Consider the following 72,089-nt stretch of genomic DNA (forward strand, 5'->3'; position numbering starts at 1 on the left):
TTAATAAGAGAAGGCAGTGCATCATTTTTTTAACTATGGCATGCTCTGTGACACCATGTAATTTTTGGGGTATCTATACTTTGCTTGGAAAAGAAAAAACAATACCTAGTTTCTTTTTAAGACTATTTTTGCTGCCAAGAAAAAAAATCATTTGCTCTGTCATAATTATGGCAATAAATCTTACAGTGAAGACATTTAATGATGGCTACAAAGCTTCCTTTATTTTACTTTACAGAGACAGGCTTTAAGCTGAACTAACTTGGCATGTCAGAAAAAGCAAAGAATGGATGTTTTTTCATTTTACAAATGCCTGTTTAAGAAATATGTTGTTAAAAAGTACTTTTTTGGTCCTAAGTTTGCATGGCCTATGATAAGACTGTTGCCTTCTGTATATAATAAGTTTAATTACATTCAGAAGTAAAAGATTTAGACTTTTCGTTCTTGGGAACTAAAATTTTAAGTTTAACTTGAAATAAGGTTGACTAACTCAGTTGTTTCAGACTTATTTGCATCTTGAGGTTCCATTGGCTTCTAAATTTTTGAATTAATTTTGAATAGGAAATATGCTCAGAATATAAAATTCAGGAGGTCCCAAAGAGAGTATAATGAAGTATCCTTCCTACTCTGGGCTCCCTGCTCTACTTAACATTTTCCCCAATCCATGCACTTATACCAACTTCTGTGTCATTTCAGAAGCGTTATATGCAAAGCAAATATTGAATATGAACTTGTAGTTTTCTTATTTAATGTCTTTGAGACTATCCCATATCAATACATATTGCATTTATTTTAATAGCTGCATAGAATCCCGTTAAATGGATAGAATATAATTTATAATCAGTCACATATTGATAAACAAATGTTATTACAAATGATATCTCAAATGCTTATCATTGGCACATGTGTCTTTCCACAAATGTGAAATTGTGTATGCAGCTTGAATTTACAGAAGAGGAATTGCTAGGTCAAAGGTTATGTATGTTTTTATCTTAATAGATATTGCAAACCAAGTTCCTTAGGTGTTACACCAATTTATACGCCACCAACATAAGTGTACCTGAATTTTCACATTGTCACCAGAGAACATGTTACCAAAATTTATTTTTTACCAAATATAAAGGTTACAGAATATTCCCATATATTATAAGCTATGGAACAGCTCTTATTTTTTCAAGATAGGTATCTGAAAAACTTTTTTTAAATGTGAAAATGATCTTATTTGGAACATCTGAGCTAACTTTGATGAGTGACGTAATCTGAAATGGTTTAACACTCATCAAAAAAGGAAGTTAAAATTTTTCTTTGTAGAGTATGCACACATCAAAACAGAGGAAAGAAGAATTTGAAATCTTTCCCCACTTCCTTTTCCCCCAGCTCCAAATCCATTCTGTACTGGCTAGTCTTTACTCATTGCTCTCCCACCTTTTCCCCTCTTAAAGAGATCATTTAGTTGACAGTTATTTTTTCCTAAGTATGGTTATTTGAAGTATAGTGACTGGATAAAACCAAATGTCTTTGGAATTGAAGGGCAAATTCAACTAATAGGAGACAGGACACTTTCACCTTTTAACCAGTTTACCAGATCATCTCCTATGCTAATTTTCCTTTAGATTTGAGTTTTTATTTACTTCCTTTTCTTCTTTCTTAGGAAAGAAACCTATCCCCTGAATCTGCAGAGCTGATTTAAATGCTCTTTTCCAAAGCAGAGCACAAATTAATGAAGTCTTTTATTATACGGTAGTCACTGTCATTGTGGTTAAGTACAAATAGCACAGAGGCAGTGCTTTTTAAAGACACACACAAACACACATGTGCAGTAGTTTCTCTTTGATGAATATGGCAACCTGTTCATTTTTTCACAGCTGTAAGAAGACAGTTGTTAACAAGTAAAATCCAAATATCCATTTCATCTTCTCAAATGAGAGAGAGTATAAATAAGTTAAAGCTAAAACTTCACTAAGATTCATATACTTGGCCATGTATTTATATTTGAGGAACATTAAAAAATTATTTATATTTGGCTATTCTAAAAATTAAAATGCAAAATTGGGCACAATGGGAGGTCCAATTGAGATAGTGTTGCAGATTAATGCTTAAATATTATAGTTAGCCACGCTGATGCTGTGCTTAGTTGCATCTGACTCTTTATGACCCCATGGACTGTAGCCCACCAGGCTCCTCTGTCCATGGGGATTCTCCAGGCAAGAATACTGGAGTGGGTTGCCATGCTCTTCTCCAGGGGATCTTCCTGACCCAGGAATCAAACCAGGATCTCCTGCATTGCAGACAGATTCTTTACCAGCTGAGCTACCAGGGAAGCCCATAGTTGGCCATAATGTTAGGGGAAGCACACTGACTGAAACTGCCCACCCTGGCCAGACACCATAGTAACCATTTGCATGAGTTGTTTTATGACAGGAGGTCCTGGTAAGGAACATGGAACTAATAAGCCACCACCAACCGGAAGAGTTCGGGAAAGGTCAAAAGGAGTTACCACATGTCAGACCACATCCCAGAGTCCTTCTCTCTGGCATCCATCTTGGCTGAACAAGGCATGGACCACCAGAAAGGACTCTGAGTCAGAATGACTGGCTAAAGACAACCTGGAAGCTAATCCCATCACCATAAAACCTGAGACTGCAAGCTATGTAGCAGAGCTGTTCTCCTGGGTTTTCTTACCCTACTGCTGTCCACCCGGCTGCCCTGTCCCAATAAAATCTCTTGCTTTGTCAGCATATGTGTCTCCTCGGATAGTTCATTTCTGAATGTTAGACAAGAGCCCAGTTTTGGACCCTGGAAGTGTTCCCCCTTCCTGCAACAATAACAGGCTCTAAAATTAAGGTTTACACTAAAACCAAAACAAAAAATTAATTTAAAAGTATGAAAAAAGCCAGTGATAGTTTCAGTAGGTTTTTAGCACAAGTATCCCTTGATTTAAGCACACTCAGTAGCAAAATCTTTAGTAACATTGATAAAGAAGTCAACCTATTATACATATCTAAAGGACCAGTTCCAAGTACTGATATTTTAGTTTTAGTTTGCTTTTGGTTAAAAATAATATATGCTGGGTATTAAGCACGTTCTGATGAAGTATGCTATTACAGTTCTAGTAGATATATTTATGTTCTGTATAAAAAAAAAAAAAAGAGGCAAAATCTTTGAGAGAAACTGTTAGGCCAGAGGTGAAATCAAAAGGAAGATTCCAGTTATACAACAGGCAAAATTTGACAATACAGATAGAGCAGGAAAAATGTAATACAAAGCATGCTGAAGCACAAACCAAAATGTGTTGCCAAGATTTCTAGAAAGAGAGTGGTGATGCAAGAGAAAGTTGATAATGTGCGCTGAAATGTCAGGGGCCATAAATAGGGTGTGTTCCAAGAAGAACCTTTTTTATGTCCCCTGCATTTGCAAGTGGGTTCTTTACCACTGACGCCACCTGGCCAGCCACAAAGAACCTTTTTTAAATAATGCTAACATTATTGTCAAGGATAGCTTATGGTTTGAATCTCTTGTTAGGTGGAGAATGACCTCTCAGTTCTAAAGCAGTGATTATTAGAGTGTGGTCCCATAACAGCATCATGGGCATCACTTTTGGGAACCTGTTAAAAATAAACTGAGTTGAGGCCCAGAAATCTGCAAATGTTACAAGCTTTCCAGGGATTCTGATGAAGGCTCAAGTCTGGAGCCCACTATTCATAGACTGAAGCTATTGTCTCAGTGGTTTATAAGAATCAGAATGTGTCAAATAACCCCTCTTAGATTCCAGTAAACTCTCGTTTCCATGTCCTGGTATCGTAAGATTTGGAGCAGGAGGAGACAGGCCGAGGAATAGTCTCCGCTCTGTGGTGCATCTTCACAGTCACAGTTCATAAATTAGTTCTGGTTTCTCACTGTCCCAGATGTCTGTTCTGTATTATTGATTGTTGTAGTAGAAGAGAAAGGCTTTTTCTGCTATTGGGAAGGAACGTTAATTGTGTCCGTTTTCCCTTACTTATACCAATGTGAGGCAGACACCATAATGAACACAAATTCCATGTGGAAATCTTGGAAAATATGTTTTCTAGATGGCAAAGCGTTTTGGGCATACTCTGCTCATATGCCATAGAGACCACCGTGGTGGTGTTGTTTTTATTGTTAACTCATAGTTAATCACTACAATAAGAATTAATATTTTTGAGCATTTTCAAGCTAAGCATTGTGTTAAGAAAAAACTTATTTAAGCCATTGGTCTATGAGGTAGGTGCTATTATAATTCTCGTTTTATATATAGTGGAACTTTAAAGGGGTTAAGTAACTTGTCTAAGATCATCCAGTTAATAAATATGTGGAAAAGAGGACCTCACTAGATTTGATGCCAGATCTCATGTCATTAAAATCCTACAGTCTCTTTTCCTCTATGCCTTTTACCTGGACTGAGACAGTCCCCCAAGATCTTTCTTCCGTTCTTGATAGCTTCCACAACCCATTCTGTTCTGGGCTTTTGTTCACAACCAACATCTACAAAGAAGTGAGATACCTTTTAACTTTTTTCCCCACCTATTTCTCTTCTTGTATAGAACATAAGTGTGCAGGCTATATAGTTTTAAGGATATTATTGCCTTCATAATGAGAAAACCAGGTATCTAAAACTGACTAACATGGAGAAAGTAACCAACTTTTAAATATATATATATATATTACTATGTTTAATAAATAGATGTCATACTATATTTAATAAAATTACTGCATTTAATATTAAAATACATATTTTTAAAGATATATTACTAAGGTCTTAAAATTGTGTTTTATAATCCCTGAATTCCTTACCATATTGTAAGGTAAGTCCAAGGGAGTTGATCTGGATTTTGTACCTTTTGAGTCGAGTAGGGGGAGGGGGAATGGGACCAGAGAAATAAGCAGGCATTCTCACATAGGTTGTTCCTGAACCTCCCCACCAGCCCTTTCTTTAACATCGTTGCCAATGCTTGCTTTCCTCTCAACTTCTCATTCAGCTCAATCTCAGTTTCTATCAATTGCATCTTCTAAGTAGCCCTGTATTTGGTGACTTCTTCCTGCTTTTATTGTTACCACCTTTAGTGTTACCTGATGTTTTTGAATTACATACTGAAGATAGTAGAGATATACAGAAGGCATTTAAGGCAAGGAAGTGGCATAATCACATATGAATTTCAGAGTCATCATTCAGACAGATATGCAGAGGACAGATTTGAAGGGAAACCAGAGGCAATGAGGTAAATGAGATACGGATGAATTAAATAAAAAGCGTAAGAGCACTGAATACGGTGAAGGCAAATGATGGAAACTTCTGTATTGGTTTCTGTTCCTGTTCTTTGCAGATTACAAATTCATTTAACATTCATTCAGTAAATGTGTACTGAGCACCTAACCATGTGAGAGCTGTGTTGCTAGGCTAAGGCAACACAGTAGTGAAGAGAACAGAACACAAAAATGCCTCTAGGTAGCTAATGCTTTTTGTTGGCCACCATTATACTTTTACATGAATGAATGCTCTGAGAGACTATTTTACTAAACAAATAAAAAATGTGTTCCTGTGTAGGTCACTGATTTGGAGATGAGGACACAGCACCAGGAGAGTAGAAGTCATGAAGACAAATCTTCCCTGTCTTGTGGTCTTAACTAGGTTTTCCCCCGGAAAGAAGGGAGATAGTTGGCCATTAGTTACCATTAAATAGAATCATATATTCAGATTTTTTAGATGTACTGTCATCCAGCATATAGTAAACTCAAGAATGAATAGAATATAAGTCAGCTAAGTCTGAATTTGGAAAAAGGAAAAATAAGACTGCTATCTCTAAAGAAATGTAGGTAGAAGCCCAGGTCAGAGGCTTGCCATCTCTAGGAGGGTCACCAGGTCATGATGCTTGGGAGTGGATGGTTATCCAAAGAGAATCCAAAGATGAAATGGCTGAAGAATTGTGAAAGAAAACAACTATGGCTAGGCTACTATGAACATGGTATTGGGCTTGAAAGCAACAAACCTAAGTGTGATGCCCTGCTATGTTCTGCACAAGCTGTGTAATTTTAAGCACACGAGACAGTCCTTCTGAGCTTGTTTTCCTATCTTTAAAAATGATGTATTAACACCTATTCTAATTGCACTACAGCATAATGTGAAAAGTCAAGATTAGAGTGAGAGGCTAATAAAAAGCTATATTTTATCCGTTTTATCTTTCTCATTATACTGTAAAGTAAGCTACTTGAAATTAATTTTTAAGAGAAAGATTACGGATGTATGACTGAAAGTATATACAATACACATAAAAGAAATTATTGCTATTATCCACTGCCATGTCCATGCCTAAAAACAGGGACTGTATTTTTTTTTGCTTTTTTATCATTATTTTTATTGAAGCATAGTTGATTTACAATATTACATTTATTTCTCCCATAGAGCACAGTCCTGTAGAGCACAGTGATTCAATTATATATATATATATATACACACACACACATACAATTCTTTTTTTATGTTCTTTTTCATTATGGTTTATCTTAAGATTATTGAATATAGTTCTCTGTTCTACACAGTAGAACCTTATTGCTTATTTATTGTATGTGTAAAACTTTATATCTGCTAACCCCAACCACCCACTCCATCCCTCCACCAGCCCTCTCCCCGTTGGCAATCACCAATCTGTTCTCAATGTCTGTGAGTCTGTTTCTGTTTAATGGATAAGTTCAACTGTGTCATATTTTAGATTCCATGTTTAAGTGATATCATATAGTATTTGTCTTTCTGATTTATTTCACTTAATCTAATCTCTAGTTGTACACATGTTGCTGCAAATGGCATTATTTTTTTTAATGGCTGAGTAGTATCCAGACAGAACTATAATTTAAGAAGATACATGCACCCCTCTGTTCATAGCAGCACTATTCACAATAGCCAAGCCATGGACAGAACCTAAATGCTCACTGACAGATGATTGGATAAAGAATATGTGGCAGATATATATATATATATACACAAAGGTACCATTCTTAAATCAGTTTAGAATTCCAAGAATCTTATACATAATCAGTTCAGTCTGTCAGTCGTGTCCAACTCTTTGTAACCCCATGGACTGCAGCACGCCAGGCTTCCCTTTCCATCACCAAGTCCCCGAGCTTACTCAAACTTATGTCCCTAGAGTCGGTGATGCCATCCAACCATCTCATCCTCTGTCGTCCCCTTCTCCTTCTACCTTCAATCTTTCCCAACATCAGGGTCTTTTCAAATGAGTCAGTTATTCGCATCAGATGGCCAAAGTATTGGAATTTCAGCTTCAGCATCAGTCCTTCCAGTGAATATTCAGGACTGATTTCCTTTAGGAAAATTGTATATAATCAATTATCATTAAATATTGGTTGGATGAATGAATAAAAGCACCAAAAAAAAAGTTGCTAGTTTTCCTAGGACTGACTCTGGAGAAAATATCAGAGGCCTTCCAGATCTTTCTAGGGATGAAGAAATGAAGTCAGAATTTGTGTGACTTATTTTATAGTAGTTTAAAACTGGTTGGTACTGTACCTCAACTTAATTTGCAAATTGTCTAGTTTCTTGCTCTTCAAAGTATACTTCTAGAACAAGATTAGTCTGCAAGCTCTTTGTCACTGGTCTGTGACAATGTAAGTACAGAAATCAAGAGTAAGCATTTAGAAATGCTAGCAGCAACTTGACAGTGTAAACTTACATCTATTGAATCTTTTTAAAGTTGGCTTGTATTTTTTCTTTTACATTTATTTTTCCATAAATTCATTTTATTATATGTTGCAAAATAATTAGTATATGGCAGAGTAGAGTTGGGGGAGAGTCGTCCTTCACTAAAGGTAGTCTGAGAAGCAGTGACCTGGTTTATCATTCTAGTTGTTTTTCAGTCACTAAGTCATATCTGACTATTTGCGACCCCATGAACTGCAGCATGCCAGGCTTCCCTGTCCTTCACTATCTCCTGGAGTTTCCTCAAATTCATGTCCATTGAGTAGGTGATACCATCCAACCATCTCATCCTCTGTCATCCCCTTCTCCTCCTGGCTTCAGTGTTTCCCAGCATCAGGGTCTTTCCCAATAAGTCAGCTCTTTGCATCAGGTGGCCCAAGTATTGGAGCTTCAGGTTCATCATCAGTCCTTCCAATGAATATTCAGGACTGATTTCCTTTAGGATTGACTGGTTTGATCACCTTGCTGTCCAAGGGACTCTCAAGAGTCTTCTCTAGCACCACAGTTTGAAAGCTTTCAAAAACTGTACATGGTTATACTAAAGATGTCATATCCATGGACACTCTTGTAGTTTTTATGATTCCCATAAATTAAAATTGGTGTAAGTGCAAATAAACCAGTCGTGGTTTAAATAATTACCATAGTGCTTAGTCTAGGGGGACTAAGGAGCTGATGTCTCATGGTATCATGGAAAAAATCCATAAGAACCAAAATTTTATCCAGTTCCTCCATGTACTAATGGCATGGCCCTAGTTGAGAAGGAATTCTTTGAGATTGTTCTCCTACTAGTAAAATGGTCATAGTTATTTCTGTATTAAAGAATTTTGAAGTGTAATTGGCTCTACAGAGGTTGCTTACTTAGTACAGGATCTGGCACAGAGGGGAAGCTAGTTTTCAGTGTTAATGATAGTTGTTTTGGCAGATCCTCTGGGGAAGGGAATAGGGTCAGTTGGCTCTGATGGCATAAAGCAGCACAGATTCTAGTGGACAACTGAAGCTCAAATAGTTCCAACCATGGCTGCTAGTGTGTATTGATGATTCGTAGCTTTAGTGGCATACGTAACACCTGGGAATCTTATTAAAGTGTAGTATTTAGTAGATCTGGGGCCCAAGAGTCTACAGTTCTAAGTAACTTCTGGATAAGGTGAATTCTGCTGGTCCGCAGACAGTACTTCGGGTAGCAGGGTCATAGACTAAGGTTCCAGCTTTAGCAGGTAAAATACCAGGAGGGCAAGCACACTGGACCCTGTCCCTAGAGTTTCCCATCTAGTAGTTCTTAGAGTAGTTGAACGGATGGATGCCATCGGATGTGACCTGAAAATGTGCCTCTCTAACAAGTAACGTCAGCATTAGGTGTTATTGGAGTTAATGACTAGGGAACCACGCCTTGAGAACTGTTGCCCTGGACTGTGTGGCAGACATCTTGGCTTCTTCATTGACCTTAAACAAATGACCTGATTTGCCTCAGTTTCCTCAGTTTTAAAATAAGGATAAACTGAATAATTCGCAAGAATCCTTAAAATCTATCCATTCCTCCTGGCCTTTGTCTCAAAAAAAAAAAAAAAAACACCAAATATGCTGCATTGGTGACTGTGAAATGTATGTAAATATATTTTTACCAATAGTGTTTCCTTCATTCAAAAATGACCAATAATGACACAGGTTAACTTATGGAAGAATACCTGTCAGCATCTTTTTTTGCCTTGGTATGTGCTAAGGCTAATTGAGAACTGATTTTTAAAAAAAATGAAAATCAGAGCCTAGAAGTCTTGATCCTTCTGCCTGCTATCCTCAAGAACAATCCAACGAAGAGCTCTTCTTTTTTCACTTAGAATATTCCAGACAAGCCTTAATAATTGTTGTTTAGTAGCCAGAAACTATACTGTGTACTTGATGTGGATCATCTTATTTAGCCTTCACAACTACTGTAAGAGGTAGTTACTAATCTCATTCATTTAAGTAGGAAACTAGGAGATTTAAAGTAAGTTACCCAGGAGTGTACAGTCGTAGTGATGGAGCTAAAATTAATTCCTAGTCTGGGAGAGCAACCTAGACAGCATATTTAAAAGCAGAGACATTATGTTGCCAAGAAAGGTCTGTATAGTCAAGGCTATGGTTTTTCCAGTGGTCATGTATGGATGTGAGAGTTGGACTATAAAGAAAGCTGAGTGCTGAAGAGTTGATGCTTTTGAACTGTGATATTGGAGAAGACTCTTGAGAGTCCTTTGGACTGCAAGGAGATCCAACCAGTCCATCCTAAAGGAAATCAGTCCTGGATATTCATTGGATGGACAGATATTTAAGCTGAAACTCCAATACTTCGGTCACGTAATGAGAATAACTAACTCACTAGACAAGACCCTGATGTTGGGAAAGATTGAAGGCGGGAGGAGAAGGCGATGACAGAAGATGAGATAGTTGGATGGCATTACCAACTCAATGGACGTGAGTTTGAGTGGGCTCTGGGAGTTAGTGGTGGACAGGGAAGCCTGGCATGCTGCAGTTCATGGGGTCTCAAAGAGTTAGACATGACTGAGTGACTGAACTGAACTGAGCCTGAGAGATGGCAGAGACCACATTGTTAACCACTGAGGATGCAGAACAGAGAAGAGAAAAAAAAGGAGAAGGCTGTTTGTTTGATGCTTTCAAGTTTACTAATCCCTAATAATGGAGTCTAATGACAGAGGCAAAAACTACAACGAGGTTGAAAGATTTCAAACAGAAAAGAGTATAAATCTGTGATTTCAAAAACATTTTAAACTAACCTATGGTGACAGTAGTCATAGCAGTGGTTAATTCTGGGGAGAAATGGGTGAGCATGGCAAGAAGGAAACTTTCTAGGGTGAGTGAAAATATCTGGATATTGGTCGCAGGGGCTTCCCAGGTGGCACTAGTGGTAAAGAACCCGCCTGCCAATTGAGGGCACACAAGAGATGTGGGTTTGATCCCTGGGTCAGAAAGATTGCCTGGAGTAGGAAATGCCAATCCACTCCAGTATTCTTGCCTGGGAAATCTCAAGGATAGACGATCCTGGCGGGCTACAGTCTATAGGATTGCAAAGAGTTGGACATGTTTGACGCTTAGCACTGAACTGAAGTGGTCACAAGGGCATATATATATCTATACACATACACATGCAAAACCTCACTGAGCTCTGCATGGAAGATTTGTGTACTTTATTGCTTGTTAATTCTACTTCAGTTAAAAAAAGGTACCTGAGAGCAAAATGCATGTGCATACACATACATGTATGCCAACATTTTCTAATTTATATTAAGCCATATATTAATGATTCTTCAGTGAGCTTCTATAGGTCAGTCAGAATTACCACTCCACTTCACAGATGAATTAAGCAAGGTAAAGAAATCCATAGTGCATGACTGACTTTCTAGTTCCCAAAATTCTCCATAACTTTATATTAGACAGTGTGAGCTTTTATGCTTGTGGCTAGACACATTTGTAAAAAAAGACAAAATTAAATATAAAATATATGGTCCTAAGCTATAAACTATAGTCTTTTCACCAGCATGTGATTTTAGGTAGTATGTTCAGGATGTTTCTAAAGGGATAGTTGTTTTCAGTGAACTGCTTTATTTGTTAATATTCAGTTCACCTATACTTTTCTTATCTTGGTTTATGATACTATATCTCCTTATTTCTTTGTAAGTTAATGGACGATAATTCCCTGAGAATCCCATTTGCTATGTCCATCCAATCGTAAGGTCACTTAATTTAGTGCCCTTATTAAGTACCACTCTAAAGTTTAATAATTTTGCTGGCACCACCACTTTGCCATTTCTCCCCCAATGTATTTTGTGTAATTTATTCTTGTTACAACTCATCCCCCTTCATCTGCCCATAAACTGCAGTCATGATATTTCATGATATTGCCAGCACCATATAATTTACAAACAGCCTTGCATACCTAAAGGTCTGTTTAGAAAGAAAGAATAAATTGTTGCAGAGAGAGCTTGGTTAAACAAGTGGAATCAGGAAGTTTCATTAGCGAGAGCTCAAAGAGATTTTTATAGTGGTAGTTTCTTATTCTTAGACAAGGAACAGATACTTGCAGAGGGAAATAAAGCAGGCGGCTATTTTGTGTTCCTAATTGAATTGTTTGCCACCAGTAGCAAAACAGAATCTGCCACTGTTACACAGGCAACATCAAGGTAACTGGCATTGGTTCCTAAAAATATTTCAGTGCAAAGATTAATAAGAACAATTCTCAGAGAAAGGACTACAAACCTAGATAAACAAACAAAAAATAAATGAATACCTTTGAAGTACTTTTTGTACATGAGAGATCTGCCTTAAATGTTGAACAAAAGCCTAGAATTCACAGGCGGCAACGTTTTAAATCTATCCTCTGAAGATTGGGTAATTCTCTAAGCTACAGAATAGGAATCCACCGCTGTCCGCAAGCCTGGAGGTGCAGTGCCTATTAAATGAATCCAGAGTACAAACCGTAAGAGAAAAAGTCCAGCTCTGTCTCCTCCCTACATTACAATTATGAACTGGATTTTCTATTCTTTCTTTCTACATGGGTTTCATGAAAAAGAACTGTGTTATCACTAAATGTACTAGAAAAATAAATATTTTAACTGCAAACTCCTTTTCATTTTCTGTTTTGGAATAGTACAATCCTAGTGTTATTTTTAAATATTTTAAAAATTGTATTTGTTATATAAAGTGTGAGAACTTGTGAGTCTTATCACTGCTTTGAGAAGACGTGTTTCCCCAGTAAAGGTATCATTCTTTTAGGTATGTTTGTCTATTCATGTTACGACTGAGAAATAATGAACAAATAATGCTAAGGTTTAACCAGTGTTTACAGATTCCCGTTTTAAGTCACATTCAGAAGCTTTAAGAATTAAATGATTCTCCTCCCCCCACCTTGAAATTACAAAATCAAGTGAGGGGGGAAAATATTTACTTCTTATAATTTTAAATAAGATTTAAGTCCTTTAAATCTCACTTTACTTGCTAATATTGCTAGTCCTTTTACTTGCTAATACTGCTGCCTGATTTTAGTTTCCAGAATAGCAGTAAGTAAAACAATTTTAAAAATAAAAAATCAAATATAAATGAAAAAACACTCCCTTGTATTAAGATAGGAACCCCCTGGTGTTTGAAGCTGAAATTCAGGAGAGAATCTCACGCGCTCTCAAATATGGTATCATTACTTTCCTTTAGCAGAAGGGATATGATAGGGCTGACAAATGTATCTCTGTTGGCAGAAAAGAGAATGGGATCAGCTCCTTTTATGAACACATGAAAAAGCCTGTATAACTTTAGAAACCTTGATGTGATTGAAGATTAGTAGATTTTAGCAGAGCTCTCTTTTAAACAGTTTTCCGCTATCCTTTGATACGCCACTTCATTTTGCCATCTCAGGATACCAGTGGGGGTGGCTGGTATTTTTTCTTGCTGAGTGAATGACATCACAGAACTGGCATACCCCAGTAGCAGATAAAAGGCGCTACATCCACAGAGCCATGGGCACCTCTAGGATCTGGGGAAGCAGGAAGAAAAGAACACAAACATGCAAACTTGGTTAGGTGGCTTTCATTCTCTAGGTGTTTATTATTTGTATGTTTGTTTTTAAAGAAAGACATTTTCTGTCTCAGATTCTGGAAATTAATGTAGGGTGGTTTTCTTCTTTGCTTGAGAAATGTGATTGTAAATGTCACTTCTGTGTTCATGAAATGCTGATATTAAGAAAATATATATCATGATCCACAAAAACCTAGAGACTGATTTTGTTAGCTGTTTCGCATATAAAATATGTTCATAAGGTGGTACAAATAATTCTACATATGGCTTAATAATCAGCCTGTGTATATGCTATTGAAAGACATAGTATTTAAGAATTACAGTATATTCCTGTTTTCCTAAGAAAATTAGGGAGTGCATTTAATTAATGCTGAAATGCAATAGAATTCCTATGGAAATACTTATGACATCCACATGCATACCAAATAAGTTCATGATGATCAGTGTTATTACAGTGAATACCAAATGAATTAATAATGCTGGGACACTCAAAATGAAGTGTTACCAAGTGTTGTGGTATAACAAATATGGTTAAATATTGTGTGATTAAAGTTATTATAGGGCTTCCCTTGTGGCTCAGCTGGTAAAGAATCTGCCTGCAATGCAGGAGACCTCGGTTCAATCCCTGGGTTGGAAAGATCCCCTGGAGAAGGGAAAGGCTACCCACTCCAGTATTCTGCCCTGAGTCTCAGTCAAAATAAAGCAAAATTTCATGTCTCTTGTAGGGAGTTAAGAGGGGAATGAAACTGCTCTTTCTAAGCACTGTGATTCTTAACTTTGAACAGTCCCCAAAAGTATTTTCCCATGTACTATGTACTATAATCATTTAAATCACCTTGGTGCCAAGTGGCAGAGGAGGTGGGGAAGGGTGGGTGGAATGATGTGGTTGTGGGGTGGGAGGTAGGTGGGGGAGGAGCAACAGAGCATACCTCAAGAATTCAGCAAGTTGTAAGTGTACGTATAATTTTCTGTAGTTTGCATATTAAGAAAAGGCGTTTTCAGCTTAATTATTCTCCTCTAATGACAAGCTTATTAAGATAACTATTTAATATGTATTTCAGGACAGTGAGGCGGTGATAAGCAGGGATAGTTTCTTTAGTTTTCTAGCTGAAGTCCCTCTTTTCTGTGTTAGACATTGTCTGTGTCATAACAATTTCTAAAATAAGTTGTTTTTTATACTGTATCTCAACTATATTTGTGTAAATTATCTCCACACGTTCTGTTGTAGAAAAGCTGGACTCTACGTCTGCATTGTATTATTTATGCACTTAGATGTAATACATCGTAACAATTCATGTCTATTATAGATTTAGTAAGATGTGAAGGCATAAGTGGATTTAATCAGACATGTAATTATTTTTATGCCTCCAACTCAGAAATATGTGTAAATGAATTTATGGTTATTTGGCAATCAGTGGAAATGGTCTTTATAAATGTTGAAACAGCTGCTGGCAAATATATTTGAAAAAGAAGGAAAACGGCACTTATCTTCTTGTTGGGTAAATGATAAAGGAATTATTGTTAGCTGCACACAGTACCCTAGCTGCTAAATATTTGCTTCATCGTCCTTAATATCACATAAATATACCCTAAACATAAGAAAAACCTTGAGTTTCTTTCCTTCTGTGATAATGGAACACACTTTTTTACAGAAGGATTTTTAGAACACATCTGTATTCTAAAAAGCTTTTTCTCTAAGTCTGAGCAGTTTTTGTCATGCTGTTTGACTTTTACATTCCCATTTATTCTGTTATTTGTGGTATCATTCCAGTTCTTGAGGTAGAACACTCTTATTTAAAATAATGGGCCATGATAATGCACACACTTCAGATATGTTGATTCTGGTATCTATTAGGATTTCTCACTGCCGCTTTTACAATAGCTTTAAGACATTTGTAAAACTTTTCTGGCACAGAGTAAAATGTAATCCCTGTACTACCAGATTATGACTTTGCTGTGTTGAAATGTCTAATAAATTACATATCAGTAAATGTAGATCTTGGACAAATACTCTGAGAAGATCTAATTTTCTTGAAGTGCATCTTTTTCCATTCTTTCAGATTTTCAGTTTAAATTTAATGCCTTTGACTGATGAAAAATGAATAGCCCCAGCACTTGAAATTTTCTTTATTCCTGGTAGCAGAGGAAAAAAGCTAGACCTCTCTAATGTGTCAATTATGACCCTGATAGATTACCATATGAAGAATTATTTCATTTTTCTTGGATCAAATATAAAACAGTTATAATATATTTAAGTTGTACTAAAACAGTCACACTGAAGACACTCCCACACACAGTGTGAGAGCAGGCAACGTAAATAAAGCTGTCACTACCTCTACAAGGTGAGCAGATTTGAGCATGCATCTGAGTTTTATGCAAATGATGATTTCCTATACTAACCCTTTGAGTGATACTCAAATAATAACACACCACTGACTTAAAAGTCACTTGCATCAGACTTTTGTAAATCACGGGGTTCTCTTTCACTCAGGCATGTTGTTTCAACGATCAGTAGCATTTCCAATGAGTTACACGCTGGCCAGTTGGAAGAGCTTCTGCCTGTTACTGGAGCAAACTCTGTGCAAACCTCATCTGTCAGATGCAGCACTCTCAGCCCTCAGCCCCCTCACTGGAGCTGAGTTCGTTGGCAAACGATAGACTGCCCTCTGTTGATGGAAAAAACAATGCTCAGTGCAGGACACATGGAGAAGCTTTCAGATAAGTCGCAAAGCTGCGATTAGCCGGTACACATTTGTGATAGAAAAAAATCGCATTTTAAGCTATAAAAATATTGATTTAATGGGTACTGATAGAGCAAAACTGTTGTAAATTCAGAAAGTTCAGAGGCAGTTGTAGAATTATATCTATTTACACACACACAGCTTATTTTTCAGTTTCTACATAGCTGGAAATGCTAGGTAAGATGATTTCTTTTTATTCTGCGTAGATACTGATTTACCTACACACACTGTGCTTCCATTCAATTATTTCTGAAGCTGAATTGAAAACTTGGCATGAATAATAATCCCAAATGCTCGGGGTCTATAATTTAAATAATTTTAAAGTGAAAAACTGTAACAAACAACTCAAATGAATAGGGAAATTTCTAATTCCCTCAGGCTCAAGGAAGGGTGGGGGTGTTGAGACAGAAAGCAAAATCTCGGAGAGCAGCCTCCAGCGCTGTCTCTGCAGGGCGAGAAAAATGGACAACCTGGTTTGCTGTTAATGGCTTTCAAATGACGATCTAGTGAGCCCTTATAAAACAGTAAATTTTATTGCAATTTTAAAGCAGTCTTTCACTGATGCTTTCACTTTTCACAGTCTTTCACTTTTTCTTTCTTCATTTCTATATTTCCATTTACTTTGAATTGGAAGGTGGAGGGGGGTTGTAATCAAATCTCACAGAAGTGACAGCTTTCCATTTTAAATCCATTTCACATGTTAATTAGTTTAAAAGCAAACTTGAAAAAATGTTAACTTGCACCAAATACAGGAAGCATTTTAATTTGTGTGACTTCCTTGCCTATTTTGGATAAAGACACTTACATTGCTACTGGATGTTTCGAATGTCTTCTGTCTAAGAGACTGAATGTGGGCGATCTTAGTGTATTTTAGATATGCAAATCTGTAAGCTGCTCTTGTGCTTAAATCTGAGTATCTCTAACCACAAAATTAACCTTATGTAGGAATTTGATTGCAGTCTTCAATTCCACTGTTAGAAATGGAGAGTTTTCTTTTTTTTTTTTCCTGAGGTTCTATTTGCAAATGCTAAATGAAATTGAGACTTAATAAATTAATCTTTATGCTATTGCCAAAACATAGTGCTACCAAGAAAAGAAAGGGGGTATGTTAAATTGGATTTTCTAGATATGTTATCAGTATTGATGAAATTGATCAGATAAATTACTCAGTAACACTTCTCATTTTTCTTACAGAGAGGCTAAGAGGTGGTTTTTTGTTTTGTTTTTAAGTAGTTTACTTAAAACTTTAAGAAGTCTTTCTTTAAGAAGTTTTTCTTGACTTCTTTAAAAAACCCAACCTTTTTCTATTTGAAATAACTTTGTTAATGTGAATTCAAATTTTCACAAGATTTGTTTGCATACGGATGGCACATATGTTGAGGAAATAATTTAAAATGTGAGTTGAAATTTTCTCATTGACAATGATGTGATGAATGGGGCTGGTGATGCTTCAGAAATTGATGTACACAGCCTAAATAGCTGAATGAAAACTGAAAAATTCAGTTAGCATACCTGAGATATCAGCTCACTAGAACCTCTTTATTACAAGGAATTGCAAACAGGAGAATGAGATCCTGTTGGATTGACAATGTACTGGACTTTGTTAAGATTCCAAAGGGCTTTATGAATAGTCCCTAAACATGCTTCCTACTTTACCCGTCTTAGCTCTTATACATTGATGTGGTATTTTTTCAGATTTTTCCCTCCAAAGCAATATGATATGTTTTTTAATTAAAAATATAATTATCTCATTTTGATTTCTTTTTTCAAACAGTAAAATTAACACTTAGGGATAGAGAACAGAACCTAAGTGTGATAAACACTTTTTTTGTTGTTATTGCTTAACAGTGAAAAAAAACACAATTATTAAAATGCAGAAGTGTAGAAAATGAAAATAAAGTTCACATAACTCTTTGCTTTGCTTCCACTACTTTAATTGAAGCTTGAGACTAAAATAAATTTACATTTCAAGGAAAAACACATTTTAAAAATTAGAAATAGCTAAACTTGTTATAATCTGCTTTTACATTTAATAAAGAGTATTTAACTGACTTTTCTCCTTTTCCCAAATATTAGTGTTATTTACATGGATTGGATTGTAAAATAATCTTATAATACTTGCAATATTTATAAAGCAAAATTAAAGAGGTGCTAAATATTTTAGGAACAGCCCACCAGAGGGCAGTCAGCTTTTAGTCTAGCAGATTTGAAGTAGATAAATTTATTGGTATCGTTGGATTTTAAGTAAAATATCTATTTAAATTACATTTCTTTTTTCGTCTACAAGTTGAATGAAATAAGTCATGACTTCACATTGAGAAGGTTAAGACCTCAAACATTTTGAGTAAAAACATTAAAGGGTGAACAATTCTAACTTCTGTTCTCTGTACACCCTCACACTCAGTTTTTCCATTGTGATATTTATTTTTAGTCATAAAGTAAGATTTGTTTTGATTTGAGATGCTTTGGGACATTAATATTTTTTAATCAATACTGACTTTAGGACAGCTTCTTTCGGAGAGAGTCAAAGATAGAGGCCAATTGCGGGGTGGCGTGGAAGAAGGAAGGAAAGGAGGTTAAGAAAAGAAAGATTTTGTTTTCTTGCTCACCTCTGTCTCTTACTCTTTCCAAATGCATCTAGTATGGTTTTATTGGTGAATAGTGTGCTTAATAACACAGATTATTGTACAGATTATATAGAGGAAATTCTGGAACCTGTGTTGGGAGATTGTATGATCAGTTCGTTTGTTTCTTCATGCAGATACCATAGGTGTGGTCACTGAACATCCTCTCATTATCTTAGTAGTGGGAGATAATATTATTTATTTAGAAGAGTTCAAAAACACTGAGATTCTTGCATATACAGTTTGTTTAAAATAAGGAAGAGCCATTGAGGTTTGTATAATATTTTGTCATTGTTCTTATTTGCAAAACTCTGGTTGTTACAATTCTAAGCCCTAGAAACAAAATGGTCCTCTAAAGCCTGCAAAAGAGAACATGAGTAATAATAATTCCTTATGAGGGCTTAAGTGCTTTCAGATATTCTCTCACTTGCTTTTCTATAATAACCCTACAAGATATTGAGACCTGGGTTAAATCACTTGGCTATGATAAGAGAACTGAGACCTAGATCTCATCTGCATATCTGAGTTTGTTGGTATTTCTCCCATCACTCTTGATTCCAGCTTGTGCTTCATCCAGCCTGGCACTTCTCATGATATACTCTGCCTATAAGCTAAATAAGCAGAGTGACAATATACAGCCTTGATGTATTCATTTCCCATTATTGAACCACTCCCTTGTTCCATGTCTGGTTCTAACTGTTGCTTCTTGACCTGCATACAGATTTTTCAGGAGGCAGGTCAGGTGGTCTGGTATTCTCATCTCTAAGAATTTTCCATAGTTTATTGTGATCCACACAGTCAAACACTTTAGCATAGTCAGTGAAGTAGAAGTAGATGTTTTTTTGAAATTCTCTTGTTTTTTCACTGATCCAGTGGATGTTGGCAATTTGATCTCTGGTTCCTCTGCCTTTTCTAAATGCAGATTGAAGATCTGGGAGTTCTCGGTTCACATACAGTTGAAGCAGTTAATACTCTTAACATTATGATATATATGTTTCCAGATATTTCCCCTGCATGTGTACATATTTTTTAAGGAGTGGCATCACAATATATACCATTTCATAGCCTCTCCTATTCACATTACAGTGTATCATGAACACCTTTTCACATCATATTGATAATAAAAGCTAACATCCGCTGAGTGCTCACGATGCACTCACTTCAGTTCAGTCGCTCAGTCATGTCATGTCCGACTCTTTGCAACCCCATGAATCGCAGCACACCAGGCCTCCCTGTCCATCACCAACTCCTAGAGTTTACCCAAACTCACATCCATCGAGTCAATGATGCCATCCAGCCATCTCATCCTCTGTCGTCCCCTTCTCCTCCTGCTCCCAATCCCTCCATGCATCAGAGTCTTTTCTGATGAGTCAACTCTTCACATGAGGTGGCCAAAGTATTGGAGTTTCAGCTTCAGTATCATTCCTTCCAATGCACACTCAGGACTGATCTCCTTTAGGATGGACTGGTTGGATCTCCTTTCAGTCCAAGGGACTCTCAAGAGTCTTCTCCAACACCACAGTTCAAAAGCATCAATTCTTCAGCACTCAGCTTTCTACACAGGCCAACTCTCACATCCATACATGACCACTGGAAAAACCATAGCCTTGACTAGATGGACCTTTGTTGGCAAAGTAATGTCTCTGCTTTTGAATATGCTATCTAGGTTGGTCATAAGTTTCCTTCCAAGGAGTAAGCATCTTAATTTCATGGGTGCAGTCACCATCTGGCCTTGGAGTACAGAATGAAGCAGGGCAAAGGCTGATAAGAGTTTTGCCAAGAAACACACTGGTCATAGCAAACACCTTCTTCCAACAACACAAGAGAAGACTCTACACATGGACATCACCAGATGGTCAACACCGAAATCAGATTGATTATATTCTTTGCAGCCAAAGATGGAGAAGCTCTATACAGTCAGCAAAAACAAGATCGGGAGCTGACTGTGGTTCAGATCATGGACTCCTTATTGCCAAATTCACCATGCACTAGGGTCCCTTCTAAGCATTTTACATGAGTTATTGTACTAATTCTCATAATATCCCTCTCAAGTAGGTAAAATTGTTTCCTCATTTAGTAGAAGAGACAAGAGATTAACTATTGGGTGAACACAGAACTTATATCTTGACCCTTTGACTTTTTAAAGGCGTTAAAGTATTCTACTATATGAACCATTTAACCAATCTTCATTGGTGAGCAGCTCCCAGTTTCTGAAAAGCAGAATTTCCAAAAGGGAAATTCTAGTATCCAAAGTAGTAGTCCTTGATCTGTACAGGTAGACCTTAAATCATTCTGAGGTATTTTTTTTTCTTTTTCTTTAATTAAATATCACTGTTTCCTTATTGTTGTTGACCCCTTTTCATCTTCACTCATTCCAGAAAAGTGACCCATATCCATTTTTCAGGACTTCTGAACCTGCCCCTTACCACTGCCACTGAGAGACCATAGTTCCAACTCAGGAGTGAGATGCCCAGAGTTTATACCTTGACTATGCTATTTACCAACAGGGTGCCCTTAGGTATTACTTAATTTCCTCAGGCTACATTTTTCTTATCAACAAAATAAGTAAGGAAAGGCATCTACCTCACAGAGTTGTTTGATAAATGGCATATGCCTTGATCCTGGCAAATAGTAAGTTTTCAAAATATTTGGGGAGGAAATGCCCCATTACTGCTTGATTGGGGACCTTAAGGTGAAATGGAGTGAGAAAAGTGTATCCTACATTGTTATAAAGACAAACTCCCATCTAAATACTAGGCTTCTCAGGACATTGAGAATTCCAAGTCTCCTTATCTTGAGTGACACATGAAGGAAACTTGAAATGAGGGCCTTTCTTAAGTATGTTTGAATAGAAATTTGTTTTCTGCCATCCAGTTCAATAAAGTTGTGGGAGAAAGGAGGCTGAAGGAGGAAAAAATAAACTACAAATTCCTTCCTTGACATCCTTCTTCTTGTAGTGTCTCTAAATACTAAATTATGAAGATTTGAAATACGTACTAAAACTCAACGTTCCGTCACCCAAGCTCTGAACTGTCTACAGCCAGTACCAAGATGCTAATTCCAAGTCTGTTCCTCAAAACAATTTCTGTTTCAGACATAAGGCTCCACTATTAGCTGGCCCGGCTCAGTGACTCAGAATTTGAGATTATTAGTTCCCAAACCCATTGTTAGCAGGTAGAGCCAGAGCTTTTAGCTAAAACATCAGTGTTGTTCTTCTGAGCATCCAGAATGTGGAATTGCTTCTGATGTGTGCAGTTGTAATCCCAGTTGCCACACAGGAAGACTGAGTCTAAACAACTCTCAGACTGATGAGAATTTGTCCAAATTGCATAGAATGGCGGAAATCCCCATAGCACCTGGCCTGAGCCTTGACCGTGAATACCAATTGGTTATCCACTTCTGTAATGGTCATTTTCCATTTATTTGTAGGAGAAATCCTTTAGCCTACACCAAAAATAGTACTTGATTAATAGGCACTCTTGGGGATTTAAAAACAATTAATTCAGCAGCAAGGTCTCTCTGGATGCATCTCCAGCTACTCCTGTTCTTAGTCAGAAACACGGTCAATGGAATAAACCTTAGTAAAGAAATTAATCCCTTGGAACCTAGGTAGCCTGATTTTTCACAAACTTCATTACATGTACTTTTCACAGGAATCCTCATAATCTGGCATTGTGACATTTGGCCAAGCTTTAAAAGTTCATATGATATTATAACTCAGAGTGACAGAGCTAGTGTTCAAATCCAGGTCCTTTGAATCTGTGCTCTGTACTTTCTCAATAATTCTGGAGCTACTTTCCCCCATGGATTTTCCAAAAGCTACCAATGAATGCAAATCCTCACAGTGCCCCCTCTACACCACCAGGGAAGCCCTGGATAAGGCCAAGGAATTCCATATTAAGAGGTTTCTCCTTCACTGGGGATGAGGCACTAAAGGTGCTAAAACACACATCAAAACTGACATGTGTAATGCTTACTTTCCCTGCCTGTGTTTCAGAACGTGATAAGTACCAGTCCAGCTACCAACATTTAGGGCTAGAAAATATCCTGAAGTAATCCAGTGCACTGTGTTCTTCTTGTTCTTCTTCTTTTTTTTTTTTTTTTTTTTTGGTCAATATAGCATCTAGTTACTTACAGCTGTTGGTCTAATTAGCCCTGTGAAGTGAGTGAAGTCGCTCAGTCGTGTCCGACTCTTTGCGACCCCATGGACTGTAGCCTACCCAGGCTCCTCCATCCATGGGATTCTCCAGGCAAGAGTACTGGAGTGGGGAGCCGTTTCCTCCTCCAGAGGATCTTCCCGACCCAGGGATTGAACCCCGGTCTCCCACATTTTAGGCAGACGCTTTATCATCTGAGCCACCGGGGAAGTCCCACTAGCTTATCTGTAAGCCAAATAAAAGCTACAGAAGAAATGCCTAGGTTTTCCACCTTGGTACTGTGGGTGCTAAGCAGACATGCTTCCTCTTCTAATGTTTTAGTATTTAAATTTTACTGTCTTCAGAGAGATGTTAATTTTCCTGCGCTTCATTTTCATTTTCAAGTTTCTAGAGCTCAGTGACGGTCTCTTTTCAAGGTGTAATGAAGCAAAATTTTTCCCATGAAGTGTCGATTAGGGTAGGCTAGTGTCAGTACCAGCCAATACCTAAATCTCAACAACTGCACAATACAGAGGTTTGTTGCTCCCTCATAGGACATGTCATCTCCATTTGCCCAGGGACTGCTTCATGTGGTTCTCATGCTGAGACCTGGCTGACAGAAAAGCCGCTATCTGGAACATTCTGGTCACTGTGTCTGAGGAAAAGCAAGCTCCACAAGGGCTCCCAGCATCATTGCTCCAGTCTGGAAGTGACTGTTCTTGCATCTCTTTCATAGGAACAAGTAAGAGGGCCTTTTCCTACCCACCACAAGAGGGCCAAAAAGCATTGTCCCAGTGGAGCAGAAAGCTGGATAGAGTCAGCATGCCTCACTCATTGCCGGTGCTACCTGGAAAGTTTTTGCATTTTAGAGGGGAAAAAAAAGTCCTTCAAGATTCTGTGTTCTTCAGACTCTTGTCTTTTGCACATTCCTGTCCACATGAGAACGATTTTAAATATGATAAGATGTGTATGTCAAAGGAAATTTGGGAAATAGGAACACAGATTTTGAGATGGCTGTGTTCTACTTTCCATTCAGCGCATAGCAGCCAAACATCCGTTCTGTCATTCCTGTATGCGATCATGCAGAGGAGTACTGAGTGTCAGGCAGGCAGCAGTGAGCCAGCACACAGCCTGACAGTGTTTTGGAGAGACAGCCCCCGCAGGTCCACTACGCACTGTGACAGGAGGATAAGGTATCCAAAATCTCAGAATCGCACCCATCCCAGCTGCGTTGTCCAGGAGACTTCCCAGAGGAAGTTAAATGTATTACAGGGAGGAGGACATAATACATTTAGTGCATTTCTTTTCCATCTTCTCCCCCAAGCCTGGTTTGTTATCTTTATATAATTTTAAGAACACTTTTTAGCCAAGTGTGTGAACTGCTATTATGTAAGGAAATTATGGTATGCCAGCTCAATAGACTATGTCCCCATCAAAGTGACAGTTATTGCCTCTTATTATTAAGTAAATGGACAAGATATAGAAAACAGCATGGAAAATGGACACTTGAGACTTATGGATGGGATTGTGGGTAAATTTTTATTATGAATTTTTTACATGACTAATGTTAGCATGTTACTATTAGGATGTAAGGCAATACCTGTACACATACCCACAACACTACATAGTCCTTTAACTGTGGCTTCAGTGTTCCTGCCAGAGAATAATTCTGAATCTTTTTAGCTTAGACATTTTTATACTTTTGATTTTATGCCCTGATGTCTATATTCTCTAATCATCCATGGTACAAAGATTAAGATTTGAAACCTGGTTTTAACTGTCTTCTATCTGCTGATAACTACAAATTTAAGAATCCAGCTCTGGATGCAGATAATCCAACCCCCTACTCAACATCTCTGCTTAAATGTCTAATAGAAATTTCCTTCCAGTTAATCAACAGCATATGAACAAAATTCATAAATGTAGAATGTTATGGTGCTGATACAAAAAAACCATAGGTTTACTAAGATCAAGCTTGTACTGTATTCCTCAGTATTTTATTGCCTTAGCCCAGGGTGTCAACTAACCATATAAATATCAAACATTAAGAAGTACAAATCAGCTTACTAAAATATGTCAGAGCTTTCCACATTTGTTAAATTTGATGTATTGCAACCTATAGGGGAAAATTTGTGTAGCAGAAACTCAAAAATAATTGAATAACCATATGTAAAAAAGCTAGAATTTGAGTTATTATGTGAGATTAAATGAAGACAAAAAGAGTTAGGAAGGCCAAGTTATATTTACCCACTTTTGGTTGTCACAAATTTTCTACATGTTGTAGAGACATTAAGCTGTGTATTACTTATGAAGGAGTTTTAATCTAGTTGGACATGTTCAGCTCAGTTCAGTCTCTCAGTCAGTGTGACTGTTTGCAACCCCATGAATCGCAGCACGCCAGGCCTCCCTGTCTATCACCAACTCCTAGAGTTTACTCAAACTCATGTGCATCGAGTCGGTGATGACATCCAGCCATCTCATCCTCTGTCGTCCCCTTCTCCTCCTGCCCCCAATCCCTCCCAGCATCAGAGTCTTTTCCAATGAGTCAACTCTTCACATGAGGTGGCCAAAGTACTGGAGTTTCAGCTTTAGCATCATTCCTTCCAAAGAACACCCAGGACTGATCTCCTTTAGAATGGACTGGTTGGATCTCCTCGCAGTCCAAGGGACTCTCAAGAGTCTTCTCCAACACCACAGTTCAAAAGCATCAATTCTTCGGCACTCAGCTTTCTTTATAGTCCAGCTCTCACATCCATACATGACCACTGGAAAAACTATAGCCTTGACTAGATGGACCTTTGTTGACAAAGTAATGTCTCTGCTTTTTAATATGCTGTCTAGGTTGGTCATAACTTTGCTTCGAAGGAGTAAGCGTCTTTTAATTTCATGGCTGCAGTCACCATCTGCAGTGATTTTGGAGCCGAGAAAAATAAAGTCAGCCACTGTTTCCACTGTTTCCCCATCTCTTTCTGATGAAGTGATGGGACCAGATGCCATGATGTTTGTTTTATGAATGTTTTAAGCCAATGTTTTTATGAGTTTTAAGCCAACTTTTTCACTCTCCTCTTTCACTTTCATCAAGAGGCTTTTTAGTTCCTCTTCACTTTCTGCCATAAGGGTGGTGTCATCTGCATATCTGAGGTTATTGATATTTCTCCTGGCAATCTTGATTCCAGCTTGTGCTTCTTCCAGCCCAGCATTTCTCATGATATACTCTGCATATAAGTTAAATAAGCATGGTGAAAATATACACCCTTGACGTACTCCTCTTCCTATTTGGAACCAGTCTGTTGTTCCATATCCACTTCTAACTGTTGGTTCCTGACCTGCATATAGGTTTCTCAAGAGGCAGGTCAGGTGGTCTGGTATTCCCATCTCTCTCAGAATTTTCCATGGTTTATGGTAATCCACAGAGTCAAAGGCTTTGGAATAGACAATAAAGCAGAAGTAGATGCTTTTCTGGAACTCTCTTGCTTCTTCAATGATCTAGCGGATGTTAGCAATTTGATCTCTGGTTCCTCTGCCTTTTCTCAAACCAGCTTGAACATCTGGAAGTTCACAGTTCACATATTGCTGAAGCCTGGCTTGGAGAATTTTGAGCATTACTTTACTAGTATGTGAGATGAGTGCAATTGTGTGGTAGTTTGAGCACTCTTTGGCATTGCCTTTCTTTGGGATTGGAATAAAAACTGACCTTTTCCAGTCCTGTGGCCCCTGCTGAGTTTTCCAAATTTGCTGGCATATAGAGTGCAGCACTTTCACAGCATCAGTTTTTTAGGATTTGAAATAGCTCAACTGGAATTCCATCACTTCCACTAGCTTTGTTCGTAGTGATGCTTTCTTTCTTTTTTTTTTAAGTGTAAAGATACTTTATTGAATAAATTCCATATGCCAAGAACTGTGCTGTGTGTTTTTTTTTTTTCGTGGACTAATACCAAACATTTATTATAAATTTTTTTTGGTTGCCCTACATATACATACCATATTTTTTTCTTTTGTGAAATATACATTTATGTCATTCATCCATTTATGCTCAAATGGTTTATCTTTTTTTTTCACTTTACAATATTGTATTGGTTTTGCCATACATCAACATCAGTCTGCCATGGGTGTCCACGTGTTCCCCATCCTGAACCCCCCTCCCACTTCCCTCCCGGTACCATCCCTCTGGGTCATCCCGGTGCACCATCCCCAAGCATCCAATATCATGCATCAAACCTGGACTGACGATTCGTTTCATATACGATATTATACATGTTTCAATGCCATTCTCCCAAATCATCCCACCCTCTCCCTCTCCCACAGAGTCCAAAAGACTGTTCTATGCATCTGTGTCTCTTTTGCTGTCTCATATACAGGGTTATTTTCTAAATTCCATATATATGCATTAGTATACTGTATTGGTGTTTTTCTTTCTGGCTTACTTTACTCTGTATAATCGGCTCCAGTTTCATCCACCTCATTAGAACTGATTCAAATGTATTATTTTTAATGGCTGACTAATACTCCATTGTGTATATGTACCACAACTTTCTTATCCATTCATCTGCTGATGGACATCTAGGTTGCTTCCATGTCCTGCTATTATTAACAGTGCTGCGATGAACATTGGGGTACATGTGTCTCTTTCAATTCTGGTTTCCTCAGTGTGTATGCCCAGAAGTGGGATTGCTGGGTCATAAGGCAGTTCTATTTCCAGTTTTTTTAAGGAATCTCCACACTGTTCTCCATAGTGGCTGTACTAGTTTGCATTCCCACCAACAGTGTAAGAGGGTTCCCTTTTCTCTACACCCTCTCCAGCATTTATTGCTTGTAGACTTTTGCATAGCAGCCATTCTGACTGGCGTTTGGAAATGGAACCTCATTGTAGTTTTCATTTGCATTTCTCTTATAATGAATGATGTTGAGCATCTTTTCATGTGTTTGTTAGCCATCTGTATGTCTTCTTTGGAGAAATGTCTGTTTAGTTCTTTGGCCCATTTTTTGATTGGGTCATTTATTTTTCTGAAATTGAGCTGCAGGAGTTGCTTGTATATTTTTGAGATTAGTCCATAGTGATGCTTTCTAAGCCCCACTTGACTTCACATTCCAGGATGTCTGGCTCTAGGTGAGTGATCGCACCATCATGATTATCTGGGTTGTGAAGATCTTTTTTGTACAGTTCTTCTGTGTATTCTTGCCACCTCTTCTTAATATCTTCTGCTTCTGTTAGGTCCCTACCATTTCTGTCCTTTATTGAGCCCATCTTTGCATGAAATATTCCCTTGGTATCTCTAATTTCTTGAAGAGATCTCTAGTCTTTCCCATTCTGTTGTTTTCCTCTTTTTGTTTGCATTGATTCCTGAGGAAGGCTTTCTTATCTCTCCTTGCTATTCTTTGCAACTCTGCATTCAGATGCTTATATCTTTCCTTTCCTCCTTTGCTTTTCGCTTCTCTTCTTTTCACAGCTATTTGTAAGGCCTCCTCAGACAGCCATTTTGCTTGTTTGCATTTCTTTTCCATGGGGATGGTCTTGATCCCTGTCTCCTGTACAGTGTCACGAACCTCCGTCCATGGTTCATCAGATACTCTGTCTATCAGGTCTAGTCCCTTAAATCTATTTGTTACTTCCACTGTATAATAAGGGATTTGATTTAGGTCATACCTGAATGGTCTAGGGGTTTTCCCCACTTTCTTCAATTTCAGTCTAAATATGGCAATAAGGAATTCATGATCTGAGCCACAGTCAGCTCCTGGTCTTGTTTTTGCTGACTTTATAGAGCTTCTCCATCTTTGGCTACAAAGAATAGAATCAATCTGATTTCTGTGTTGACCATCTGGTGATGTCCATGTGTAGAGTCTTTTCTTGTGTTGCTGGAAGAGGGCGTTTGCTATGACCAGTGCATTCTCTTGGCAAAACTCTATTAGCCTTTGCCCTGCTTCATTCTGCATTCCAAGGCCAAATTTGCCTGTTACTCCAGGTGTTTCTTGACTTCCTACTTTTGCATTCCAGTCCCCTATAATGAAAAGGACATCTTTTTTGGGTGTTAGTTCTAAAAGGTCTTGTAGGTCTTCATAGAACTGTTCAACTTCAGCTTTTTCAGCATTACTGGTCGGGGCATAGGCTTGGATAACTGTGATATTGAAAGGTTTGCCTTGGAAATAAACAGAGATCATTCTGTGGTTTTTGAGATTGCATCCAAGTACTGCATTTTGGACTCTTTTGTTGACTGTGATGGCTACTCCATTTCTTCTAAGGGATTCCTGCCCACAGTAGTAGATATGATGGTCATCTGAGTTAAATTCACCCATTTCAGTCCATTTTAGTTTGCTGATTCCTAGAGTGTCAGTGTCCATCTCCTGTTTGACCACTTCCAATTTGCCTTGATTCATGGACCTGGCATTCCAGGTTCCTATGCAATATTGCTTTTTACAGCATTGGACCTTGCTTTTATCACCAGTCACATCCACAGCTGGGTATTTTGCTTTGGCTCCATCCCTTCATTCTTTCTGGAGTTATTTCTCCACTGATCTCCTGTAGGATATTGGGCACTTACCCACCTGGGGAGTTCCTCTTTTAGTATCCTATCATTTTGCCTTTCATACTGTTCATGAGCTTCTCAAGGCAGGAATACTGAAGTGGTTTGTCATTCCCTTCTCCAGAGGCCCACATTCTGTCAGACCTTGGACATGTACAAGTTATATTAAAAGTATGTTTCTGTCTGTTGGCTAGTTGCTTCAAAGAATAGTTGTAAATTTAATACACAAATTCACTTAAAAATTTTTTTTTAGTTTTCACTAAAAAAGGATAAATCCTCAATTTGAATAAGTAGTTCCTCTTTAGCCAGGTGCCAACATCTTCTGTAATGGTGAAAAACCAAAAGCATCACCATTAAAAAAGATGTCCTGTATCATATATTATATAGCATTTTCTGAATATTCTGACCAATTCATGAGACATGAAATAGAAATACGGGATATAACTTTTAGGAAAAAAAGATCAACTTTTATGAATAATATGTTATTATTTATTAAAACAAAGCAAAAAGTAACCCCATGAAACAACAGTAGTTACACTTGATATATCTTAAATGGAGAGTGATTATTTTTAATCAATAAAATTATATACTCACCCAGTGAAAATCTCAGTATCATCAAGAATTTTACTACAATAATGGAGAAATATGAAAAAATAATCACTATTTAAAATAAATATAAAAATGTTAAAATATAAAAATCTGACATTATGTTCATATTTATGGCAATGCACTTAGAATAAATGTAAAACAAAATATGCAGTTATAAGAAGGAAACTACAAACCTTTTTTTCTGAGATTTTGAAAAATTTTACTAAAGATACTCTATATCTTCCTCTCTGTAATAAAGGTATAATAATAATACCTACCTTAGTAAGCTTATTGTGAGGACTATGTGAGTTTATATAAATAAGCTGTTTTAAAGAGTTTGAAAATAAATAAATAAAAAGATTTGCCTGCATGTAAGCCTGAACAACAGAAAGGTACCAGTTCATCCCAAATTGATTTTTACAGTTATGCTATTTCAGTTAAATAGTTCTTATCTTGAACTGGATTGATTGGATTATTTTAGATTTTTCCTGTTCTAGTGGCTTAGAAATTGTGTCTGTTACTCTGTTAATCTATCATTTTTCTTAAATTTTCTAACAAAACAATGTAAACATGTTTGTTTCTCAACATCCAGACTTATACTGTCATCTCTGCCCCAAGAGTAGATAATTTTGATCCTTCATCTACCATCAGGAGCAATTCCTGTGTTCAGTTAAGATCATCTGAAATTTTAGCTCTATATTATTATTTTTTCAGAGAGCTTTAAAATTAATTCACTGTAATATTCCCAGCCACTTTACTCAAACTTAACTGTAAAATTTGCCAGTGCCTTTACTCACCGTAGATTCTTGTGAGATACAGGCAGAAATATTTTTATCCTTATAAGATTATTCATAGACTTTTCCATGGCTCCTCTCCCCCCACCACACAAACTCCTAAAAGTATTATTCCATCTTTCCAAATCCATTCCTGATGTCAGTTGATATGAAGTTGACTTCAGAATAATGGGTAGGTTGGAAAATAGAGAACTGCTTTCCTGCCTGCTAATTTATATTGTAAAAGGCAGGGAGTTACTCTAGAAGGAAAGAGTTAAAGAAGTGGACTGAAACAGGGGCATGGACATAGTATGGAAAAGATTTTGGAGATCTTAGAGAGGAGAGACATTTTGGATTTGGTGGGTAGTAGCTAGCGTATGTGGGAGATACAAGTAAAACAGGGAAAGAAAATTTTAAGAAAGTTTCAGTGCATTAATAAAAGAAATTTCAGAAAAGATTTTAGTTGCTTTTACCTCCCTATTTGTTTGCTTATTTTGTTTCACCATTGTGTCTTTGAATGTGACTCTTCATTGAGATTGAACCATATGATGCCTCAGCTTGATATGTGTTGTATCTGTAGATCATTCTTTTCAGAAATTCAGACCAGAGAGAAAATCCAGACTCTTGGAAGGTGACATCTGAGAAAATGTCAATAGCTTCAAATTTGTGGAACAGTTACTTATCATAACAAATGACCTTGAAACTTAGTGACTTAAAGCTATGAACAGTTATTTAATATGAGTCTATGAGTTGAGTAGAAATTTCCTCAAGTCAGGTTGGCTTGCCTTGGCCTAGTTCACATAAGCATGACAATTCCCAGCAGCCTCTGCTTGAGTTAATACTTGCTATTGTCCCATTGGTCAAACCAAGTCAACTGGCCAAGCCCGGGGATAGTTTGGGGAATAGAACCCACCTGTTGATGGGAATTGCTACAAAGCACTTTGCAAAGGAGCCTACATAAAGAGAAGGGAATGATTGGGAGCCATTTGTGTAATCTTCCATTTTTAGTGAGAGAATATGTTAGTAGGGCAGTTAGTTAATTCAAAGGTCTTAATACTTTCAATAAAAACAACTAACTGAAGAGCTAGAACTGCCAGTACTGAGTGTGGGTAGAAAAACTTAGGTGGCTCTGGAGGTGAGGTTAGGGAGGTGCTGAACAGAGAAGTTGGGGTATTTTTTTCCTTTATATCTTTGTTTTATCTCATTATGGCAATAAACACCAGTCACCTTTGTGATTTGTAAAATGGGATCTAATAAAGTATATCTGTTCATTTCCTACTGTTTCTGGAACTCAATAACACCAATTTAGATGAAGCAACACGAATTTATTTTCTTACACTTCTGTCCATCAGAAGTCTAAATGAGTAGGCCAGATTGTGTTCCTTCTGGAGGTTCAGAGCAGAATCCATTTCCTTGCCTTTTCCAGCTCCTAGAAGCTGCTCACATTCTCAGCTCATGACCCCATATCACTCAGCCTTCTGCTTCAGTCCCTTCTCCTCTGACCTCCTTGCCTTGCTCTTAGATGATTAAGTTGGGTCCATCAGATAATCCAGGGTAATCTCCTCAAGTCAAGATCCTTAATTTAATCACATTGATAAAGCTCCTAAGCTAACATCATTAGGTGTTGGCGGATTAGGTTGGTGATGTCTTTGGGAGGCCATAATTCAACCAGTCACAGTGCATTTATTAAATTAATTTTAAAGTTGCTCAGCTTAAGGAACCCTTGCCCAAGATGCTTCTCTGATTATAGCTGCAGTTTTCTCTGCTCAAGTGATTTTTGCATTCAGAAGTTGTGAAATGGCTGCAGTTTTCCTGATGAATCCACGAGGAAATGATTACACAGAGATAATAGCCATTGCCATTGTTTCTGGTAGATTACCTCTTACTTCTTTCTGTAGAACTATACTTATCTTCTCGGGGAATCCATGGTCTTAAGACCTGTCTTCTCAGATAATCCTCCCAGAAACTTTGTAGTATCATGCCTAGATGTCCGTTCACATGTTGCCACAGGAACCTCTAGGACCCTGCCCAGTTAGACAGTGTTTAAGTTGGGTATTGATGGGATGTGTGTTCCCCATTGAGAGTCCCATTTCCTGGTTTCTTTAGAAAAATTGGACTCAACTGAGCTTGAACTTAAGAGAGACCTTATAAAAATAAGACCATAGCTCTGGATTAGCCCACCTCTAGCCAAAGCCTGTGACTGTGTGGATCACAAGAAACTGTGGAAAATTCTGAAAGACATGGAAATACCAGACCACCTGACCTGCCTTCTAAGAAATCAGTATGCAGGTCAGGAAGCAACAGTTAGAACTGGACATGGAACAAGAGACTGGTTCCAAACAGGAAAAGGAATACGTTAAGGCTGTATATTGTCACCCTGCTTATTTAACTTCTGTGCAGAGTACATCATGAGAAATGCTGGGCTGGAAGAAGCACAAGCTGGAATCAAGATTGCCGGGAGAAATATCAATAACCTCAGATATGCAGATGACACCACCCTATGGCAGAAAGTGAAGAGGAGCTGAAGAGCCTCTTGATGAAAGTGAAAGAGGAGAATGAAATGGTTGGCTTAAAGCTCAACATTCAGAAAACGAAGATCATGGCATGTGGTCCCATCACTTCATGGGAAATAGATGGGGAAACAGTGGAAACAGTGTCTGACTTTATTTTTCTGGGCTCCAAAATGGAGCTGCAGATGGTGATTGCAGCCAGGAAATTAAAAGACACTTACTCCTTGGAAGGAAAGTTATGACCAACCTAGATAACATATTAAAAAGCAGAGACATTATTTTGCCGACTAAGTTCCGTCTAGTCAAGGCTATGGTTTTTCCAGTGGTCATGTATGGATGTGAGAGTTGGACTGTGTAGAAAGCTGAGTGCCGAAGAATTGATGCTTTTGAACTGTGGTGTTGGAGAAGACTCTTGAGAGTCCCTTGGACTGCAAAGAGATCCAACCAGTCCATTCTAAAGGAGATCAGTCCTGGGTGTTCATTGGAAGGACTGATGCTGAAGCTGAAACTCCAATACTCTGGCCACCTCATGTGAAGAGTTGACTCATTGGAAAAGACTCTGATGCTGGGAGGGATTGAGGCAGGAGGAGAAGGGGACAACAGAGGATGAGATGTCTGGATGGCATCATGGACTTGATGCACATGAGTTTGAGTAAACTCCGGGAGTTGGTGATGGACAGGGAAGCCTGGTGTGCTGCCATTCATGGGGTTGGAAAGAATCTGACACGACTAAGCGACTGAACTGAACTGAACTGAGACACCAGTGAATCTGGTAGAGAGAAATAAAGTTTGTATTTGGTACACTCTTACTGGCTTCCTGGTGGCTCAGTGATTAAAAAAACAAACAAAAAACTTGCCTGCCAGTGCAGGAGACAAGAGATGTGGGTTCAATCTCTGGGTTGGGAAAATCCCCTGGAGAAGGAAATGGCAATCACTTCAGTATTCTTGCCTGGGAAATCCCATGGACAGAAGGGCCTGTCAGGCTGCAGTCTATGGGGTGGCAAAAGAGTTGGATATGAACTTAGTGACTAAGCAACAACAAACAACAACACTATTGTTATCAAAGCACAACCACAATTCACCTCTGATTTCTCAGTAATGCATCACCTGTTTTCCACAAATAGTTGGCGGTACTCTTGTATGCTTATTGACTACATCAGTTCAGTTCAGCTCAGTCACTCAGTTGTGTCTGACTCTTTGCAACCCCATGGACTGCAGGATGCCAGACCTCCCTGCCCATTACCGACTACCGGAATTTACTCAAAGTCATGTCCATGTCCACTGAGTCGGTGATGCCATCCAACTCTGTCGTCCCCTTTTCCCACCTTCAATCTTTCCCAGCATCAGGATCTTTGCCATTGAGTCAGTTCTCCCATGAGGTGGCCAAAGTATTGGGGTTTCAGCTTCAGCATCAGTCCTTCCAATGAATATTCAGGACAGATTTCCTTTAGGATGGACTGGTTGGATCTCCTTGCAGTCCAAAGGACTCTCAAGAGTCTTCTCCAACACCACAGTTCAAAAGCATCAATTCTTCAGCACTCAGCTTGCTTTATAGTCCAACTCTCACATCTATACCTGGAAAGACCATAGCTTTGACTAGATGGACCTTTGTTGGCAAATAATGTCTCTGCTTTTTAATATGCTGTCTAGGTCAGTCATAGCTTTTCTTCTAAGGAGCAAGTGTCTTTTAATTTCATGGCTTCAATCACCATCTGCAGCTCCATTTTGGAGCCCAGAAAAATAAAGTCTGACACTGTTTCCATTGTTTCCACGTCTGCTTGCCATGAAGTGATGGTACCAGTTGCCATGATCTTCATTTTCTGAATGTTGAGCTTTAAGCCAACTTTTTCACTCTGCTCTTTCACTTTCATCAAGAGGCTCTTTAGTTCTTCTTCACTTTCTGCCATAGGGTGGTGTCATCTGCATATCTGAGGTTGTTGATATTTCTCCTGGCTATCTTGATTCCAGCTTGTGCTTCATCCAGCCCAGCGTTTCTCATGATGTACTCTGCATATAAGTTAAATAAGCAGGCTGACAATATATAGCCTTGACGTACTCCTTTTCCTATTTGGAACCAGTCTCTTGTTCCATGTCAAGTTCTAACTGTTGCTTCTTGATCTGCATATAGATTTCCTCAGGAGGCAGGTCAGGTGGTCTGGTATTCCCATCTTTTTCCACAGTTTATTGTGATTCACACAGTCAAAGGCTTTGGCATAGTCATGGTGGTATCCAAACCCTTTGCAAGGAGGAGTCTAAAAATAATACATTCTGGTAAAATTGACTTGAGGATTTAAGTAGAATGAACATCAGGATTGGTGATCCCAGAATGAAGTTGATTGCTTTGAAATTCTATTTTCCTGTTTGCTTATTATCATTGGTAAAATTGAGAGAGATTCACAAGCTACTGTGAGAGTGCTAGCATTCTAAGTGGCAGTCACCACCAGTTCCTGGGGAAAGTACAATTTTCAAGACTGAGAAGGTAGGATTTTCCTAGTCTTCAATTCAGAACATTTTAATTGAAAAAAATTAAATTATACCAATTAAATATTCATGTTTTAGCTATGATGAAAATCAGCTCTATTACTAGCACTTACTTCCACTAGCACTGACTTTAAACATAGCCTCATATTCATTCTCCCAGGGAAAGGCATCTTTATTGTGTGTTATAATTGTAATTCTTAGGATTCCATGTAAGATACCCAGTCTATGGTCTTTAGCTACAGCTACCTGAGCTGACTGAAACAGTCTTTATAGTTCCTTAGAGCCTTTGCTTTATATGGCCTCTGTCTAGAATCATCTCTCTCTGATATGTGTATGGCTGGCTCTTTCTCAGTATTCAGGTATCTGTTTAAATTCTACCTCCTGAGATAGCCCTTTATTGATACTATCCAAAAATCTAGAGGAACTTTCAAGACACGTTGTTGACTTTCTCTAATTTCTGTTCAGTCGCTCCGTTGTGTCCAACTCTTTGTGACCTCGTGAACTTCAGCTTGCCAGGCTTCCCTGTCCATCGCCAACTCCCAGAGCCTACTCAAATTCATGTCCAACATGAGATCTTATGATGCCATCCAACAGTCTCATCCTCTGTTTAACAAGCTACAAGTTTTTACTTTGCTACTTGTTTTTTCAGATGTATATATTTGTTTTTCTTGCCCAGTGGTAATATAAATCAAAGTGAGCAGGGAGACAGTTTGTATGTTTGTTTTAGTGCTATATCTGCAATGCTTAGAAAAATGCTTGAAGCATTTGAGCGTTCTGGAAACTTTTTTTTAATTAATAAAGAAAGACAGACTATCAGGCCAGCATCCAAGGTAGCCAGCTATTGCATCCTCTTTTCCACTTCAGAACATATTCTCTAAAGGCATAAATTGAGGGTATTTTAATAATCCATGAAATCTGAAGTGGCAAGTAATATCTTTCCTTCAACCATGAATTCACTCTGGGCTAGGATTCTCAAGTCTGTGTGATTCAGATATCCTCAAGCATTTGAGTTACTGTTTGAATTTGACTCATCTTTGCCTGTAGAGCATCTAAGATTGCCTCTCTACATGGCTTACTTGATTCAATCAAATAAGGAGCAGAGTTCCCACACCTGGGTCCAAACTTCAGCCAACAACTATCAGGTACAAACCTTGAGTTGGACCAGCTGGGTCTCACGTTCTTTACAGCAAAGGAGAGTGCTCACTGTGGGGACCTGGGAGGCAGCTCAGTAAGACAGTGTTAGAAAGGACTTCTTATGGAACTTGAGCTGCTGTTGAGTGACCTGGGGAAGAGCTCAAGGAAGCAGGGCTTTGCTGGAGGCTCTCCGGAAGTGAGGGGAGTAATTCTGTGATTGCATATCTTGACTGTAACTAGAACAATGAGGCTAAGGCTGTCATTGTTACAGAAGCAGCACTCATTCATATTAGCTGGGAGAGGGGACTTTTTGGCATTTTGTGGTTTACATGGTGACCTTGTTTTCATCTGGGCTTTAGATAAGATTATGAAGTTTGTTTTGTTTGTTTGGTGTCATCAGATGTAGGCCTCAGAGGGTTCTGAGGATGACAGGGCCTAGCTGGGAATGCCAGGTCAGCTGTTAACCACACACAGATCCAGTTGTCAGAGTCAGGTCAGTTCCCCAAGTCAGGGGCTGCTTTTTTTGTTTATACTAACTGTCTTGGAAATGATTGCCCTTACCTCCCCATGTCCAGCTCACACACATGGTTATGTTGAGCTTTTGTCTGATCATAGATCCATCATGTATCGAGGCAGCTTCCACCCCACAAATGCTGCTCAAGCCATTGTTAATTACCACAGAAAGCCCTAAGTCTATCTCCTCCAAATGTGGCTGTAGGTGTGGTAGTTCCTTAAAGTTTCCTAGACCTCTCCACATACAGGTATAGAGAAGATTGCAGTTGCCTCAGGGCAGGAGGGTAAGGATCTGGGCTAGGATAGTGGCAGTGTGGATGTGGAGAAACTGGGTGCCAGGATATCGGAAACTGACACTTGTAGGATCAACCGAGAGAGGAACTGAGGATACAGGTATCACTAGCTTAAGAGACTGGGTATCAGTGATGTTATTAACCAATGTGGAGCTTCCAACTCCACAGCAGGTTTCTGGGCAGGTGATAATTTCTGTTGGGGACATTCTCAGTTGTAGAAGTGGCCTGTAGACACTGGAGACTAGGAAAAGGTAAGCGCTAAGACCCATCAACAAGGAGAACATAGAAATGAGAAGTGGCTCTGGGACAGACTCATAAATCACTGGCATAAAACAGAAGCAGAGTATGAGGAATTTATCCTCAGTCAAAATCAAAGCCAATAAAAGGCTGATAAATATGAACTTAAAAAAAAACCCAGAGGCATCTGGAAAATCAAGACGACAAAGACCTTTATAGTGGCCATTTTCATTCATTTGTTTATTCAAGAAATATTCATTCAGACCCTGGAAATAAAGTAATGGGGGAAAAGAGAAAACAGGCCAATATCTCTGCCTTCATGAAACTAACATTATAATCAGTTCAGTTCCGTTGCTCAGTCGTGTCCGACTGCAACCCCATGAATTTCAGCATGCCAAGCCTCCCTGTCCATCACCAACTCCTAGAGTCCACCCAAAACCATGTCCATTTAGTCGGTGGTACCATCCAAGTATCTCATCCTCTGTCGTCCCCTTCTCCTCCCGCCTTCCATCTTTCCCAGCATCAGGGTCTTTTCAAATGAGTCAGCTCTTCGCATGAGGTGGCCAGAGTATTGGAGTTTCAGCTTCAACATCAGTCCTTCCAATGAACACCCAGGACTGATCTCCTTTAGGATGGACTGGTTGGATCTCCTTGCAGTCCAAGGGACTCTTAAGAGTCTTCTCCAACTCCACAGTTCAAAAGCATCAATTCTTCGGCACTCAGCTTTCTTTATAGTCCAACTCTCACATCCATACATGACCACTGTAAAAACCATAGCCTTGACTAGACGTATCTTTGTTGGCAAAGTAATGTCTCTGCTTTTTAATATGCTCTCTAGGTTGGTCATAACTTTGCTTCGAAGGAGTAAGTGTCTTTTAATTTCCTGGCTGCAATCACCATCTGCAGTGATTTTGGAGCCCCCCCAAATAAAGTCTGATACTGTTTCCAGTGTTTCCCCATCTATTTCCCATGAGGTGATGGGACCAGATGCCATGATCTTCATTTTCTGAATGTTGAACTTTAAGCCAACTTTTTCACTCTCCTCTTTCACTTTCATCAAGAGGCTCTTTAGTTCTTCTTCACTTTCTGCCATAAGGGTGGTGTCATCTGCATATCTGAGGTTATTGATATTTCTCCCAGCAATCTTGATTCCAGCTTGTGCTTCTTCCAGCCCAGCATTTCTCATGATGTACTCTGCATAGAAGTTAAATAAGCAGAGTGACAATATATAGCCTTGACGTACTCCTTTTCCTGTTTGGAACCATTCTGTTGTTCCATGTCCAGTTCTAACTGCTGCTTCCTGACCTGCATATAGGTTTCTCAAGAGGCAGGTCAGGTGGTCTGGTATTTCCATGTCTTTCAGAATTTTCCACAGTTTCTTGTGATCGACACAGTCAAAGGCTTTGGCATAGTCAATAAAGCAGAAATAGATGTTTTCCTGGAACTCTCTTGCTTTTTTGATAATCCAACAGATATTGGCACCTTGATCTCTGGTTCCTCTGCCTTTTCTAAAACCAGCTTGGACTTCTGGAAGTTCACTGTTCCCGTATTTCTGAAGCCTGGCTTAGAGAATTTTAAGTATCATTTTACTAGCTTGTGAGATGAGTGTAATTGAGCATTATTTTGAGTATTCTTTTGCATTGCCTTTCTTTGGGATTGGAATGAAAACTGACCTTTTCCAGTCCTCTGGCCACTGCTGAGTTTTACAAATTTGCTGGCATATTGAGTGCAGCACTTTCACAGCATCATCTTTCAGGATTTGAAACAGCTCAACTGGAATTCCATCACCTCCACTAGCTTTGTTCGTAGTGATGCTTTCTAAGGCCCACTTGACTTCACATTCCAGGATGTCTGGCTCTAGGTGAGTGATCACACCATTGTGATTATCTGGGTCATGAAGATCTTTTTTGTACAGTTCTTCTGTGTATTCCTGCCACCTCTTCTTAATATCTTCTGCTTGTGTTAGATCCCTACCATTTCTGTCCTTTATTGAGCCCATCTTTACATGAAATGTTCCCTTGGTATCTCTAATTTTCTTGAAGAGATCTCTAGTCTTTCCCGTTCTGTTGTTTTCCTCTATTTCTTTGCATGGATCACTGAGGAAGGCTTTCTTATCTCTCGTTGCTATTCTTTGGAACTCATTGAATACGCATTCAAATGGGTATATCTTTTCTTTTCTCTTTTGCTTTTCGCTCCCCTTCTTTTCGCAACTATTTGTAAGGCCTCCTCAGATGGGCATTTTGCCTTTTTTGCATTTTTTTTTCTTGGGAATGGTCTCGATTCCTGTCTCCTGTACAGTGTCACGAACCTCTGTCCATAGTTCCTCAGGCACTCTGTCTATCAGATCTAGTCCCTTAAATCTGTTTGTCACTTAAGAAATGGAGTAGCTATCATAGTCAACAGAAGAGACTGAAATGCAGTACTTGGATGCAATCTCAAAAATGACAGAATGATCTCTGTTCGTTTCCAAGGCAAACCTTTCAATATCACAGTAATCCAAATCTATGCCCTGACCAGTAACACTGAAGAAGGTGAAATTGAACAGTTCTATGAAGACCTACAAGATCTTCTACAACTAACGCCCTAAAAAGATGTCCTTTTCATTATAGGGGACTGGAATGCAAAACTAGGAAGTCAAGAAACACGTGGATTTGGCCTTGGAGTACAGAATGAAGCAGGGCAAAGGCTAATAGAGCTTTGCCAAGAGAACGCACTGGTCATAGCAAACACCCTCTTCCAACAACACAAGAGAAGACTCTACACATGGACGTTACCAGATAGTCAACACCGAAAATATATTGATTATATTCTTTGCAGCCAAAGATGGAGAAGCTCTATACAGTCAACAGAAACGAGACCAGGAGCTGACTGTGGCTCAGATCATGAACTCTTTACTGTGAAATTCAAACTGAGATTGAAGAAAGTGGAGAAAACATTATAATAGGGAAAAGCAAATAGTAAGTAAATGACTGAATAAGATGAGAAGGTAATCAATATTTTGAAGAAAAATAGAGGAGAATAGTTGGAGCTGGAAGTACGGGAGGGAGGTTTTCAGTTTTAAATAAGGTATTCCTCAACTACAACGTGGCCTCTCAAAAAAGATTTGAAGTTAGTGAGGGATTGAGTGATGCAATTATCTGGTCAGGTCTCTGAAAAGCTAGGAAATTCTCACTACTGATACTAGCTAGACAAATAAGGATAGCATTGCCTGGTGCCTTACCTGTGGTAGGTACTCTTATGTAGATATTCAACCAGTATATAAAAATAACAACAGATTGATTTGGATAAAAAATTAAATATGTAGAATATCTTCTTGATAAAATGCATATTTAAAGGTTGCAATTTAAAAACTTAAAAGATCTTTAAGGGACTTCCCTAGTGGTCCACTGTTTAAGACTCCATTCTTTCAGTGCAAAAATCTCTAAGAGATCTTTTATTGTCTGTCTTTCTTCTTAGAGTAGGTATCAGAGAGATATTTGAAAGACTGAAGTATGGGTGCTTGGTTCAATCAGTTTGGGTTTTGAGGAGGTGATATTTTGTTCTCTTTTGCCTCAGTCCATTGTTTCATGGAAAATAACTCATGTAAACATTACAGTCTTATACTGATTGACAGTCACACAGTGATTTCTTAAGGCTGAGATGTCTAATATAAAGCAGATCTATAGACACATGTACATATACAATTTATATCAAGACTGTGTTAAAAGTTAACTGTGTCTTGATTTTTCAGAACTTAAATATTTGCTTTTCTGCCACCGCCAGGAAGAGTTCATAAGTGATGGAAGTACTTTGGCTTTCAGAGAGATGCTATTTCTTTGTAATGCTACCTCTTTGGGGAACGAATGTGAAAAATAAAACATGTCATTTTACATGATACAAAGTCTTTTTATTGTCACTTTCCTGGCTTTAAAAGCGAATGGGACAAATCATAAAAAGACATATTGTAGGTGCAGGTTCTGCTTTAAATTTAGATATTCTAATGGAGTGTACAATCTGTGAGGCTTTTCCGTGTCACTCATTTTTCCCATTCCTTATCCATGGGCAGAGTGACCTGGTAATAAAGCACTGGACTGTGAAAAGGATGATTTATTTTTGGCTGACAGCCTTTCTCAGCTTATAGCTCTTGGAGATGATTTCCCTACCAACTTACTCCACAAGAGTATTGTTAAAGTACAACAAATTGAGCCCTGGGAATTTAATAGAAGTGAATGAATACATAAATAGCTTCAAGGACTGTTTGCCAAATTTTCAGAGATTGTGATCATAATGATCAGTTATTTATTTATATATGTGTATATTAATATATGTACATAATTGATATATAATGTTGAAATGATACTTAGAAACTGATACTTTAAAAAAGTTAATGGAGCCACACTGGGACTGCTCCATACCCACTAGGATGGCTATAATAAAAAAGAAAACAGGAGCAAGTCTTGGTGAAGATGTGGAAAAATCGGAGCCCTTATACACTGCAGCTGAGAATGTACGATAATACATTATATAAAAACAGTCTGACATTTCCTCAAAAAGTTAAACATAGTGTTACTATATGACCCAGCAATTCCATGCGTATGCATTAGCCCAGAAGAATTGAGAACATATAGCCATGTAAAACTCACGCAAACATTCATAACATATGTTCATTATTCAGCATTATTCATAATAGCCCCAAAGTAGAAACCACTCAGATGTCTATCAACTGATGAATGGATAAATCAAATGTAGTATATCCATACAGTGGAATAATATTCAACCACAAAAAGGAATGAAGTACTGATACCTGCTAACCTGTGAATGAACCCTGAAAACACACGAAGTGAAAGAAAACAGATACAAAAAGCCAGATATGGGGGCTTCCCAGATGACTCATTGGTAAAGAATCTGCCTACCAATGCAAGAGACACGTTTAATCCCTGAACCAGGAAGATCCCATATGCCCTGTAGCAACTAAGTCTGTGCACCAGAGCTATTGGGCCTGTGCTCTGAAACACAGGAAGTCACCCCAGTGAGAAGCCCCTGCACTGCAACTACAGTAGCGCCTGTGTCGCCACAACAGAGAAAACCTGCGCAACGACGGAGACCCAGCACAGCCAAAGATGAATGGACGTACACTTTTTTAAAGGCCAGACATTATATGATGTCGCTTATATGAAATGTCCAGAATAAGGATATCCTTAAAAATGAAAAATATATGTTAATATATGCCTAGGCCTGGGGAGTTTGTGGGTAAATGGAAAGTGACTGCTAATAGGAGTGGCATGTGCCTGTTAGGGATGATTAAAAGGTACTGAAATTACATAGTAGCGATGGTTGTACAGTTTTATGAATATACTTTAAAAAGAAGCATTGGATTGTACACTTCAAAGGATGAGTTTTATAATATGTGAATTGTGTCGCAAATTGTTATTTTAAAGAATGTTTTAAATCAAGGACTTGGCATTTGATTGAATATCAAATTATATAAATGGATAATTATTAATTTTTGGCATGATAAAAATTTTATGATAATGTTTTTAAAACAGGTCTTATGAAGATAACTTACCTGTAAATAAATTTTTAAAAAATTAATGGAAAGCCCCTATCTAGATAGATTTCTATCACATGGACACAGTGGTCATGGACTCCGTATCCTAGATGAGTGCTGTGATCTTGAGAAAATAACTTAGGTACTGCAAGACTCGGTTTCTTCTTCTATAAAACAGACATTGTTACTAGGATTGAACCTCCCGGGACAGTTGTGAAAGCCAGTAGGCAACTGAGAGATGGTAGCTGCTGGCGGTGGGCCAGGGGCCGGAGGAGGAGGTGGTTAATTTCATTATACCAATTCTAGCACAGTTTTCCAATTTTAGCAACTCTGAAATTAGGATGCGCATACTAATCAAGGGTGTGTGCATGTGTGTTAGTTGCTCAGTCACATGCGACTCTTTGCATCCCCACAGACTGTAGACTACCAGGCTCCTCTGTCCATGGAATTCTCCAGGCAAAAATACTGAAATGGGTTACCATTCCCTTGCCTAGGGGATCTTCCCCACCCAGGGCTTCAACCTGGGTCTCCTGCATTATAGGTGAATTCTTTACCATCTGAGCTACCAGGAAGCCCCAATCAATGGCATATCATAGCTTAATTGGAAATATTTTTCTCTCTTAGTGCTCCATAAAATAGAGGTACATCTTACATTCAGATAGCTATTTAAACTCTGTGAAATAACAATATTGCTAGTACTATAACCACTGGCCTTACTGTTGAAATATAGTTGGTTTTGTTTACTGTTCTTTTAGCCAGATGCTTCTCTTGACACATGTGGTCTTCAAAGAACATCAGTGTATTTCTTCTATCTTCTCCCCTTTCCCTATTTCTTATATTTTGTTGTCCCTGTTTATTATTTCTTGATCCAACAGTTATCTTCAGTGTTACTACAGACAATCAAATTATACTTCTTCAAAATAAATAAATATGTGAAGTAACAGATGTGATAACTCGGTGAGGGAATCCTTTCACAATGTACACATATACAAATCATCCCATTTTACATTTTCAGTATCATAATTTTATTTGTCAATTATCTCAATAAAACTGGAAAAACTTGCCTAAAAACCATAATAAATAAATATTAACCAAATACAAAAAAAAGATGATCTTTCAGAAAAGAGGCCATAGTTTGCAAATTTTGTTTTCAAAAATGACATTTATGTAGGAAATTTCAAATGTGTAAGCCACTATTTTTATAGGGAAAGAAAGAAGACTGTACATGTATATATATAAAAATCAAATATAACTTCTTCCGCTTATAAGCAAAACCAAAACTCAACATCTTCCATATTGATTTCCTTAGTATCTATAAAATGATAACAAATATAGCTCTACCAATCTTATATTCTAGGCACTGAAAGTAAAGTGGTTAACCACAGAGACTTAAAATTTACCCATGGGGAGCTTACATTCTAGAAGAGAGGCTGTAAACTAATAAACATGTGCTATATCAAGTAGTTATATGTACTATAAAAATAATGAAGTTGAGTAAAGGGGTTAGTGTATAGTGTGTTGTTTTTTTTAATAATATAGGGTGTTCAGGGAATCCTTCTCTGACAGGTAATATCTGAGAAAATGTAGGAAGACAGATAACCATTATGAAAATATGTCCCCCTTCCTCCAAGGGATCCAAGACCCCCTGTGGATATCTGAAACCTCAGATAGTACCGAGTCTTACATGTTTTTTCTTATACATACATACCTATGATAAAGTTGAACTTAAATTATGCACAGTAAGAGATTAACAACAATAACCAATAATAAAATAGAACTGTATGCTGTATATTGTAATAAAAATTACACAAAGTAGGCTCTCACAGTATCTTTTTGGACAAATTTAATGCCTTTTTCATCTTCACTGAACACTTATCACCTGCTGTGGCCGTGACTTTTGCAGTCTGAGATGTGAAAGCAAAACTAGTAGGAATGTCTTCTCCCTTCTTGACAGTTTCATGAGTAGAGGATTAATCCTTACTGTAGCTCTTAGCAACCTCAGCATATGATTTTTTTTTTCCTTTCCTTAAGTCAAGAACTTTCACCTTTCACTTGAAGAAAGTGCTTTGTGGCTTCTCTTTGAAACATCTGAATCTCCAGCATCACTACTCTTGCGCTTTGGAACCATTATTACCTAAGATAAGGGCAACTTGAATACAAGCACTGCTATGTCTCCACAGTGGATCTGATAATCATACCAGCTAACAAAGTGATCAATGAGCAGGATAAGCTGGACAAAGGGAAGATTCATGTCCTGAGTGGGATGGCGTAAGATTTTATAATGCTACTTAGAAGAGCACACAATTTAAAACGTTTGAATTGCTTATTTCTGGAATTTTCCACTTAATGTTTTCAGAGCTCAGTTGACTGCAGAACTGAAACCACAGAAAGTGAAACCACAGTTAAGGAGGGACTACTGTACTCTGTAAGCTGTAAAGGTAAGGAAGTATTTTCTCTCATCATTCTATAATGTCATTGTTTTCTGAGTGAGGCCCTAAAAAAAGACTTAGGTGGATCTCTTGGTCATTATGAAGTTCATGGGCTTGTTTCAGAGAAAAGAAGAAAAAAAGAATTGCTGTGCAGTATGGTAACTACTGATAGCTTATGGTGAATGGTGTTAGATTTGTGATCTCCGAAGATTTAGCTTTGGGACCAGGGACCAGGCTTGATCACTCAAGAGCTTTTGTGTAGCAGAATTTTATTAAAGTAAGAAAAGGGACAGAGAAAGCTTCTGACACAGACATCAGAAGGGGGAAGGAGAGTGCCCCCACCTGCTAGTCTTATCAAGGCCTTATATACTTTTACCAGACCTATTCCCATAACATACATCTTAAATTAACAAGATTAGAACTAACAATAGAAAGATCTTACCAGAGCCACTCCCACAATATTTGTCTTAAGATATCAAGATTAGTCAGAGTGTTCTTCTTAAGGAGAAACATATCCTCCTGCAAGACACATTGTTATGTTGACTAAGACAAAGCAATATAGAAAAAAAAATGTTTTTCCTTTTCTCCTTGAGAGCCCCAGACCCCTTTCTCCTTCTCAAGGGCTCTGGACCCTTTCTCCTCCTTGGGGACCCTGGACTTCTTATCAACCTACCTAGTAACTGACTCTCTCACTACTAATATAGAAAAATCGAACACTTACGTGGAAGAGAGAGGAAGCAGGCCCAGCAGAAGGCTTGAAGGTGAAATACCACTGGAGTCAGATCTTTTAAAATATTTTTGAATTAAAAATGTGTTTTTAGAGAAAATTCACAGAACACAGTAAAGAAAATATCACCTCATCACACAGGAAAGAAGATACCACCCTCATGACATACTGTTAGTTTTGTTTTGCTTTTGACATGTGAATGTAAGAAGTAAAATCGCTTCCTCCCTACTGCTAGGATTTGTCTAACTTTCTCTGCAAATGACCAGATAGTAAATACTTTGGGTTTTGTGGACCAGGTGGACCCTGTCACAGTCACTCAGCAGCGCCAGTGCAGCCCAAGAGCAGCCACAGACAGTACACGGACAAACGGGACCAAGGCTGTGGCCCAGCACATTTTCATTTGCAAAAGCAGGCAGCCAACTGGATTCGGCTGTAATTTGTCGACTCCTGCCTTACCTTAAACCCCAGAGATCTGTAGTTTAAAAAAATGTGGTGGATGTTCGATTTTTTTTCTACTTTAAACTTAAAGAACGCTTTAAAAATTTTCAGAATAATGGAGCAGAAGAGGAACAGTACACTTAAGACAATCATGTGCAGTTATGAAAAGTTACAGTCATGAAAAAGGGAATTCCTTGGCAGTACATTGTTCAGGACTCCATGCTTCCCTTGCAGGGCACATGGGTTTGATCCCTTATTAGGGAACTAGGGTCCCACAAGCTGTGCGACATGGTCAGAAAAGAAAAAAAGAAAAGGAAAGATCTAATCACACCATTCACAGACTATTCAAAGAGCTAAACTAATCATAGTTAATATTGTTAGACCTGATATATCACAAGCTAAATCACACAGTTCCTGTGTAATAATTAATGGCAATTTACTGACAGAGTGATAGGATGACAAGAAATGACTTGTCATTTCAAAAGAGGTATCTCAATTTTAAATTTTACCTGTGTGCTTTTTGAGTCTCAGTTGCCTATGGGAGGAAGAAGTGTGTGTACTTCAAGTTTCAGTCATTTCCTAGCATTCAGGTGTGAATGAAATGATTGTAAAGGCTTTAGCCTCTTCATTTCCCCCTTGGCTCCAAGGACATTTCCAAAGATCTTCTCTGATTCGGCCATAAGCTTTTATTTCTGCCATACTTACTCCAGAATCTTAACATCCATTTGCTTCTCTGACACATAGTTTTTTGCTGGTTTTACACTTGGGTGAGATGACCTGGAACCTTCTGAGTGACTCCTATTGCCCTGCATAGCTGCTAAGACTTTTTTTTCTAATCACCCCTAAATTTCCCTACTGCTACCAGGATGGCAGATTATGTACACAAAACCAAGTAATGACATACATCCCTTACCAAAAAAAAAAATTCCAGTAGGAAAATGAAACCAAAAAGCTGAGTGTTCACAAGGACCTTTTAGAACTATTATGTCTGTGGGCAAAGGTATGTCTCATCTCTTGAAGTTCTGCCCCTGATGTGATGGTAGAAGTTCAAGCATCTGAATCAGACATAGGCTTGAGTTCTTACTGTGCAGTTGAGCAAATCACTGCACTTCTCTGTGGCTAATCTATAAAATGGATGTTTACTCCATAGGGTTGTGGTATCAAACAACAACTTGAGTGAAAGCTTGGACTGATATCCAGCAGGTCATAGGGGCTTAGTCACTACTAAGCTCTTTCATCTCCCTTAGTTAATATGTAGTCTGTTTATTTGCATATTGAAATATAGCTTCACACACAAAAACATGGAAAATCAGTTTTGATATGCAAGTATAGAATTATTTTCTGTGATAATAATCTGGGTTTTTTAAAAAGTTAAAATAGCATTTAAATCATCTTGAGGAAGAAAGAAGAAAGGAGTGAGAGAATGAAAGAGAAATTAAAATAGCGTTTTTATTCTGGCTTCTTTTGATTTAGTATCTCATCTCAAGCCTTAACATGCTCAGTTCTCATTCTTGTTTGTCTCTCCTCTTTATTCTGCCTTTAACTCACATTGCTTGTATTTTATGTTCATCTGTAAGCTCCTGGAAGTCCTTTCTGGAACACAGTGGGGTATAAATAAAATAAAATATTATGGGTCAGAGATGGCAACTTCAGAAGGAGAGCCCATGGAAATCAATAATTCTTAACAATGCATAAAACAGTCTAGTCCCAGCCCTTAATCTGGGGCCCGTTGAGCAATAGAACCAAGAGTTTGACTCTTCTTGAACCTGTTTTACTAATTTAAAAAGTTAAAAAGAGGTAACATTTATCAAATATTTAGTCAGTACTGAAGGTTAGTCTAAGAACTTTTATCTGTGTGTTTTTGTTGTTGTTGTTGTTCAGTGTTCTCTACAGTTCTAAAAGCCAGGTTCTTTTTATTCTCCTCAACGTACAACTGAGGAATGGGTGGCAAGGAAGTTAAGTTTTTTAAGGTTACACATGTGCTCAGTGGCAGTGACTTAGAGAGGATTTATGAAGGACTCAGAAAGGACTTAGAAATCCTTTTACAATTCCTTTATTTGGTTTTAGTCTCATAAATATTTATGAATTGTATAAAAGGCTTGTAAATCTTGTAAATCAGCTTACTTCCCTTAAAGTTGTTATTATTTTGGTCATTCCTTCAGTATATTTTCAAAATTTTCTATACAAATATATCGTGGCTAGGAAAGAGAGGAGTGAAAATAGGCTACCCTTTTAAACAGTCAAATCAATATAATAAAATATCCACAGAGACATGACTGCATCAGACGTGCAAGATTCTGAGTCTGCACAGTGTTGGGTTCTTTGGCTTCATGGTGTCTGGTCCAGTGGGGAATCCACGTGTGAAACATGATGTGATAATACTGTATGAGAGAATCATGGTAACACGTGATGCTCTGAGAGCATAACTGGGTACCATTTCCAGATGAGTCACTTAGGGAAGTGGTGGTATTCAGGGTGTGCTGTATCAGTCAGCTCTAGCTGTCAACAGAATACCATAGACTGAGTTGCTCAGGGAACAGGAATTTGTTTCTCATACTTCTGACTGCTGGGAAGCCCAAGATCAAAGTGCCAGCCAATTTAGTGTCAAACAAGGGCTTTCTTCCTGGTTGGTAGATGGCAGCTTTTTGTTGTGTCCCCACATGGAGGTGGAGGTGGATAGAGAAAGAGAAAGGGGAGCAGGGGAGCCCTCTGGTGTCTCTTATAAAAATACTAATCTTATCAGATAAGAGTCCCATTCTTATGACTTCATTTAACCTTAATTACCTTCTAAAAGTCCTATCTTCATATACAGTCACATTGGATATTGAGGCTTTCAGATGAATTTGTAGGGGTGGGGGACAAGAGGTGGTAGACACAAACATTCAGTCTATAGCATACAAGTAAAGAGACAAAAGAAGATAGAGTTTGAGTCTGGACAGTGTTTCAGGAAGACAAATGTAGAACTGAGAGCTAGTTGCTTTCAAGGATCTGAACATAATTCAGTAATTAAGGTGTTTGGATACTAGAGTTAGGGAGGGTACCAAGGTAAACTGGTGCTCTTTATCCAAAGAGCAGTAGCAGTGAAAAACCACTGACAGACTTTTACCCCAGAAGAAATATGATGGGGCTGATTTCTTCAAAGACCCTTGTTGCAGTAGCAAGAGTAGCTTGAAGAGGGGCTAGATAGAAAGCAAACAGTAGAGGAGACCGTGATTTTAGGGTAGTGACAATGAAGACAGAAAGAAGGGAACAGATTAGAGAGAGATGTTTAGGGAGTCAAATAGCAGGGTTTAGAGGTAAATTGAATATTATGGAAGAGGGAGGGAAAGGTGTCAAAGCTGGCACCCAAGTTGCTGACTTGGGCCTCCCAGCATTTGGCCCCAGAGAAGACAGGAGCTCATGCAGAACACAAAGAAAGAATTGTCACTGTGTCCTAGGCAGGGCAGTGAGAGAACTCTCTCCTAGTTGCCAACTGCCCCACGTGGAGCTGGGGTCTCTGACTGCCAGAGCATTCTCTCACTGAGCCTACCTTTTATAGCCACCTCTAAGACTTAAAGTTTAAAGGCTGATGACACCCCATTGGTGTTTGTTTATCAGCTTTTACCAGTTTCCACATAGACTTGTATTCTGAGTTTTTCCTTTTATCTTTGATTTATTTTCTCAAGGTACATGGGAATTCTTGAGCTATGAAAAACAGCCCTCTGTGACCTTGTAGGTATATATTGATTGGTTGAGCAACCTTTGAGCCAAAAGATCTTAGATTTCTTTTCTGAAATATATCTAGATGAAGAAAAAGCAGTTGCATACTATAATAACAATAATGATGACTACTGTTTAGATAAGCATTACCAGGTGCCAAATACTGGACTAAGACATATGAATATTAATTAATATCAAATTGAATCCTGGCAGCCACTCTCTGAGGTTGGTACTATTATTACTTCATTTTATAGGTAAAGATATTGAGATTTGGAGTTTAAATGCCCTGCTGGTAAATCACCCAGCCCAGAGGTCAGACAAACAGATTGGCCCATGATCCTTTTTTCTGATTTGTATACTATTTTGCCTCTTCCATTTTTCTCTATGATGGTTTAATAATAGAAATACATATTAAACATTTTGTCTATTAAATTGTTAGCATTTATACTGTAATCTAAAGTAACTTTCTTATTACTATAATAATAAGGCTTACTGCAAGAAAAAACTTGTTAAATATAAAGAAAATAAAAGTAACCCATAATCCTACCACCTAGTGATAACCATTATTATAATTTTGATGTGTTTTGTGCCAGTATTTTTTAATACATGTTTTTAATAGTTGAGATCAGTGTTTTTACATTTTAATGATGCTTTTTCCATTAAAATTATAAATATAATGCTGTCTCCATACTATTAAATATGATTTACAAGTATTGTTTTCAGTGGCTGCAAAATACTTCATCATATGGGTATAATTGATGTAACCAAGCATTTTTGAACATTTAGTTTCTTACAATTTTTTACTACTGTAAATAGTACGTTTTGTATTGTAAGTTATTTCCTTTAACAATATCACCAAAAATGTAATTATTGCTTTACAAAGGGTAGGTGCATTTTTTTTACATTTATTTTTAATTGGAGGGAAGTTGATTTACAGTATTGTATTGGTTTCTGCTGTACAGCAACACAAGTCAGCCATAATTAAACATATATCACCTCCCCCTGGAGCCTCCCTGTCCTCCCCCATCCTACCCTTCCAGGCCCTCACAGAGCACCAGGCTGGGCTCCTGTGCTGGATAGCACCTTCTTAACTAGTGACTTATTTTTACACGTGGTCGTGTGTATATGTTGATGCTACTTTCCATTTGTCTCACTCTCTCCTTCCCCACTGTATCCACAAGTCCATGCTCTGTCTCTGAGTCACCATTCCTTCCCTGCAAATAGGCTCATCAATTTTTCTAGATTCCTTATACATGTGTTAATATATAATATTTGTTTGCCTCTTTCTGACTTCCTTCCCTCTGTATAACAGGCTCTAGGTTCATCCACCTCACTAGAACTGACTCAAATGCATTCCTTTTATGACTAATAATTCCATTGTATATATGTACAACTTTTAAAATTTACTTTTTTGCCACTTTTTTAAAATTGTAAGATAATTGCTTTACAGACTTTTATTGTTTTCTGTCAAAACATCAATAAGAATCAGTCACAGGTATACCCATATCTCCTCCCACCTGAACCTCCTTCCCCATCGCATCCTTCTAGATTGTCCCAGAGCCCCTCTTTGAGTTCCCTGAGTCATACAGCAAATTCCCATTTGCTATCTATTTTACATATGGTATTGTAAGTTTCCATGTTACTCTCTCCATACATCTCACCCTCTCCCTCCTCTCCTCCTCTCATGTCCATAGGTCTGTTCTCTATGTCTGTCTCCATTGCTGCCCTGAAAATGGATTCATCAGAAGCATCTTTCTAGATTCCATATCTATGTATCAGTATATGATTTTTATACTTCACTCTGTATAATAGGGTCTAGGTTCATCACTTCATTAGAACTGACTCAAATGCATTCCTTTTTATGCCTGAGAAATATTCCATTGCATATATGTACCACAGCTTCTTTATCCATTCATCTGTTGAGGGACACCTAGATTGCTTCCATGTTCTGCTGTTGCTGCTGCTAAGTCGCTTCAGTCATGTCCGACTCTTTGCGACCCCAGAGACGACAGGCCACTACACTCCCCCGTCCCTGGGATTCTCCAGGCAAGAACACTGGAGTGAGTTGCCATTTCCTTCTCCAGTGCATGAAAGTGAAAAGTGAAAGTGAAGTTACTCAGTCTTATCTGACCCTCAGCGACCCCATGGACTGGAGCCTAGCAGGCTCCTCTGTCCATGGGATTTTCCAGGCAAGAGTACTGGAGTGGGGTGCCATTGCCCTTCTTCAGCTTCCATGTTCTAGCTATTGTAAATAGTGCTGCAGTGAACACTGGGGTACATGTATCTTTCTCAATTTTGGTTTCCTCAGGGTATATGCCTAGGAGTGGGATTGCTGAGCCATATGGTGGTTTTATATTTTTTAAGGAATCTCCATACCATCTTCCATAGTGGCTGTATCAGTTTACACTCCTACCAGCAATGCAGGAGGGTCCCCTTTTCTCCATACCCTCTCCGGCATTTATTGCTTATAGACTTTTTTGATGATGGCGTTTCTGACCAGTGTGAGGTGATATCTCATTGTAGTTTTGATTTGCATTTCTCTAATAATGAGCATTTTTTAGCATGTTTTCATGTGTTTGTTAGCCATCTGTATGTCTTCTTGGAGAAATGGCTGTTTAGATCTTTTTCCCACTTTTTGATTGGGTTGTTTGTTTTTCTGGTACTGAGTTGTATGAGCTGCTTATTTATTTTGGAGATTAATTCTTTGTCAGTTGTTTCATTTCCTGTTATTTTCTCTCATTCTGACAGTTGTCTTTTCACCTTATAATTTCTTTCGTTGTGCAAAAGATTTTAAGTTTAATTAGGTCCATTTGTTTGTTTATTTTTTTCATTTCCTTTACTCTGGGAGATGGGTCATAGAGGATCTTGCTTTGATTTATGTCATTGAGTGTTCTGCCTATGTTTTCCTCTAAGAGTTTAATAGTTTCTGGTCTTACATTTAGGTCTATAATCCATTTTGAGTTTATCTTTGTTTATGGCATTAGAAAGTATTCTAATTTCATTCTTTTGCACAGTAGCTGTCCAGTTTTCCCAGCACTAATTATTGAAGAGGCTATCTTTGCCCATTGTATATTCTTGCCTCCTTTATAAAAAATAAGGTACCTGTAGGTACATGAGTTTTTCTCTGGGTTCTCTATCTTGTTCCATGGGTCTATATTTCTGTTTTTGTTTTTGTGCCAGTACCATACCGTCTTGATGACTGTAGCTTTGTAGTATAATCTGAAGTCAGGAAGGTTGATTCCTCCAGCTCCACTCTTCTTTCTCAAGACTGCTTTGGCTATTCAGTCTTTTGTATTATATTCAGTCTACTTGGTGTTTTGTATTTCCATATGAATTGTGAAATTTTTTGTTCTAGTTCTGTGAAAAATGCCATTGGTAATTTGATAGGGATCGCATTGAATCTATAGATTGCATTTGGTAGTATAGTCATTTTCACATTGGTTCTTCCTACCCAGGAACATGGAATATCTCTCCGTCTGTTTATGTTGTCTTTGATTTCTTTCATCATTGTCTTATAATTTTCCATCTATAGTTCTTTGTCACCTTAGGTGGGTTTATTCCTAGATATTTTATTCTTTTTGTTGCAGTGGTGAATGGGATTTATTTCTTAATTTCTCTTTCTGATTTTTCATTCTTAGTATATAGGAATGCAAGTATTTCTGTGTATTAACCTTGTATTCTGCAACTTTGCTGAATTCACTGATTACCTCTAGTAATTTTCTGATAGTTTCTTTTGGATTTTCTTTGTATAGTATCATGTCATCTGCAAACAGTGAGAGTTTTACTTCTTTTCTGCTCTGGATTCCTTTTATTTCTTTTTCTTCCTTAATCGCCATAGCTAGGACTTCCAAAACTATGTTGAATAATAGTGGTGAGAGTGGACACCCTTGTCTTGTACCTGATCTTAGAGGGAATGCTTTTAGTTTTTGCCATTGAAAATAATGTTTGCTGTGGGCTTATCATATATGACCTTTACTCTGTTGAGGTAGTTTTCTTCTGTACCCATTTTTTGAAGCACTTTTATCATAAATGGGTACTGAATTTTTTGAAGGCTTTTTCTGCATCTATTGCAATGATCGTATGGTTTTTCTCTCTCAGTTTGTTAATATGGTGTATTACATTGATTGATTGCATGTATTGAAGAATCCTTGCATCTCTGGAATAAACCCAGCTTGATCACGATGTAGGAGCTTTTTAATGTGTTGTTGAATTCTGTTCGCTAGAATTGTGTTGAGGATTTTTGCATCTATTTTCCTCAATGATATTGGCCTGTAATTTTCTTCTTTGTGTTGTCTTTGCCTAGTTTTGTTATCAGAGTGATTGTGGCCTCATAGAGTGAATTTGAAGTGTTCCTTCCTCTGCAGTTTTTTGGAAGAGTTTCAGAAAATAGGCATTAGCTCTTCTCTAAATGTCTGATAGAATTCTCCTGTGAAGCCATCTGGCCCTGGGCTTTTGTATTTTTGGAGATTTTTGATCACAGTTTAGATTTCAATGTTTGTAATTGCCTTGTTCATAATTTCTGTTTCTTCCTGGTTCAGTCTTAGGAGGTTGAACATTTCAAAGAATCTGTCCTTTTCCTCTAGGTATGTACAACTTCTTTATCCATTCATCTGTCAATGGACATCTAGGTTGCTTCCATGTCCCAGCTATAGTAAATAGCGCTGCTATGAACTTTGAGATATTTGCATCTTTTTCAGTTTTCTCAGGGATGGCTGGGTCATGGGATAGTTTGATTAGTTTTTTAAGGAATCTCCATACTGTTCTCCATAGTGGCTGTATCAATTTACATTCCCACAAACAGTGCAAGAGAGTTTCCTTTTCTCCACATCCTCCCCAGCATTTATTGTTTGTGGATTTTTTGATGATGGCCATTCTGACTGGTGTGAGGTGATATCTTACTCTAGTTTTGATTTCATGTTTTCATGTGTGTATTGGCCACCTGTATATCTTCTTTGGAGAAATGTCTGTTTAGCCCTTCTGCCCATTTTTTCATCAGACTGTTTGTTTTTCTTATATTGAGCTGTATGAACCGCTTATATGTTTTAGAGATTAATCCTTTGTCAGTTGTTTCATTTGCAATTATTTTCTCCCATTCTGAGGGTTGTCTTTTAATCTAGTTTATTGTTTCCTTTGCTGTGCAAAAGCTTTTAAGTTTAATTAGTTCCCAGTTATTTTTGTTTTTATTTCCATCCCATTATTTTTGTTTTTATTTCCATTGCTCTAGGAGGTGGGTAAAAGAGGATCTTGCTGTGACTTGATGTCAAAGAGTGTACTGCCTGTGTTTTCCTCTAAGAGCTTTATAGTTTCTGGCTTTACATTTAAGTCTTAAATCCATTTGGGGTTTATTTTTTTGTATGGTGCTAGGAAGTGTTCTAGTTTCATTCTTTTCCAGATATCTTTCCAGTTTTCCCAGCACCATTTATTAAACAGACTGTAAAAAGGATAGATGTGTTTTTAAGGATCACATTACTTTCAAAAAACAGTAAACAATAGATACTCCTATCAGCAGGAAATGAGAACCTAGCCTCATTATATTCTTACCAGCACAGTTTATTATCATTTAAATCTTAATTAATAATTTAAATCTTTTCAATAATTTAAATTTCTATTTGACGATAAACAACATTTAAGATTATCATACACCTTTGGAGTTCTTTTTATCTTTAATTTTTTTTCTTGTCCCTTATTCATTCACCTATTAATTAATTTAACAAACATTTATTGAACAATTATTATATACTAGCCCCTAAGTGAAACTACAAAATATAACAGTAAATAGGATGGGAATATCGTTGCTCTCATGGTGCTAACAGTCTAAGGAAAAGGCATAAGTAAATGAGTTTAGAAGAACATCTGATGGTAAAGGGCTATGCACACTATTTATTTAAAACGGATAAATATGACAAAGGAAAACAGCCAAGTTCTTTTTTGGTTTCAGGAACCCTTCACATTCTTTAAAAATTATTGAGGATTTCAGAGTGTGTTATATTAACTGTATTATAATTTAAAAAATTAAAGCACAAGAACACTTAAGCACACATTTCATTAGCAGCCATCAGTTCAGTTCAGCTCAGTCGCTCAGTCGTATCCGATTCTTTATGACCCCATGAACTGCATCATGTCAGGCCTCCCTGTCCATCACCAACTGCTGGAGTCTACCCAGACCGATGTCCATTGAGTTGGTGATGCCATCCAGCCATCTCATCCTCTGTCGTCCCCTTCTCCTCCTGCCCTCAATCTTTCCAAGCATCAGGGCCTTTTCAAATGAGTCACCTCTTCACATCAGATGGCCAAAGTATTGGAGTTTCAGCTTCAACATCAGTCCTTCCAGTGAACACCCAGGACTGATCTCCTTCAGAATGGATTGGTTGGAGCTCCTTGCAGTCCAAGCAGCTCTTAAGAGTCTTCTCCAACACCTCAGTTCAAAAGCATCAATTCTTCGGAACTCAGCTTTCTTTATAGTCCAACTCTGACATCCATACGTGACCACTGGAAAAACCATAGCCTTGACTAGATGGACATTTGTTGGCAAAGTAATGTCTCTGCTTTTTAATATGCTGTCTAGGTCGGTAATAACTTTCCTTCCAAGGAGCAAGCGTCTTTCAATCTCATGGCTGCAATCACCTTCCACAGTGATTTTGGAGTCCCATAAATAAAGTCTGACACTGTTTCCACATCTATTTGCCATGAAATGATGGGACCAGATGCCATGATCTTAGTTTTCTGAATGTTGAGCTTTAAGCCAACTTTTTCACTCTCCTCTTTCACTTTCATCAAGAGGCTCTTTAGTTTTCTTCACTTTCTGCCATAAGGGTGGTGTCATCTGCATATCTGAGGTTATTGATATATCTCCTGGCAATCTTGATTCCAGCTTGTGCTTCATCCAGCCCAGTGTTTCTCATGATGGATTCTGCATATAAGTTAAACAAGCAGGGTGACAAAATACAGCCTTGATGTACTCCATTTTGGAGAAGGCAATGGCATCCCACTCCAGTACTCTTGCCTGGAAAATCCCATGGGCAGTGGAGCCTGGTAGGCTGCAGTCCATGGGGTCGCTAAGAGTCAGACACGGCTGAGCGACTTCACTTTCACTTTTCACTTTCATGCATTGGAGAAGAAAATGGCAACCCACTCCAGTACTCTTGCCTGGAGAATCCCAGGGACAGGGGAGCCTGGTGTGCTGCCATCTATGGTGTCGCACAGAGTCGGACACTACTGAAGCGACTTAGCAGCAGCAGTACTCCTTTTCCTATTTTTCCAACTTTTACGATTTAAAATAGCTCAGCTGGAATTCTGTCACCTCCATTAGCTAATAATAATTAGCTAACGAGAGTTGGACTGCGAAGAAGGCTGAGCGCCAAAGAATTGATGCGTTTGAACTGTGATGTTGGAGAAGACTCTTGAGAGTCCCTTGGACTGCAAGGAGATCCAACCAGTCCATCCTAAAGGAGATCAGCCCTGGGATTTCTTTGGAAGGAATGATGCTAAAGCTGAAACTCTAGTACTTTGGCCACCTCATGCAAAGAGTTGACTCATTGGAAAAGACTCTGATGGTGGGAGGGATTGGGGGCAGGAGAAGAAGGGGACGACCGAGGATGAGATGGCTGGATGGCATCACTGACTCAATGGACGTGAGTCTGAGTGAACTCCGGGAGTTGGTGATGGACAAGGAGGCCTGGCGTGCTGTGATTCATGGGGTCGCAAAGAGTCAGACACGACTGAGCGACTGAACTGAACTGAACTGAATGAACATTTACTAATGTTCATAGTAATGTTTCCTAAGACCCACTTGACATCATACTCCAGGATGACTGGCTCTAGGTGAGTGATCATACCGTTGTGGTTATATGAGTCATTAAGCCCATTTTTCTTTAGTTCTTCTGTTTTCTTGCCACCTCTTCTTAATCTCTTCTGCTAGTGTTAGGTCCCTACTATTTCTGTCCTTTATTGTACCCTTCTTTGCATGAAATGTTTCCTTGATATCTGCAGTATTCTCAAAGAGAACTCTAGTTGTTCCTATTCTATTGTTTTCCTCTTTTTCTTTGCATTGCTCACTTAGTAAGGTTTCTTATGTCTCCTTGCTATTCTCTGGAACTCTGCTTTATGTTGGGTATGTTTTCCCCTTTCTCCTTTGACTTTTGCTTCTCTTCTTTTCTCAGCTATTTGTGGCTCCTCCTCAGATAGTCATTTTCCCTTCTTGCATTTCTTTTTCTTCAGGATGGTTTTGGTCACCACTGCCTCCTATACAGTGTTACAAACCTCCATCCATCCCTCAGTGGTGAACAATTTCTAAAACTTGTGTGGAAATTAAAGATATCAAACCCAGTTTTAAAACACCTGTTTAGTTTTTCTAATGCTCCAGCTGAAAATTCCAAAGTAAGTATTTCCATAAACAGGATCTCCATTTTGACAAGAAGAGACAAATGGATGTTAGTTCAAAGCAATAATATTTAAGAATTACTGATTCTGAATCCAGTTGATTTTAAAAGAAAAGGAAAAAATGAAAGAAAAAAATGTGATTATGATTGTAACCAATGGAAAAATTTCCCACAGGGTACCTGAAATTTCTTCACCTTTTTCTCTTCTGTTTGCTTCCACTAACTTCCCTCAAAGTCTTAATTTTAGCTATCAGAAAATAACAGTGTTACATGGCTTTAGCAAATCAAATGCTTTCTACTGGAAACAGCCTTTGGAGAGAATGTAGCTTACTAAAATATTAGATGTAATTTAATTTTTAGTCCAGAAATGTATCCTAAAACAGGAGTACTTTAAATAGCAGATCAGATATCATTTTTTATTATGAATGTGGGTGTCACCTCCAGGAAGAGCTTTGTAATTCCTTTATCACGTTAATGATGCCTTATTCACAGCTGACCCATGGGGCATTTGCTGAGTTAAAGAGTTGAGAAAAACATATATTTTAATATAGTAATATTAATAATAATATTATATATAATTAATATATATTATATAATCGATATAGAATATAAATAATTAATATTAATTATTAAAGTAATGGTAATTAATAGTAATATTAATTGATATGTTAATATTATATATTTAATATATAATATATATAATCTGTGTATAGTATATAGAATATATTATATATAATATTATATATAATTAATATTATATTAATATAGCCAGAGGGGCTACATAGAGGAAAGAAGTGCACGAATTATCTGGGTTTTCTTTCTTTTTAAATCCATGATTGATTTAAATAGTTTAAGATGTAGATGGATGTAGAAAAAAAATTTTTTTCAAACCTATTTGGTATACCTTTACTGAGAAGCTAAAAGCCTCTAAAACAAGAAAAGATGACCAGTTGTAAGACTGAAAATTCCAGTATTACAAATCAGGTTTAGGTAGAAATTAGAAATGCATCTAAAATGGGCTGGATGAAGCTCAAGCTGGAATCAAGATTGCTGGGAGAAATACCAATAACCTTGGATATTCAGATGATAACTACCCTTATGGCAGAAAGTGAAGAGGAACTGAAGAACTTCTTGATGAAGGTGAAAGAGGAGAGTGAGAAAGCTGGCTTAAAACTCAACATTTAAAAGACTAAGACCATGACATCTGATCCCATCACTTCATGGCAAATAGATGGAAAAAATGGAAAGAGTGACAGACTTTATTTTCCTGGGCTGCAAAATCACTGCAGATGGTGACTGCAGCCATGAAATTAAAAGACACTTGCTCCTTGGAAGAAAAGCTATGACAAACCTAGACAGCATAATAAAAAGCAGAAACATCATTTTGCTGATGCAGATCTGTGTAGTCAGAGCTATGGTTTTTCCAGTAGTCATGTACAGATGTGAGAGTTGGACCATGTACAGATGTGAGAGTTGGAGCACTGAAGAATTGGTGCTTTTGAACTGTGGTATTGGAGAAGACTCTTGAGATTCCCTTGGACAATAAGGAGATCAAACAAGTCAATTCTAAAAGAAATCAACCCTGATACTTATTGGAAGGGCTGATGTTGAATCTGAAGCTCTAATACTTTGGCCACGTGATGCAAAGAGCCGACTCACTGGAAAAGACTCTGATGCTGGGAAATATTGAGAGCAGGAGGAAAAGAGAGTTACATATGATGAGATGGTTGGATGGCATCACTGACTCAGTGGGCATGAGTCTGAGCAAACTCCGAGAGATAGTGAAGGACAAGGAATCTGGCGTGCTACAGTCTATGGGGTTACAAAGAGTCAGACATGACCAAGTGACTGAACAACAAAGAGATTAGAAATGCATCTAAAACAGAATAAAGTTTATCAAATTTTTAAATTGTGGTAGGAGAATAAATACCTTCATGATTAAAATCAATAATGTGGTTCCAAACCAAATGGAACATTTCATTCACTTTGCTTTCATGTTATTAAAGAGAAGGGGAAAGAAAATAGAATCAGCAAGTGAACTCCTCCCTTCCCTTCTCTACTTCAACCTTTGAACAGTATTAGATTGACTCGCATTCCTAACCATTTTTTAGGTCAGACAGTAGGAACTTGTAATTTCATATAGTTCAGCTTCATGTTGTTTTCTTTGAAATCATGAACCTTCAGAATATCTGAACTAAGATGCTTCCAACATTGTATACACATGACCAGATGTTCCCTTTGTGTAAAGACCACAATGTCAGCTAGAATGTTTTTGGCTGTGGACTTTGTGAAAAGCAATATATGCTCTTGGAAATACATGTGTGGAGATGTACTTCCAGTTAAAAGTATATACCATTGTCTTTCTCTGATAGTACAATGACGATTCACTGTAATATAAAGATAAGTAAAAAGTTAAGTGGTATGTCAAGATACCATTCCTTTTCAGTGCCTCTCTAGACATTCAGGATTGTCGTGTAGCAGGTGAGAAGTAGCAGACCAATGAAGGCTCAGCCTTGTGCTCTCTCGTGTCTGCTTAAATCTTATGAAAATGTGGTTTTGCTCATAATGTATCAAAAGGAAGGATCAAGGCTTCCTTGTGAAGTGTAATTTCCACATGGCTTTATATGTTAGTAGAATGTGACAGTGTGAAGTTCAACAATTTGAACCTTCTCTGAGGAATGCTCTCAAAGAGATTCCAAGTCCTCACTCAAATACAGATGTTTTCAGTTGTTATTGCTTTACTTTGCTGATTCTTTCCATTTGTCAACCATTTGAGAATAGACTCTAAGTTTTCAGGATTCTAATACCAATCACATGGCTAAAATTAGAGCTCTTAAATGTGTGCTAAGTGCCTAGAATTTCTACATCTCTAGAAAATAACGGACTGTGAAGAAAGCTGAGTGCTGAAGAATTGATGCTTTTGAACTGTGATGTTGGAGAAGACTCTTGAGAGTCCCTTGGACTGCAAGGAGATCCAACCAGTCCATTCTAAAGGAGATCAGTCCTGGGTGTTCTTTGGAAGGAATGATGCTAAAGCTGAAACTCCAGTACTTTGGCCACCTCATGCGAAGAGTTGACTCATTGGAAAAGACTCTGATGGTGGGAGGGATTGGGGGCAGGAGAAGAAGGGGACGACCGAGGATGAGATGGCTGGATGGCATCACTGACTCGATGGATGTGAGTCTGAGTGAACTCCGGGAGTTGGTGATGGACAAGGAGGCCTGGCGTGCTGTGATTCTTGGGGTTGCAAAGAGTTGGACACGACTGAGCAACTGAACTGAGAAAATAAAAAGAATCTGGTAGCATTAGGAGGAGGATAGAGGCCTTGTTAGATGATCTTCACCTGATCATTTATGGTCTCTGCTTCTAGAAACTAGAATAGACTGGTCACTTATTTATTCCTCCTCTAATTCTGCCACTTGGCTGGAGATCCAAGTCACTCTTAATTTGTCTTATTTTAGAAACGTATAATCTGGCTAATTTGCCCCTTAAGAATTAAATTCCAAGTCAAACATCTCCCTTTAAGCCTAGGTCCATGTTATGTCCAACCATCCAGGTAAGTTGGGGGAGGAGAAGGAAATCTATCATATATCTCAGAGTGAAACAGTGCATGAATCAGAAATGCTAATCTGTGTGTTAATGGACCATTTATTTGCATTCCATTTTCCTTGGAGGGAAAAAAATGTCCGGTGTCAATCTTTCTCATTTTGAGTGCAGTATGCGTATCTGTTGATATTTAAAGAGTTGCACATGCACAGGTATATTCACATCTCTAAGCTGCATAATTGGTTTCTGTTTCAAAATAGAAACCTATCAACTAAATGACTCACACGAGATAATTCCAAATACCCATTTGATAAAGTGATTGATACACTGAAAATATCTATTCAAGGCTTTTAATGGATTTTGCTATATAGTAAATGGCAAGAGGAGTCCAAACGTTCAAGTTGTATAAAATTCAGAGTTGCATTATTTCAAGGGAATAAGTGGCAAGCCTGCCCACATAGCCAGATCAGAGTTGTAGTTCAGCAGCGTGAGTCAGCAGTGTCCTGGTCTCAGGTATAATTTTGTGCTATTAACCTGGTGGCAGTTGTCTAATCGGGCTTTAATATCAATCAGAACAATTCTGGCGTCTCTGACTGCCTGGGACTTCCAGGATTCAAGCATCATTCCAAGAATCCCCCCAATGACTGGTGCCTGACTCATTTGTATTATTACGGAGATTGGACAAAAAAAAAAAAAATACAACAACAGTGTTGGAGGGCTGTGGGCTCCTTTTCCTGCCATTTCCCAAGATGGAGTTGCCTGCTTATCAAACCCAATTTGCAAAAGCAAGCTGGGCAGGGAATGAAAGCCAGTCATCTGTTGCATAATATTGTAATTCACATGGTCACAGAACTTTACTGTATTATTATCATGAATATTGTTTTTCACCAGCTTTTAAGTCTGGGTATCAAACTTGTACTCAAAAGTATATTTGCACCTTCATGTTGATTTTTTTTGTAGGCCAAGAACCACTAAACACCCAGTTTTAGAAAAATAATGAATGTGTTGTATTTGAGTGTTTGCATGGATTACTTCAACCCTATGAGGTAGGTAGACTAGTTACTCCTATTTTAAAGGTTAGAAAACTGAGGCACAGAGAAGTAACTAAATTGATCAAGATCACTGTATTAGGGCTTGCCTGGTGGCTCAGTGGTAAAGAATCCACCTACCAAGGTAGTAGACGTGGGTTTAATCCCCTGTCTGGGAAGATCCCATATTCCATGGAACAGTTAAGCCAGTGCACAACTGTGGAGCCTGTGCTCTGGAACCCATGCCCCGCAACAAGAGAAGCCACCACAGTGAGAAGCCTCACACTGTGAACTAGAGAATAGCCCCTGCTTGCTGCAACTGGAGAAAAGTCAATGCAGCAGTGAAGACCCACCACAGCCAAGAATAAATAAGTAAATAAATAAAATTAGTTTTTAAAAAAGATCACTATATCAGTTTCTTAGAGTTGCTGTACCAAAGTACCACAAGCTTAGTGGTGGTAAGAAATGTATTGTCACACAGTTCTTGAGGTTGAAAGTCTGAAATCAAGATGTCAGGAGAGCCATGCTTCATCTGAAGCCTGTAAAAGAATTCTTCTTTGTCTTCCCAGCTCCTGGTAACCCCAGGGTTCCTCAGTTTGTAGATGCATCACTTCAGTCCTTCTTTCAACCGAATACTACCACATAGCCTTCTCCCTGTCTATCTCTGGGTCTTCACATGGCTGTCTTCTTAGAGGAATGAACAGTAGTCATTTTGGATTGGTAGCCCAGCTAGTGCACTGTGACTTCATTGAACTAACCACATCTGTAATGAGCAAATTTCCAAATTAGGTCATACTTTGAGGAACTGAGGGTTAGGACTTCAACATATCTCTTTTGAGGACATGCAATTCAATCCATACCAGTCACATAACTAGGAAGTAGTATTACAAGGATTGAAATGCTTGTACTCAGTAATGCTGCCTAAAAATTTGGGATATGGTGGGGGTTAGGTATGGCAGTTCCTGACGTGGCTCAGATGGTAAAAGCATCTGGCTACAATGTGGGAGACCTGGTTCGATCCCTGGGTCGGGAAGATACCCTGGAGAAGGAAATGGCAACCCACTCCAGTACTCTTGCCTGGAAAATCACATGGACAGAGGAGCCTGGTGGGCTGCAGTCCATGGGGTCGCAAAGAGTCGGACACGACTGAGCACCTTCACTTCAGGCATGGCAGGATGCTAAATTGTAGTATATACTGTATCTAAAGGATTTTGAACGGTGCTCTTTTCAATTGAAAGACGACTTTTGAACACCTTTCCCCTGCCTTAACCTCCTCTGGAAGCAAATACTTTATTGTTGAGTCAATACTTTAGGTCAGTTCCTTAGGATTCTAATGTGTTCCTTTTTATACCTTTGAGAACAGGAAGGGACAATAACATGAAAATTACATAAGATGAATGAAAAAGCCATACAAAATCACACATATGATAATAATCCTCAAATATTTACTAATGCATAATTTTGTTTTCTTACATTAATGATAATAACTAATCTTTTTCTAGCATTTACTCTATGTAAACATTTTACTCAAAAAGCTTTAGACCATTTGATCATTAAAATAATCTCATTAAGCAGGCAACATTATTGCCGCTAGTTTGCAGATACAGACTCTGAGAAACAGAGAAATCAGTTGACTTGCTCAAGTTCTTAAAACTGAGTTCTAGGCAACCTCATGTGCTTTAACATCCTCGTCCTTGCTTGCCTCTCTATTCTCAAGGTTAAAAACATTGGTGACAGTGTTCTTCAGCATACCCTAAACAATTTTTTAAAAGACCCTGAAATCCCATACCCCAGCATTTCATTGGGATTGAAGTGAAATCTCATTTCATCAAGATTATAAAGCTATTCTCTGATTCATCCTAAGCAGTTCAGTTCAGTTCAGTTGCTCAGTCGCTCAGTCGTGTCCGACTCTTTGCGACCCCATAAATTGCAGCACACCAGGCCTCCCTGTCCATCACCACCTCCTGGAGTTCACTCAGACTCATGTCCATCGAGTCGGTGATGCCATCCAGCCATCTCATCCTCTGTTGTCCCCCTCTCCTTCCAATAGAGAAGAAATTCCATATGTGTCTTGTCTAAGCTCTGTCCAGTCACAAAAGAGTGTTGTATCCCTGGTATTCAAAGTTTTTCTTTAATATTGACTCTTAAAGGCCTAATAAAATAAGAGCTTACTATGAATCATGTACAGTTATACTACAACTATGTGTGATATGGAGGGATAGTGAAGTTAGATTTAACTCCTTTCCCAGCACATTGGTATAGCTCTTAGCCATGAGTAACTAATTCAGGTAATATTTATCCTGGTCTTATTCTTCTCCTTTTTCTTGTTGAGTTACCTTTATGGCCTCTTCCTGATATTTTAGTTGATAATTTTCTACTGGATCATTACTGAAATACTAGCTGCAACATGGAAATCTTCATGCTCTCTGCCGCTTCTCCAGTTCCACTAATGGAATGTATAGACATTCAGCCTTAATTATAAGCTCATCTGTAACTAGTGATCTTTCTTATTTATTTATATCACTGCTGCTATTGCAACTGTATTAATGTTATACATTCCCCTCTTGCCCTCTGTGCATCAAAATGTGCTCCATAGATACTCTGTCTTTTTGGTCCTTACCATTGAAAGAAAACCTCTAATTTAGCCACATATTCACCTTGGCTGAATCCTACTCTTCTAAATGTCTTAGTCTACAGATTCACACCAGTTTTTATGTGATGAAATGTAAAAATTATATATAAAAACATGTATAAAATTGTTTCCATTGATTCTTTGATCAATGTTTGATTTAAATCAAATTTAATAGACCAATGTTTGATTAAATCAGATCGGATTAAATCAAATATTATAGCCCACTTATGAACTTTATTAAGTTAGTTAAATATTTTAAAGTGTATGAAGTTTCTTTTTTAAGTATAGCAAATATTTGACAAGCCAAGTAAATCTTCCTCTTCTAAAAGTAAGAAGTTAAATTTACAAATAAAAATTTCAAGTTGTCTTGAACATTCTAATACTATTTGTATGCTTCATAAAATTCTCTTACACCTTTTTGTTTCAAGTGGATGAGACTTTTAAAACATCTTCAAATTATGATTACCCAGATTCTTTTTACTTTAATACAAAGATGCCAGACAGTATCCTCTTTGTACTTATTTATTTAGCTTCCCTGTATGAAAGTTCATTTTATTAAGGAAACAGATTTTTACATAGAACATGGAGAAGGTTAGTTATGGTTACTCAACAGTAAGAGATTTAAGACTGAAACATGGGATCAAGAATTAAGTTTAGGATGCTTTTATCAGAGTAATAGGTATTCAGTGAACTGATTTTATTTTATTTATTTATTTTTTTCAGTGAACTGATTTTAAAAGTCATTGTGCCAACAGGAGATCCCAACGCTATACCATACAACTTGAATTGAGTTTAAGAACCTCTGTCTCCTGAATTTTTACACTATTTCATAATTCATTCTTTCCTTCCTTCACTTATAATCTCTTTTAATTTTAGCACTTGGTCTCTGTTAAGAGAATTCTACACTTCCATTCAGTTTGCTGATAATTTCTTACAGCCGTTATTTGGAGCATGCAAAATTCTTCCCTACCTCTTTGGAGTCTGTATTCCGATCATGATATTTTTGTCTTAAAAAGCTCTTGGCCACAACTCTGTGTTCATCCTTTTTATTTTTAACGTCTTTATGGTGAGATAATTTACATATCATAGAATTCACAAGTTTAAATTGAACAGTAATTTTTAGTATGTTCACAGAAATGTACAACTATCACCACAATTTTTCAATATTTTTACCACCTCAGAAAAGAAACTCTACCTTTCAACTATCACCCCACACCACCTCTCCATATTCCAGTCTCCTCCCAGCCCTAAGCAACCATTAATCTACTTTATATCTCTATTAGATTCCCTATTCTGAACTTTTGAATGAAGGGAGTCATATAGTGTCTTCTGTGACTGACTCAGTTGGCAAGAATGGAACATGACCAGCCCAGGACAGGAAACTTTGCTTATAGAGAGGTCTGGACTAGATTTAGAGTAAAAGGTGAAAATATCATGACTTTTCAGCTAAAAGTGGTGGTATAGGATGGAAATGAACAGGGGAAACATTATGGTTTTGCTAGACCAAGATTGCATTCCAGTTGGGATGGATGGTTGACTGGTCAGAAAACTTGACAGGGAGATCCTAGAAATAAGAGGGCCATACATAGATAACCTGATATAAACTCTCCACATATCCAGGGGCCGCAGGGATATGGCAATGCATCGCCACTGGAATATAGCAATGCATGGGAAAAAGTTCTAGGAAAGGGGGAGTTGAGAACTGACTGCAAAGTTTAAAGTATCCCCCAGTGCACACAAAAATCACTTCAATACAGGATAGAAGCATTATGACCTTGAGATACATGAACACATGTGCTTAGTCATTTACGACTCTTTGCAACTTACGACATTGCTCAGTTATTTACGACTCTTTGCAACCTCATGGACTGTAGCCGGCCAGAGTGGGTTGCCATGCCCTCCTCCAGGGGATCTTCTTCCCAACCCAGAGATCAAACCCAGCTTTCCCACATTGCAGGCAAATTCTTTACTATCAGAGCCACCATTCTTGAGGAAGCCCAAGAATACTGAAGTGAATAGCCCATCCCTTCTCCAGGGGAACTTCCTGACCCAGAAATCGAACTGGGGTCTGCTGAATTGCAGGTGGACTCTCTACCAGCTGAGCTACCCAGGCACAACTCTGACCACATTAGTGGCCTAGCCACTAAGTTATGTTGACACAGTGATGACTTTCTGAAAGTCAGGGTGTAACAAAGAAATATAAACACTGAAAAGACATAAGCAGATGAATGATACAGGAGAGACACATTCTGAGGTTTATGTTCAGGCACATTACTAAAAATAACCAACAAGCCCCCCCCTTTCAAAAAAACCTCAGAGTGGCTACAGTATGTTATCTAAAATGTCCACTTTCCACTTTTCAAATTGCTAGACATGGAAAGAAATAAGATATAATCTATACCTGGGAGTGGGTACAGGGAGTCAATGGAAATGGACTTTGAGAGGGCCCAGATTAAAAAATTATCAGCAATATGACATATACTCCAATCCAGCTATTATAAATTGTTCAAAGAATTAAATATAATGGCAATAATTCAATGAATGAGTTACCTCAATAAGTTGAAACTACAAAAAAGAACCATAAACTCCCTACAAGAAGATAGATGCTATAGAAGCTGGAAATATATTCCTTGCCCAGTAGAGAAAAAAAGGAAGAGGGAAGATGGTGGAATCTGTAAGTTGGGTCTTGTCACTATCCTACTTAAGGTCCATCGGCAGCTTTCCGTTGACTTTAGACTAAAAGTCTGCCCCCCCCCCAAAATTTATTAGAGGAAAGAATTAAAAGAACCACATAAAAATTCAGTGTTTGAAAAATAGAATAATTGAAATAAAAAATTAAGTGAGTTTCATAACAGATTTGAGATGGCAGAAGAAGGAACAAGTGACCTTGAAGATAAAGCAATAGGAAACATCCAGTTTTAGAAACAAAAATAAACATTCTCAGATATGGGGGACATTATCAAACATTCCAACGTACATAAAACAAAAATCCAAGCAAGAGAAGAAAAAAGAAGTTCTGAAAATACATTTGAATAAATAGTGGCTGAGAACTTACCCAGTTTGCTAAAAAAAAAAAAAAAATTACAGATCCCAGAATCCACTGAATCTCAAGAAGGATAAATAGAGACCTAAACACAGACATATTTTGCCATACTGCTGAAAGAAAGAGAAAATGTTGAAAGCAGCAAGACAAAAATAGTGCATCTCATTCTCATTCCCATGAAACAATACAATTAACAGGTGACTTCTCATCAGAAACAATGGAAGTCACAAGAGAGATAGCATATTCAAAATGCTAAAGGAAAACACTGTCAACAAAGAATTCTATCAAGTAAAATTATCCTTCAGAAATGAAAGTGAAATTAAGACATCCCCAGTAGACAAAATCTAAGAGAATTCATTGATAATTGATCTTTCGTCTGAGAAAAGACCTGCAGACTGAGAGGAAATGATCTTTCTTACAAAGAAGACCTTCAGACTGAAAGGAAATGACATCACATGGTAACTCAGAAGAACCCCAGAAACGGTAAATATATGGATCAATGTTTTTTAAGTGTAAGACTGTTCTTCATCTTATAAAATGTACAAATGTAATGTACTTGAGAGTCATAACACAAAGGGGAGAAAACAAATGGAATTGTATTGGAAAAATGGAATTGTATTGGAATAAGTTTACAGTATTTACTTAATAACTAAGAATATTTACTAAGTATAATTATTTGAACTAACCAAAAGTAGGTTGTACAAAGATAAAATCACATATATTAATGCCTATATGTTATATATGTTTACGTGCTCCGTAACTTAGTTGTGTCCAACTCTTTACAGCCACATGGACTATAACCTCCAGGATCCTCTGTGCAGTTTTCCAGGCAAGAATACTGGAGAGGGTTGCCATTTCCTCCTCCAGGGGATCTTCCTAACCCAGGGATTGAACCCGCAACTCCTGCGTCTCCTGCATTGGCAGGCGGGTTCTTTACCACTACTCAATCTGAGAAGCCCAAGAATAACCATAAATACACACACACACACACACACACACAAATAACACAAAAATTATAGCTAAAAACTTCACAGAAGTAAAGTAGCCTAATAAAAAATATTTGGGGTCTTCCCTAGTGGTCTAACGGTTAAGAATCCGACTGCCAATGCAGGGGATGCAAGTTTGATTCCCGATTTGGGAAGATTCCACATTCCTCGAGGCAGCTAAGCCTGTGCACTACAACTGTTGAGCCCAGGTGCCATGGCTACTGAAGCCCAGGTACCTAGAGCCCGTGTACTACAAGAGGAGAAGTCACTGCAACGAGAATCCTGCCCAACACAGCAAGTAATAGCCCCTCCCGTCTCTGAAATTAGAGAAAGCCAGCACACAGCAACGAAGATCCAGCAAAGTCATAAATAAATAAATAATTTTTTAAAATAGATTAACAGAGGAGTAAAGAAGGAACTGAGAAACAAAAGACATGAAATGTGTAGAAAACAACAGTACGATTGTAGGTACAAATCCAGCCACATCAAATAATTACAATAAATTTGAATGGGCTAAACACTTCAATGAAAACGCAGAGATTAGGAAATTCCCTGATGGTCCAGTGTTTAGGACTCCAGGCTTTTATTGCTGAGGATGCAGTTTCAATCCCTGGTCAGTAAACTATGCTCCCACAAGCCATGTGGTATAACCAAAAGAAAAAGGGCAGAGATTGTAGACTGGATTAAAAATCAACAGATCCAACTATATGCTATTTATAAAAGACACTTTAATCTTTATAAATTGGTTGGCCTTACTGCTAACATGTCTGAAACAGTACAATACACCTTCAAGTACATATGGAATATTCTCTGGGATAGATAACTGTGTGCTAAGCAATTTTTAAAAAGAAAGAAAAGTATCAATAAATTTAAAACAGTTGAAGTCATACAAACTATGCTTTCCAACTATAATCGAATTAAATTAGGAATCAACAACAGAAAGACATTTGGGAAATCCCAAAGTAATTGAGTGTTAAATAATACATTTCTGAATAACTCATGAGTTAAAAAAGAAATCACAAGAGAAATTAGAAAATATCTTAAACTAGATGAAAACGAAAACAAACTATCAACATTTAAGGGATACATCATTGGCAGTAGCTAATGGCTCAGATAAATAGCCAGAGGGAACAAAATTGAGAATTGGTTACAGGAATGATGGGCACTGTGTATGTTTGTGTCACGTGTGATTCTAGCTGCAGGGAAGAAGGTCATTAATCAAATAATCAGGTGGACATGACTTACCCTATGATGTCAACTTCTTTTCCTACCAAACTTCTTATAAGGAGCGTTTATAAACAAATAAACCAGGTTGGATCAGTGAAGCTCATCATGAGCTTGTATTTATATATTCTCCCCTCTCCCAGTTAGTTACTTGCATTTAAGTTTACTTATGGCATCTTCTGATATGCAAGAGATTTCTGTTTTGCCAAATCACTTGTATTTTCTTTGGAGGTTTCTTCTTGTGTATACATATAGCCTTTTCCACCCTCCAGGTCATAAAAATAATCAAATATTCACATAAATTTCCTTCAAGTTTTATTATGGTTTCATCAAAATATAACTTTATGCTTAACTCTAAACTTTAAATATTATGTTCTATGGTACTGTTGGTTAAAGTAGTTTATAATTACATGGACTTAAAGAAAAATCCAGTCTTATTACCCTGAAACTGTTACACATATTTTTAAAGCTTAAAATAGAACCACTTGTCATCTCTTCTAATGTTAAAAATCATAAATAGCTTGTAACTTACCAACATACTAGGTCCCAGTTATTTTTACATTGCTCTTTCTTCACTTTTTCTTCATATACTTATCATGCCAGATTAA

General features: G+C 37.9%; 1 protein-coding gene across 1 annotated transcript; it reads right to left on the reverse strand.

Moving 5' to 3' along the window:
* Window positions 1-26,620: 26,620 nt before the first annotated feature.
* Window positions 26,621-46,669, reverse strand: LOC138439201 (craniofacial development protein 2-like). The gene is made up of 4 exons (XM_069587654.1): window positions 46,502-46,669; window positions 46,223-46,299; window positions 29,890-29,922; window positions 26,621-29,617 (listed from the first exon to the last, which is right to left on the reverse strand). The coding sequence occupies exon 4, from the start codon at window positions 29,147-29,149 to the stop codon at window positions 28,010-28,012; it is 1,140 nt and encodes a 379-aa protein (XP_069443755.1). The 5' UTR covers window positions 29,150-29,617; window positions 29,890-29,922; window positions 46,223-46,299; window positions 46,502-46,669; the 3' UTR covers window positions 26,621-28,009.
* Window positions 46,670-72,089: the final 25,420 nt, after the last annotated feature.

This window comes from Ovis canadensis, chromosome 4 (assembly GCF_042477335.2).
Source record: "Ovis canadensis isolate MfBH-ARS-UI-01 breed Bighorn chromosome 4, ARS-UI_OviCan_v2, whole genome shotgun sequence".
Lineage (NCBI taxonomy): Eukaryota > Metazoa > Chordata > Mammalia > Artiodactyla > Bovidae > Ovis > Ovis canadensis.

Bases quoted from the DNA above. Each gene is read 5' to 3' on its own strand.
- LOC138439201 (XM_069587654.1), bottom strand. From the start codon at position 29,149: ATGAATCAAGGCAAATTGGAAGTGGTCAAACAGGAGATGGACACTGAC.